Here is a 70704-nt window from a genome sequence, read left to right on the forward strand (position 1 = left end):
ATAGTTAACACATTTAAGAAATTTTAAACCTTTTTTCTAGTAATCTTATTTTGTTCTGTATTTGTTAAAAAAGTTTATTAGCTTTTGAAGCCTAATGAAATGCATAAAAACTTATAAAATGCAACTATAAGTCGTGAAACAACAAATTATATTGGAGTTATATATATAAGACTGTTAATTGTCTGTAAGATTTAATTGGAGTAAGCGAACTTAGATATTTTGGAGAGTTTATAATATGTTGAAATGATCAAAACGAATTTATAAGTCATAAATAGCAGGGATTAATTTTGGTGAATTGATAAAAACTAAATAAAATCTTAACTATTTTTCGTAGACTATACTAATTTTGGTGAATGAGTTAAAACAAAAAGTAAGCATTTGTCGTGGACCGGTGAAGTATTGTTTTTCCTAAGCATCAAAATTAGAAAAAAAAAATTACTATTCCATCCAATAATTAGTAAAATAAGAAAAATATTAAACGGAGAAGTGATTGGAATATTGAAATTTTTATTAAATTCTAATAGTATTAGTATATGCTATGTCCATGAATATGTGTCTCGTATTTTCTCCTTGGTATATTCGTTATTACACATCTTATTTATCTATTACTTCATTCGTATCTGATTAATTGAATCATTTTTCCATTTCGGAAAATCTACTGTAAGTGAGTTATTTATATATTTGTAAAAAATAATATTCTCTTACTTTATTCACTCTTCTACTTTATTCTTCGTTCACTTATCACACAAAACATCTACTATTTCTTAATCTTGATTATTCCTAACTAGAAAAACATCTACTTTATTCCACCAACTTATTCCAGCATATATCACTTTCTCAAAGCTATTGAGCAATCACTTGATTATTCCTAACTAGAAAAAACATGGCAACAAACAAAAAGTAGAATGAAACAACTGCAGAAATTTCTCCATATTAAAATCCTTCTTCTTCGATTTTTCCCATAAAAAATATTCTTCAATTCAAATGACCGTTACACACGCAATATTCAATCATTGAAATAAAACACATTTTCATTTTTCCCTCCCCTTATAAAAACCCTTTATCACACCAACCAATCAAACAATAAATTCTTCTTCATCTTCATCTTCATATTCATCTTCATCTTCGTCTTCATCGTTTACGAATACGAGTAATGTCTCCGATGATCAGCGCAGACGATCTCCACCGAATCTTCAAAAACTTGGACAAGGAAAACAAAGGCGTAGTCGGCATTGATGAGCTGCACGGCCTCCTCGGCCGAATCGGGGTCCACACGACCCCCGAGGAGCTCGAGAGGTTCGTGGGGCGAACCACCCTCGACTACTTCGAGTTCCTCTTCTTCTACGAGGCCATGGTCAAGGCCTCCAATCCAGAACACGAACACGAGCACGAACACGAGAAAGATCTTCGCAAGGCGTTTGAGGTCTTCGACTTGAACGGCGATGGCTACATTTCGTCGGAGGAGCTGCGGAGCGTGCTCTCCCGATTAGGCCTGCTCAACGAGAAGGCTGACGATTGTAAGTGCATGATCGGCGTCTACGACGATAACTCTGACGGCGTTTTGGATTTTCACGAGTTTAAGAATATGATGTCCGTCGCGAATTCAGGAAATGAAACTCGTGGGGTCAGAAATGGGGCTGATGGGGACTTGATCGACTGAATTTAATAGAATTTTCCAATAGTTTGTATGGATGGATTTGTTTGATTCAATTTATTTGGAGCATTTGGTTTTTGATTAGTTAATAGTCGGAAGAATTCTGTTAATTTTTTGGAAGTGTATAGATTACTAATTCAATCTTAATTGTTTAATTCTGTTGTCCTAACTTAGTCAACTGTGACACATGCATTTATATGAATGCATATAGTAAATTAATGAGAACCACATTTTGGACAATTAGTACTCAATTCTGTTCCATAGTGTAGTGAAATTATTTTCCATTTTAGTAAAATTCAAAATATTTCTTCTTACTTGCGAGCATCCATAGCAGTGAAGTTATTTTCCTTTTTAGTAAAACTCAAAACATTTCTTCTCACTTACTTTACTATCTTTTACTTTATTCTTTCTTCATCTCTTTACTTTTCATTTCCTATTTTATTCTTCCTTAACTCATTAACACAAATTTTTTTAAATCGCATGTCGAAAAAAAACGTCTCCACTATCGCGAAAGGAGGAAATACTACTTATTTAACACAAGGATCTAGAAATAAGATGATGGGGCTGATATTATTCTTATCTCAATATGAGGACAAAGTTTTTAGGACAGGTTTGATATAATGGAACCAAGAAAGGAATGAAGTATCGAGTGTACTTTCATTTTATTCATTTGTTTGACATGTAGTTCTCCTTTAGAAGTTCATTTTATTATACTCTCTTCGTCTAGCTATAAGCGATTAATTTCATTCTCATCCCTAAAAACTAATAGCTGGTGGATGGAAACTAACACTATTTCTTGTATAATTAAAGTGAATTATACACATGCTTAGCCAGTTAGGGGTGGCAAATCGTGGTGTGTTGTTTTGTTATTGTATCGACACGACACGATAATAACAAACACGAACACGATCCGCTACCCTCAGACACGAACACGACAAGAACCCATTAACGACACGAATCACTTCGGGTCAACATGACACGATAACAACACATATATGACACGAGACAATAACGACACTATATTAATATTATTTCTTAACGTGTAACATGAACACGACACTATACTAATACTAAGTGCTCCATTAGACTAAACCTAATTTAAATATTTAAAATAAATAAAATAATAATAATTTTATAATATATTAATATTATTTCTTAACGTGTAACACGAACACGATACGAAATTTTCGCGTCGTTATCGTGTCGACACGATAAGGACACGAACCCAATAAGTTTTTGACACATACACATTAATTTATATCCATTAATTCCGTGCATGTTCATGTCGTGTTATCGTGTCGTGCCAAAAATTGTCAGCCCTAGTTAGCATAATGATATAGCTTTGTAATGGTTCTTTAATAGTTTGCAACTCTACCAAACAATAAAAACTCCACCAAACACACACTATAACTCTATAACGGCTTTAAGGTGTCATTCATCCACGTTAGACTAGTGATTATCAAGTTGAAATCGACACATAATCACATATAATACCTGCTCAATTGGTGTATTTTTTTCTTGAATTTAAATAATTATTTTTTGTTTAATGTTGATTTAATTACGGGTTTCCACGTTTGTAGGATATACGAAAATAATAACCTTTCAAAGATCAAATGAGTCATATGTCCCTATTTATAAATAGGGACACACTTTCCCACGTTTGAGGCTCCTACCTCAATAATTCAATAATTTATGTATTGTAAATTACATATTTAGAAGACTAGAACACTGCTGACACATGGAAATATATTATAGTTTGATTAATACGCATGATCCTATATATACGAAAAGTTCAACTCATGTAATTTCTGGGTATTTTGGCAAGCCAGCCCTTCTTGATTATAATTTCATGTATTTTTATTTGGTTGAATAATGATTTACTATACACAATCCCATGTGACATATATTTATTATATTTCGATTTTCGTATATGTTCGATTCTCACAATTGCTCATAACAAGACTAGAGATCGTGTTTATTCTTATCTATTGTTCGATTCTAGCTCATTGTTTTAAAACATGGATCGTTAACCTGTGCAAATATTACAATATGTCTTATGATTATCCATCTCACTCCACCCATGTGACTAATTTAATTATATATAATGCCTATATAGTACTCCCTCCGTCCCGCTTTAGCAGTCCCATTGACTTTTCTGCACTCCTTTTGTAAAAATGATAATAAATAGTTAAAGTGGAGAAATAATAATGTAAAAAAGAGAATAATATAAATAAGAGTCTTATCTACATTATTCTCTTTTTTATTTTATTATTTCTCCATTTTAACTATTTATTATCATTTTTACAAAATGAGTGGAGAAAAGTCAATGGGACTGCTAAAGCGAAACGGATGGAGTATTATCTTGTCTAAAGTACTGACAACTATTTTTATGTTCCGTCAATATTGATGTATGCAGAAGTAGAAATATACTTCTTCTGTCCCATAAAATTACGTGTACTTTCCATTTTTGTCCGTCGCATAAAAATATGAGCATTTCCATTTATGAAAAGTTATCCTAGTTTATTAACAATATACATCAAGTTATTTACAACTTATATCACCATTAAAACACTAATAATAATGGAGTTCCACTTTTTAATAGCACTACATTAATTTTATTTTAATTCTCGTATCATACCACATGTTCATATTTTTTTGAACATTTATTCTGATAAAGTCAAAAGAGCTCAAACCACCAAAGAACCCGTTAGCACATCAATTAAGAAACAACACAAAATAAAATTAGATCTTAAAATACAACTAGCAAACCAAACTAACAACACATGGCTAGAAAAAAACTAAGACATCATAAATATATTGGAGAAATGGATCGATGTCGACCATCGATTAAAAGTCGTTGGAGGCACCTCGTGTTCTTATTCTCCTCCAAAAGTTTCTTTGGGATTTGTATGGAAAGAAGCTATCAACTACCACATTTTCAAAATCATAAATGAATTCATTAATCATGATATTAATGCTGCAGTAATTATTTAGATATGATGGGCTAAAACTACTAGCCACATTAATTTGTTATATTTGAGTTATTACTCATACAAGAAAAATAAAAACCAGAGGAAATTTCCTAGATGTTTCACCACAGTCCAAAACAATGAAGGCGTGTGGTGAAAAAATATAACCAATGCATTTGAGTTTAATCTTTTGATTCTAATTATATTTTTTGTTTTATTTTTTTTTAAAAAGGAAGATATATTATAAATACTCGTCCATGTATTCACAAATCACAATATCATTTTTCACTTTTTATAGTCAATTTCTACGTTAAAAATTCCACTTGATGTTAATATTATTCTTCTACATGCATCACCAATGCTCGGAATAGCTTCCATATGTCATCACCAACAACCAGAGAAGGAAAAACAAAAAATAAAGGAAAGAGAGCCAACCCACAACATATGCTCTCAAAAAGTCACAAAATAATATTTAATGAAATGCCAAGAAAAACTACAAAATTTGGATTCATTCGCTATTATATCATGACGAAAAATTTGATATCTTGTATAATTGATATTTTTCAACTAATTAAATATCGGTATTTTCCTTATGAATGGACAATACTCCCTCCATCTACGAAAAATAGTCTCATTTTGCCATTTAGGATATCTAAAAAATATAGTCTCATTTTTAAAAATGGAAAGTTTCTCTTTATACTTTTTACACTTTTTCTCCTCTCTTTTATACTTACCACTTATTCTACCTACTTTTTCTTCTCGTCTATCTTACTTTACTTACATTTCCTCATCATATCTCCTGCTTTATCAATTTTTTTATTAAAGCTCGTATAATCCACATATGAGATTATTTTTTTTGGACGGAAGGAGGATCATTTACTATAGTTCATTGGCAGTGGCTTGTAATTCATAATTTACTTTTTAATTAAATGATGTTGTCATATCGGATACAATTTTCTGAAAATTTTCATCTTATCATGATCATTAAGACTAAATTGATGAGCAATCAGACTTAATCAAATTTCATAATTTATCTAGTAATTTGTCTAAAACTATTATATATCCTCTTACTTGGATTAAACAAAATAATCGATTACCGAATCTTCCTAACTTCAATTTGTCTTTGCCACTATCTTTCCTCGAAATTTCTTGCAGTCGTGCATTTGTGAACATCATGGAAAGATTGTGTTAATCTATATATACATCCGTACGTATGTACAACATCAAAAACGCGTCATTATTTGATAAATTCAAAAGCCCATTCCACTTCTATAGATATATATATATACCATTTTCCCCTCTATTTATTTACATGCACTAAATAAATTCTCTTTTCCCCTTAATTTCTACATAAACATTGCATTATATTATAACAATATGTATCCTCTCACCACATATCACTTGCACCAAATCTTCAACGAGCTCGACCAAAACAAGGACGGCCTAGTGAGCATCGACGAGCTCATGTCGCTCCTCACTAGGCTCAGCCTACATGCTAAACAGGCCGAGCTTGAGCTTCTAGTGGGCGATGACAAGGCCCTCGATTTTTTCAATTTCCTCTTCTTCTACCAATCCTTGAACAAAATCATTGTTCAAGAAAATCGAGACCAAATCAAGGAGCGACACCTTGAATCCTTGGACGACGATCTTAGGAAGGCATTCGGGGTTTTTGATTTGAACAACGACGGGTTCATCTCCGGGGAAGAGTTGCGGATTGCATTAGGTAGGTTAGGGTTATGGGATGAGAAGAGTTGTGGCCAAGATTGTATGCAAATGATTGGCGTCTACGACACGAATTCCGATGGATTGCTAGATTTTGAGGAGTTTAAGGAAATGATGTCCATGGATTCCTTGGAATCTTGTTAGAACTTTGCTTCTTTTTTTTTCTACTTTGATTTTTTCCTTGGAAGGAATTTTCATTGTGACTTTTTATCTTCCAAAGAAAAAACTTTGTGTAACGCATGTGGCTATGTATATAGTTTGATTTATTCTTTATGGTTGATGGTTGCTTTTTATAAGAAACATAAAATGGCTTACAAACATTGAAGGGGAAACTTAAACCTCTGATCTACGGAGCTAGTTATTAAAATTTGAGTTAGATTTAATTATTAGAAATCATTTTGGCCTACCTCTTTTATTGGATGAATGAATGCAGAACCCGAGTCTTAAATCTAGTGAGGTGTTTTTTTTTTTCAAAAAAAAAGGCAATTAATTAATTTCACTTACAATGATTTAACACGTTTAAGTATTAAACATCTCTTATTATCATTTCATAGTATCTACCTTAAATACCTTAAATGTCTTATTTACTTTTTGTTAGTACATTGAATAACAAAATTAATTCTCTCTCTGCTCTCCATTATGTGTTTAGTTTTCCTTTTTTTTTTTTGACATTTCTTAGTCTTATTTCACTTTTACTATTTTTATTAATGAGTCACGCATCCTACTAATTCACTCATCTCAAATTTAATATTCAAATTAATATATAAACTCATATTCTACTAACTTTTTCAATATATTTTCATTAGTATTTCGTAAAATCCATGTCAAATTGATAAGTCGTATTCTAAGCCTTGGTTACTGGTCAGTATGTCGTGAAATGCATGTATTATCTGCAAAACAGTTTGCTCAAGTGTGCAGGATTAAGGGATCCAAGTCAGTAGGAGACGATTCAGGCGACGCAAGTGAAAAGAGCGCTAGAAGGGTGCAATACTGACCGGGATGCATGCCGGAGAAAAGGCTCGAGATGGAGAAGAATGATAGCTGGGATGATCATTAACAAGGGCAGAAAAGTCAAATCGTGAAGGAAGTCTACCCTAAAAGCAAGGGCAAGCCTCCCTATAAAAGAAGCCACTTGGAGAGAGAAAAGGAGTTCTAAGTTCGCAAGCTCTCGGTTCTCATACACACTTAGTAGAATTCTCTCTAGAAGATCGGTCTTTCAGCATTATCCAATCTCTCGTTCCTCGCCACAGCTATGGTCACTTGACGTCCAAGATTCTGCCGGAGATCCATCATTCTACCGTTCCTGCCAGTTTGCCATAGTAGTATAGCAGTATCATCGCCCGGAGTGGCAAAACAATCGTTATTTTGCTTTCTAATTTAATCTTTACCTGTTTTCGTCGTTGGATTTGTTGCAAACATTTATCGTTGTTGCCTTTTGAAGTACTTTGTGAAGATCCAAACGTTTAAGTTATGAAGTTTCTATTTCGTATGTCGCTTTGGTTCGAGTTTGCTTCATTCTGCCTAGGAAAGTTAGATCTAGTCGTTGCTTTTAATTTCTAAGTGTTTTCTTATCTGGAGTTGTTGATCTAAGGTTGTAGTTATGTTTCAGTCTAATTTTCGTGCACGAGTCTTTTGTTCTGCATTGTAATCACCGCCTTGCATGTTAGTCAGTAGAGGTAAACTGCAGTTCCGTCGTTCATTTTAAGTTTGAGCATTTTAATCAATGAATTTTGAGTTTGAAGTTATGAATCTGAGTTTAGTCATGGAGTTTGTGTTCATATGATTTCTGTTAATACTTGGTGAAGAAGAAAACGTCAAAATCAACTTTTGCCTTGGACCACTTTTACTTTTTGGGTTACTTTTGCTTTTGTCTCCTACTTTTCAGTTGTACCTTCCAGACCTGTCAGAAAGCCAACCAGCCACCAGATATGCCTTGTTGTCTAAATTTCCTCTTTTAGTAACTGTCTACTTTTCGCATACATTTGAGATACCTTGTCCCCTATTTTCACGAACACAACCACATGCCTGTTACTTTCACGCATACTAGTCAGTAGAGTACCATCTTTATTTCTCGCCTAAGTAAATCCCAACCCCAAAAGCGTGGTAGCAAACCAAAATCACCGCAGTTATCCGAACGTGTCCATCCTTGTGGGATTCGACCCTTACCTCCATTATACTAACCAGTAGAAGTGGGTTGAGGAAATTTGTTTGTTACCGGGTTCCGGTTATCGTACCAACGACTCAGCTAGGTCGGGAATCTCATCCTGATCAGTTGGATGCACCCCTGTATTTACATACGCTGACCGAGAGAAAACCTGCAGTTTCACAAATCAAAGTGAGACATATAATGGGGACAGAGGGAGTATATAGAATATAACCCACACTCTTTTTTCACTCAATTGATGTTATATAGATTTCTTAAAACTCGTAAAGTTAAAGACTCAAAGTGGCACATTTATTCATGGACAAAGGGAACACTAATTTTTTGATGTTCATCTCACAATAGAGATAATTTTTATTGTAACTGTAGTGATCAGACCATTCGGGATTCACTAATTGTTGGGACCTCTTTTATTGATATTGGTCTCAGATGGCTAATCTAAGAGGTACAACCCTAAGCTATCAAGAAAGTCTCTGATCTTGAGATTCCAGCTTCACCGAGTTCCTGTACACTAAGTAAATAAGTTAGTCACACAAGAGATTGATCTCGAGGGATCTGGCAATTAAGATAGACTAAGTCAGGTAATCGGGCCACGGATGCCTCAGGTCACAGCAGTGACTGCACTAGGCCTTGGACCTCCACAATCCTCATTGCAAGTCACAAAGGAGAGCACCGTTGAACGAACCACACAACCAGAGATCTGTGAAACCCTAGATCTCACCGGTCATCGCACACCACGACCATCTCTACACACGCATCCACACAACACCTCTCAGACCAAAGCCTTACACCAAAGAAACCCTCGCACAACACCTTCAAGCACAAAAGATCGGTCACAGAAGACCGAACTCTAGGGTTTAAGAAGGAAACCGAAGAAGTTGCCTAACACTCAAACTACACCGATAGATCTCGTAGAAACTGAGAATCATCGGTCAAACCAAGAGCTAGAAGGAAATCGCTTGCTAAAACCGCCGGAAACTTAGAGAGAATGCAGAGAAAACTCAGAGAGAGAGAGAGAGTGTGTGTCTAGCACGAAGAATGAACAGAATGAGAGAATCCTCTCACTTAATAACACACCCTAGATCCAACGGCTGAAGAGCAGGATCCGCGTGGAGGTTCTATGTGGAAACCATCCAGCGAGTCTGGTAAGTAAACGGGCCAGCCTTTGTTTGGGCCACAATATAATTACATGGGCTCGACAAAATACCAGCCCAACCAATTAATATTAGAAGCTCAAAGCAAAGAGTCCAATATTCAACAGTAACTAATTCTTGGGAGATGGATCATGACAGAACTTTTCTTAAAATCAGAATATAAAATTATATTAGTTCGCAAATACATTGATATTAGGTGACATCACAAAACATATTAGTTGTTGAATAAATATGAGTTTACTGATTCATAAATATCAATTTCTTATTCAATATTAGAAACTGATAGTACGTTTTATAATGCAAATTGATATTAATATATCAAAGAATTAATATAAATTTTAAATATTAGTTATATATATACATAAGTGCGTGATTTCATTAAGATAGATATGAATGTTCAGAGAGAAATTATCGACTATTTGAATAATTTTGTTAAATATATATACGAGCCATGTAGCGATGAATTTCGAATGGTTTTGGTAATTTACGTGTGATGCTGTTTGATTGGAATGTTGAGTTGACCTGATTATTGTCCTATGTGGACCATTCATAACTATATCTTAGTGGTTATAATTTTGAATTTTGACAAATCTAGTAGACCAATACTTTTTGACCCTGATATTTTAATATACATAAATCAAAAAAATAATAAGCTTATAGGTTAAAAGTTGAATTCTTTATTTTTTCAAATACTTCACTTGACGTTTTCATATGGCCGGTTCGAATTGTTAATTTATGTCATTTTATAGACCTCATATATAAACTTCATACTAGTATATAGCAACATTTTATAAAATAATTTCGAAATTTATTAGATGGTTTGGGTCCGATCGTCGGCTATTTACGAAGTATTAGTTGTATACACATTAATTCCTAACAGAAATGAACTAATACAATTAATTCGGCAGCTATCATGTCATTTGATTATAGTAGATGACATCATAAATTTATTGTTCTTATTCACCTCCAAAATTTTCTTTGGTGGATTAGGATTTGTATGAAAATAATCTACTAATTTAAACATTTTAAAAATCATAAATACGTTAGATTAATTCATTAGACATAGTAATTTTTACGATGCAATAATAAGAAATGGTGGGCTGAAAAGTATATTACATTAATTTGTTGTGTACAAGTAAGAGGAAATTTCCTAGATGTTACCCAACAAGTACAGATGAAGGCGTGTGGTGCAGAAAATATAACTAATTGTGTTTGAGTTTAATGCTTTTTATTTAAAAGATATTGACATCTAATATAATGAAATTGTCAAAAAGTTGGATTTTTCTTACGAATAAGAAATTGACAAAATATCAAGAACTTTACTCTGAGGTTGTTATTTCCCACCAATGAAAAAATTCTGGCAAATAATTTTATTTTACGAATTTTTTTTCATAATTTTTCAACAACAACTTCGAGAGCTTCAAGTTTTTCAATCTTTGAAGATAGTTTTTCTTGAAGCACACCCTCCGAAATTATTCTTCAATCTATTAATACAGCCGGGATTTTTTCATTGGTTGGAAATAATAAACTCGGGGTAAAGTTTGTGATATTATTTGTCAATTTCAAAGTTTGTGGAAAAAACCCAACTTTTTAAAAATTCCATAATATTAATTGTCAATATCCCTTTATTCTAATATATTTTCTGTTTCATTTATATAAGAAGAGTATACAGTACTATATCCATCCATAAAAAGTGTAATTTCTTTTTCAGCCGTCCAACTTTTCATTTTCTAGGTCATTTCTCCACTTAAAAGACTACTACATGAAGCATGAGGTTCATCCCAAATATATTTGTTGCCTAAGATTTATAGTTGTGTGATTAATTGGGATGTTTCATGTCGCTCTCTTGATATTAGCTTTTGATTTGAGTATTTAGGATTAGGGTTTCGTGCTTTGTTCTAGTTCAATCTTTTGCATTCATATTAATTTACTCCATTTGTTTCTCTATATTTATCATAGATTAATTTTAATCTATGATAAATATAGAGAAACAAATGGAGTAATTTTAGCATGAATGCAAAAGGTTGAACGATTAGAGTGTTGACGATTTACTTACATCAGCAAGGCTTGCGCAATGCTGCCATACGTCATCACTAACAACCAAAAAAGAAAGAAAAGAAAAGGAAAGAAAACCCACTAGCTATAACAAATTAAAGCTCTTAAAAGAAAAAATTATAAACCCGTACACGTAAGAGGTGCTTCCTTCAAAAAAAGAAAAATGATTAAACATTAATAAATAAAAAATCGACAATGACCCAAACATATCTATAAATCTTAGTACTCTCTCCGGCCCACTTTAAGAGTCCCGGTTGAGTTCAATACGGATTTTAAGAAATACAAAGGAAAGTTGGTGAAAAAAAATAGTGGAATGTGAGTTCTACTTTTATATATTAGTTTTATAATAAAATGTGAGTGGAAAAATGTGAGTGGAATGTGCGACCTATTACCAATTATGGAATATTCCAACCGAGACTCCTAAAGTGGGACACCCAAAAATAGTAAACTGGGACTCCTAAAGTGGGACACCCAAAAATAGTAAACTGGGACTCCTTAAGTGGGACGGAGGGAGTATTACAGAATATATTTATTTCCTGACTGACGCTCATATATTATTGTCGCCTTTTGGCTTTTGTTTATAATTATCTTAAAAATAGTTTTTTTGATATATTTCGATCAAATGATGATGTTTTCTTTATGAATGGATGTCATTTACGCTCGTTTACAATTTCATGAAAAAAAAACTCATCATGGGATAATTGATACCAATTTCAAATTTCATATTTTTTCAACTAATTTCAAAAATTACAAAACCAACTAATATTTGTTCAAATTTCATTATCTGATAATTTGACCTATAATATACATCCTCTGTATAGATGAAACTAAAAATTAAAGATCAATTACCGAATCTTCCTAACTTTGGTTTGTTTTTGCCACTCTCTTTCCTCGAAATACTTGCAAGCGTGCATTTGTGAATATCATGTAAAAATTGGGTTAAATCAATAACTAATATTCCGTGTTAGTACAACATCGAAAGCGTGTAATATTATTCAATGAAACCTCTATATATATACCATACACACATTCATACAACTTATCCAAACATACCCTATATTTACATACATACACTAAACTAATCTTCTATTTCCTTTTTACACAATCATACTAACATTTTAACAATATGTATCCTCTCACCACATATCACTTGCACCAAATCTTCAACGAGCTAGACCGAAACAAGGATGGCCTAGTGAGCATCGACGAGCTCATGTCGCTCCTCACTAGGCTCGGCCTGCATGCTAAACAGACGGAGCTTGAGCTTCTAGTGGGTGATGACAAAGCCCTCGACTTTTTCAATTTCCTCTTCTTCTACCAAACATTGAACAATGTCATTGTTGAAGAAAATCGGGACCAAATCAAGGAGGGTGACCTTGAATTCCCGGATGACGATCTTAGGAAGGCGTTCGGGGTTTTTGATTTGAACAACGACGGGTTCATCTCCGGGGAGGAGCTGCGGATTGCATTAGGTAGGTTAGGATTATGGGATGAGAAGAGTTGTGGCCATGATTGTATGCAAATGATTGGCGTTTACGACACTAATTCTGATGGATTGCTAGATTTCGAGGAGTTTAAGGAAATGATGTCCATGGATTCCTTGGAATCTTATTAGAACTTATGCTCTTTTTTTTCATCAAGACTCCTTCCTTGATTGAATCTTCTTCATTGTGTGTACGTATGTGCCTATATATGTATATATAGTTTGGTTACTCTTTAAGGTTCACGGTTTCAAGAATAATTAGAAAATGACTTGCACACTTGATTAAATTTCCGTGCCGTCCAAGAAAGGGGTCATCTTTATTGAGACGGAGGGAGTAGCTTTTACTATAACCAAGCATTAATAATATATTAGTGTGTGGTTTCAATAAGTTTGATATATAGATGTAAGAGAGAAAGTATTGATCGTTTGAATGATTTGTTTAATATATGAGTCCTTTTAAGGTTGTTGCGCTCAAATTCAAATGATTTTGTGATGTAGTTTGTTATGTAGAGTTGACTTGATTATTGTGCTACGTGGACCATTCTTAGTGGTTACAATTTTGAGTCATTTTTTACGGATCTAGTAGACTAGTAGGAGGACCTTTGAAGTTTGACCCTAATATTTTAGTATAGAAATAATATAAAAGGTTAAAACGTGGATTAAACTGCAATAGCAACATTTATAAAATATTTCCCTTAACGTTTTCAAATATATATGGCCGGTTCTTATTGTTAATTTAATAGTAGAATTTATAAAGTGCAGTTTATAGAACTTATAAACTGCAATAGCAACAGTTATAAAATAATTTTGAAATTTATAAGATGTATTGGGTAAAGAGCTTATTAATTAATCGTCAAAGTATTTAATTTCGAAAATAAGTTAGAGAGAAAAATGTAATCTTCATTCAGTGTCCGAATGAAGATTTTGGGTTGTCAATTGAATTCAACTTCCAAGACATGCCTCAATTTTTCATTATATGTTTTGACTTATATAGTAAAAAATGATTTTTTAAATCAAATATTTGTGTGATTGATCATGTAATTTTGGTCAATTTAATTTTCAAATTATGATATTTATTCTAGAAGAATATCATTGAGTTTTTCGGTTAAAGACGGTTAGAACAATCATCAAAAGGATATTATCTAATTTCGAATCATTATTACTCCCTCTGTCTAGAGATCGGAACGGAGTCTCAATTAAGTTTAGTGCTGATTTTAAGAAATATCAACAAAAATAATTAAAAAAGATAGTAAAATATGTATCCTATTTTTATACACTTATTAGTTTTATAAGACCATCTCCTATCCTATACTAAAACTAATTTTTTTTTTTTATAAAAAGAACTCTAATATATACTAAACTCAAACTAATTTTTTAGTTTTCTATTAAATAACACCTAATATGGTGCTATTAAAAATTTTGTAAGATATACTAAAAAATTGTGTAAAGTTTGAATTTGATATAAATGATCGGAGTTAAACTACTTTTTGGTATGACATCTCAAAAATGGTTAATATAATGTGAGATAAAAAATAGAAAAACGAAGCCCCTAATAACGGACGAAGGGAGTAATATATTGACTTTCACATTTATACACCTTGTCTCATCCCTTTTCATTATTTAAAAATAATTGACATAGTTAGAGCATCTCCGGTGGCGCCCCTCCCATTAGGACTTCACACAAAAACTTTCTGCCACATCATCAATAGGACTTCCCATTTTTCTGCCACATCACTAGAACTTCCCCTGCACTAGGACTTCCCACTAGGACATCCACTAGGACTTCCCGCAATTATTCAAGTTACGGAATTAAAATGTCGACACGGAATACGGGAACATTCAAACGACCCTATTTATAGAGTTTTTAAAAAAAAAAAAAAATCGGACGTTCGACCTCACCACTGTGGCGGACGTCCGCCCGCCCATGGGTCGGACGTCCGAGCCCATCCGACGGGCGTGGGCGCCCTTCTTCTTCACTACGGTGGACGTCCGATCAGACGTCGGCGACGTCCTACCGCGACGTCCGCCATTGGAACGCTCTTAGCTCCTCAATTATACTTCCGTCCAAAGTAATTTCTTATTTTGTTATTGAAAAACATATAACAATTCAATTTGTACTCATATTTACTACTTTTTTAAAAATTTTATTTTGAATAAATAAACCATCAATTCCACTAAATTTTATTACATACATATTTTATTAGTTATACTACATAAAATATAGATTTACTTGATTTTTCCACTAAACTTTTTTTTCACATTTTTCTTAAAACTCGGCATCAAATTAAATTGGGACTTTGAGATGGATAATTGTTTTTCGCATTTCCTTTAAAACTCATCGCCAAATTAAATTGTGACTTTAAGATGGATAATATTTTTTGTAGCCCTATTAAGTAATCCAATTAAAACTGTTGTTAACATTATTACATGAGATTTTCGATACAATTATTATTGCAATTAAGTCGTAAAGTGGCCCACCCACCCACCCACCAAGTATCCTCCGGTACTCCAACCCTGCAGTGCGTCCTTTAATATAATAAAGTGGCACGCCACTACAAAGAGTGCAGAGTATTTGCATTTGAAACTGTACAGAACCGTAGGCACATATTTTCTTTTTCGGCAAATAATTTATGCACGAATCTCAATTTATTGCTTGTGCAGTAGGCAAAACAGCTCAAACTAAGCAAACATACAAAATTTCTGTTTCCTTTTAATTTTTGGTCAATTAAAATACCTTAAAATATCATTTATAAACGGCAGTAATTATTTGAAGAATCGAGGCGCTGCGGCAATTATTGATTGCGATGAATGATAAACGTGATTCAATCCCAATTATCGATTATCGATTTGCGATGAATGATAAACGTAAAGATAAATCATTATTCTTTGAAGAATCGAGGAGGTGCGGCATTATCTATTTGATGAATGATAAACGTAATTCAACCCCGATAGACTAATTTAACTCTTATAATCAACAATAGAATCGATCGACCATTTAAATCTTAACTGAATCCGCCATTGTTTGTAATTGTATGGATAAAAGGCTGTTTGTTGAGAGCAGCAATTATGATGCGCTCACCCCCTAAATTTCTAAAAACACCATTAATTAAGATAAATAGTGTTGCCTGAGGTAGGTAATTAAGTGTTAATTATAGTAACTAGTTTCTTATTTTCGCATAGGAGTCGTGGTATCAGTATATCCACAGATGACTATTCAAGCCAAATAGCTTTTCCCGTTTTCGCTTACATTTTAATCCTCGTATTATATTATTATCAAATCATGAGTGTGGCTTGTGACAAATGAGTACTTTTGTAAGGTCCTCCATTATTGTCGACTGTCAGGACTCAGGAGTACTACTCTAATGATTATACCTGATCAGTCTAATTGAATTTTATTTGAATTATATCACTCCATAATTATTAAAATAAATTACTTGCTACTTTCTTGAAAATTTATTACTCCCTCCGTCCCAAAAAATTTTGTCTCATTTTTTCATTTCATCCGTCACACAAAATTTGTCACATTTCATTTTTTATCATTTTTAGTAGTGGATCTCACATTCCACTAACATATTCTCGCTCACAATTTATTACTCCCTCTGTCCCGCTTTAGCAGTCTCATTGACTTTTCTGCTCTCTTTTTGTAAAAATGATAAAAAAATAGTTAAAGTGGAGAAATGGTAAAGTAAGAGAGACAATAATATAAATAAGACTCTTCTCTATATTATTCTCTCTCTTAATTTACCATTTCTCCTCTTTAACTATTTTTTATAATTTTTATAGAAAGAGGACAGAAAAGTCAATGGATGACTGTTAAAGCGGGACGAAGGGAGTATAAAACTAATACTCCGTACTTTAAAAGTAGGGATATTGGCATCTAATATCACGAAACTTTCAAAAAGTTGGTTTTTTCCCACGAACTTTAAAATTGACAAGTAATATCACGAACTTTACCTTCAGTTTGTTTTTTCCACGAATGAAAAAATTCACACAAATAATATTAGGATACGGATTTGTTTTCGTAATTTCTCGACAACAATTTTGAGAGCTTCAAGTTTTTCAATCTTTAAAGATAGTTTTTCTCGAAGCACACCCTCCAAATTGATCTTCAATCTATTAAAATAACATGAATCTTTTCATTCGTGGGAAAAAACAAACCGGGGGTAAAGTTCGTGATATTATTTGCCAATTTTAAAATTCGTCGGAAAAAACCAACTTTTTGAAAGTTCCGTAATATTAGATGCCAATATCGCTTAAAAGTAAAACCCAGCGTCCTACCAATTTATTTCGCAATCATTTATTTGAATGTGTTTAATTTCTAATATCACAACATAGATATATTAATCGCTTAAATATGCTCATCCAATTATTTTATTGATAAAAAAAAAATTAATGAGAGATAATGTTTGATTATTAATATTTGTATGTGGTTAAGTTCTAATATCATAAATTAGATAGACCAATATTAAATTGTCCTCGTCCAACTATTTAGTTACATTCAAATATCACAAAATAGATTAATCAATAGTTACGTTCTAATATCATTTCACTGACTAATTTTCACTCACATTTTATTACTCCCTCCGTCCCGCTTTAGGAGTCCCGGTTGAGTCGGACACATGTTTTAAGAAAAAAGTATTTGAGTGTGAATAAATAAATATTGTAATGGATGTTGGGACCCACTTTAATTGAGTGTCCAATAAATAAATGTTGTATTGGATGTTGGGACCCACTTTTAACACTTTTTTATTAGTTGTAGTGGATGTTGGGACCCACTTTTAACACTTTGTATGTATTTTTTATTAATTTATCTCAACCGGGACTCCTAAAGCGGGACGCCCAAAATTAATCAACCGAGACTCCTAAAGCGGGACGGAGGGAGTATAAACCTAATATAAAAAAATAAGATCCACATTCACTAACTTTCTCAACTCATTCTCAATTACATTTATTAAGATCCGTGTCTGATCAATACATGACAAGTTTTAAGGGACGGAGAGTGTAATTGATAGTATGAAATTGAATATGCACATTGCACACACTACACATGCATAATATATATTGTGCGCACATACATGCACATTGTGTGTTTTTGCATGTACGTGTGTGTGTGTGTGTTACAGTGGGTGCATTTTATGGATGGTGTATGTTTGTATGTGTAATTTATAACTATTTGGATTGCAATTATCTAATTTAGATATATATAAATTATGAAATTGTAATTTAAATTCAAATATTTTTGTGCTCCTAGTAAGTACTCCACTTATTTCTTTTGATTCGAATTTATAACTTACCCATATAAAGCCATAAAGTTAGGTAAGTAGTTTAACAATAAAATCGATTTGCAATGATAAAAACTTTCCAAAACATTTCCCGACAAATAAAATCGATTTGGGTTTAGGTATCATCGCTTTTCACTTTTCAGCCTCTACGTGTAATTCAGCAAAGAATATCAAAACCCTTCTCTCTCTCTCCCAATCTAATCAATCGCTTTCTCATTCCGCCATTTTTTCTGCATCAACAAAATCCTCAAAGCCATGACCACGACCTCAAAGATCGTATCTTTTTCACTCCTCTCCTTCTCCCTCTTCTTCATATTCAAATATCTCTCAGCATTCACCACTCCCACAATCCAGAATCAGCACCTCTCTTTCTTCAACAACACTCGCGCCACAGCCACCCCTTCAGCGCCGCCGAAGCCGCCGTCGTTGCCTGCGGCGGCGGCGGCGAGGCCGCTGCTGGAGAGAACAGGGATCATAAATGAGCTGGGAATCATGACGGATGATTTCGTGGTTGGGGAAATCGATGAAGGGCTTATCCAGAGCATAGTGGCGATGGCCAACACTAGTGATGAGAGGGCAATTGTGGAGAAAAAAGTGGTTGAAGTTGAGAAATTTAGGATTTGTGAAATGAATTTGAGTGATTATGTTCCTTCTTTGGCTAATTTGTCAGAGAAAGGGGAAGGATTGGATTGTTTGGTGCCGAGGCCTAAAGAGTACAAGCTTCACATTCCATGGCCCAAAAGCAGAGATGAGGTACAGCTTTCTTGATTTCATTTTTTCAGTTTTGTTGGTTTTGCTTTTTATCAGATTTTTGGGGGATTTGGCTTTGAATTGGTTTCTGGGATTTGACTGTGTGAATGGCAGTTTGATGCATAGGTATCTCATTGAGATGGTAGAAATGGTTTTTGAGTTTTATGTAGATTGGTGATGATAGTGTGTGTGCAAAGTGAATGAGTAGATGAGGCTTAATGAGTAGGATCACAGCATTGAACGAATTTATAAGTAATCGTAAGAACTATATAATGTGTGAGATTGTTGTTCAATAAATGAAGAAATGTTGGATAAGTAATTTGTAGCAGTAGATAGTGAGCAATGGGGTGGGAAGCAGATTTTGATCCTAATGTAATGTTAGTGCAGGTCTGGTTCGATAATGTGCCTCACACGCGCTTGGATAGGGAAAACGGAGGTGCAGTATCAAGAAAAGGCGACAAGCTTGTATTTTCAGGAGACGGGCCTCAATTTATCAGTGGCATGGATAAATACTTGGATCAGATATCCAAGGTTTGCTTCTGTCTGTTATCCTCTTTAGGTTTTGGTTCTGTTTGCTTTGGACTGATCTCTGGAGAATGTGATGTGTAGATGGTTCCTGAGATTGCATTTGGCCGTCATACTCGAGTTGCTTTAGATATCAGCTCCGGGCCTGCAAATTTCGGGGCCTACCTACTCGAACGGAATGTAACAACTCTGTCAATAGCTACAAGTGACGTTCATCCTAACCAGATCGAACTTGCCCTGGAGAGAGGCTTACCTGCCATGATAGCTGCATTTGGAAGACGCCGGCTGCCTTACCCTAGCCAAGCATTTGATCTAATTCATTGCTCTAGGTGTGGAGTTAATTGGACTGTTGATGGTATGCTTCTCTCTTTGGTTATGTTATCTTTGCTGTTTGTTGAATTGCTGTTTGTTATTCAACAAACAGCAAAAGAGTGAAAGTGATGTTGTATGTTAATTTTGATCAGAATATAATGTTGTTTTTTGGTCTGGTTAAGGTGGGATTTTGCTTCTTGAGGCGAATCGTCTGCTTAGAGGTGGAGGATACTTCGTGTGGGAGGCGGAGCCCGTTTACAAATACGATAATGAACTTGGCGAGCAATGGAGAGGTAGACAATATTGATTCTAACTTGTCAATCACTTACATTAAGTATTTTCCAGTTTTAGAATGATACTATGCCTTCCAAGATTAAAAATCTCATCTTTTGACAGCAATGGAGGATCTCACTAGCAACATCTGTTGGGAGCTAGTCAATAAGGAAGAGTATATTGCCATTTGGCAGAAGCCAGTAAACAATAGTTGCTATCTCAGTCGAGATCCTAACGTACAGCCATCGCTATGCAACACTGACGACAATCCAGACAATATATGGTAGTATTTTCTAACTGCAAATTTCTCTCCTAGTTTGAGTAATCTGTAGTATTGAGGGACATGTCTTTAAATCTCAGGTACGCAGACGTGAAGGCTTGCATCGCGCGTTTGCCTGAAAATGGCTACGGAACTAACACTACTGACTGGCCTGCCCGCCTTCACAGCCCACCAGACAGGCTATTCACCATAGAAATGGATGCAGAGAACTCTAGGAAGGAACTGTATAAAGCAGATTCAAGATATAGGAATGATATGGTAAGAGGATACGTTGGCGCTTTCCACCTCAATCAGATGAATCTGAGGAATGTCATGGACATGAAAGCTGGATATGGAGGGTAATCATCTCTCTCACCCACTCTTCATTTCTAGAACTAGGGTTCTATCTTAACTTGATTTGACATTGTTGTGTGTGCAATGTAGATATGCAGCAGCTTTGGTTGATTTCCAGTTCAACAGCTGGGTTATGAACGTCGTCCCAGTAAGCGGCCCCAACACACTGCCTGTGATATACGACCGTGGTTTTATAGGCGTTATGCACGACTGGTACGTAAAACAACACACGTACATTAGATAAACCGACTGCATTTTATACACGATTTTCATGTAGAACATCTCCACAGGTGTGAGCCGTTCAACACGTATCCAAGAACATACGATTTGCTGAATGCAGTAGGCCTCTTCTCTGTAGAACAGAGGAGGTAAGAAATTTTCACAGTTAAATTTTTAGCTCTCAATATAATGCACACTGATGTATCTGTATCCTTTCAGATGTAACATAACCAACATAATGGTGGACATGGACCGGATCCTCAGACCAGGCGGGCGCGTTTACATACGCGACACAACTGATGTAATTGCACAGCTTGAAGAAATTGCAAAGGCAGTAGGATGGGTGCCCTTCGTGTTCGACTCTGGAGAAGGGCCCCATTCAAACTGGAAGCTTTTAGCTAGCGAGAAACGATTGTAATGTGTAGTACACAATTTTTTTGAACATCATATATATATATACCTAAATGAATGTTCTCTTTCTCACACAAATACTCTTAGATTGTTGGTACCAAAACACAAAAAGGAAATTTCCCAATTGTTATTGCAATTCATTCGAAAGCAAAAGAGCAACTCACAGCCAAGAATCAAGAATCACCATCCCCAGTCTTATGAAGGGGGCTTTGGTGGTGGTGAATCTTTGGTTGCAGCAGTGTTGACCTGCTTGGAGAGGTAGGCTTCGTAGATGTCAACGACAACACGGGGATCCTTGTCAACCAGCTCGGCGTACTCCTCCCGCTTCGTGACCTTGTCCATGTGGTCGAGGATGAGGGAGAGGGCGGCCTCGAGCAAGGTCTTGGCACCGTGCTGATGGGCGAAGGCGTAGTACGGGAGGGAGTTCTCCCAGTTGAGTCTGGACATGAGATATCTCTCGCAGTAGGTCTTGAGATGCTTCACTTGGTATTTCTCCGCCAACACCAAGAGATCGCAGGCCATGTGCTCGTCAAGGCTCGCCTCTGCAGTGTAGAGATAGTTCACGAACGCTCGGAGAGCGTCGTACGACACGTCGTTCATCTTGATCGTCCCGCTCAGGCTCTCCTCCATCTCGTTCTCCAGCATTGCCCTAAAAACCGGCGATCGGCTCGTCTGCGTAGCAAATCATGATACTAGAATCAAGCAGTTATCGAATTAATGAACGATTAATTGCTGTAGCATGACGGATTGATCGGAATAAGTACTAAAATAGGATTTGAAATTAACCTAATTTAGAATTGATTAAGCAAATCATGATACTAGGATTTAGGAATAAGCAGTTATCAAATTAATGAATTAATTGATGTAGCATGAAGGATTGATCGGAATAAGTGCTAAAATATGATTTGAAATTGACCTAATGTAGAATCGATTAAGCACGAGAACTTGCTGAATTTGAAAATTGAAATCATAGGGCAAAATGCAGGAGAGATTGTGGTGTACCAAAACAGCGCGATGTGCGGGGATGGAGGGGGAGTTGCAGGGGATGTCGGAGGAATCCGGCGAGGGGCAGGCGACCAGAACGACGTCGGAGAAGCAGGGGGTGTTGGCCCTAGCAACGGAGTTAGGGCTGGAACAAAGGAGGCGGAGGAAATTGACCTTGGACTTGAGCTCGTCGATCTCTCGCTTGAGCTCCTCCTCCGTCTCGCCGGCCTCCTCGTAGCACTCGCGGCAAGTGCCGGCGCTGCGATCGCCGTAGTCCTCCTTGCACGACAGGCACTTCATCCTCACTCGCCGCCGCGCCGCCGCCGAGGAAGACGCGTCCTCGTCCTCGTCCTCATCTTCGTCCTCTTCGTCGTCGAAATCCACGTCGGAATCGAAGGACGACCGCCGCCTCCACTGGTTGTTCCGCCGCATTGTGTGTGTGTTTTTTTTTTTCAGTTAATTTAATAGCACCTTTTTTGTTTCTTTTTGAGAGCATTTTATATGGGTATCTAATTATATTAAAAGACGCTTTTGGTTGAAAGGATTATGCGACTTTTGTTAGAATCGGAGAGAGTATATAATGGATTAAGCAAAGTTTTGGATTTTATTTAATGAAATTATTATTAGGGAATCTTATGTCTGAGTCGACTAATAATCATTATTATTATCATTACATTATTACTAATGAATATGATGGGAATTTTAACTTGAGTGGTTGGTTACATTATGTACCAAGAGTTGGATTTAATCATTCATATAGTGACATAGGTGTTTGACTTTAAATTATGGATAATCAATTTGAGTAGCTCACTATAGTTTAAATGAATGATGGTAACATGCTGTTGTTTTTACTTGAAAGATACTGTTATCAAATGAATAACTCAGACAAAAATATATTTGGTTCATTTAAAAAAATATGAATGTTTTAAGAAAAACATTCATAGTATAACGTTTAAAATTAAAATACAAAGTAGAGGGTGATAATATGTTCTAAGAATAACATATTTTTGGTCAACATCCAATGTAACGATTTGTTATACTATACCACAGTCTTTGAAAAATAGAAATTTTTACAATAACACAGGTTATAATACAAAATTACTTAAGTAAGAGAGGAAGATCAATATAGAAATAGATTCTATTTTAAAGAAACCAAGATAATATTTTATTTTTCGTGAATGTTAAAAATAATATATGAAGGTTTTGGTAATTTTGTTAGAGATAGGAGTATATGACAGCCAATCTGGACTTTATATACTTTAGATTTATTTTAATTCACACAAAAACTTTTAGCGATATCAAATTGAATCTAAATAAATTTTTTATATCGTACCATATAAGCACCTCGAAAAATAAGACAATTTACAGAAGGATTTAAAACTGATGCATACGTCCTAATCATTTTATTTAAGGACGGAAAAGTTTCATATCATGATATGACCACATTCCCTGATTAAAATTTTATATATTAATGTGGAGTGTGTTAATTGGTCTATCATCACTTTGATAAATAAAATAAATTAAAAGGGAATTAAATCAGTTCCACCAAAATCACTGAACTGAAATAACATAAAATGCAACACTGGCATTACTAAGATCTAAAGCAACCAGGTTAGATCGAAAATGAATTCATTATAATGATTTCTGTTTGGTGAAAACATAACCAGATATTAAAACCAAACCAAACCAAACCACACGAACACGGTTTAGTCCGGTGTAGTTTTCAGCATAAATCCGAACACATTTACATGTACATCGAAGCAAAGGCCACAAGGCCGATGCTTTCAGCCTTCATCTCCAACGAGGAAACGATTCTCAGATGAGCTCAAACCTGTTGAATGAAGCTGTTTTCTCTTCTGCACATGATGCGATGCAGCTAGCCTGTCCTCTTTTGCCTCCACGGAATCGGGCTGCATTTACATAGAAAACTTTACTGGGAGAAGAAAAAGAGAATTGAGGAATTGGTTCGTTGTAACTGTGATCGATACTTATGTGAGCAACATAATCCAATACATTAAGGAGGGTTTTACTTTGAATAATAGGATGGATTGATAAAAAAATAATCTCAGCTAATCCACTGTTTTTTATAGATAAATAAACAAAGATTTGAAGGCCAGGTCACGGTAGACTCGAACCTGAGACCTTTGGTCTCGAACATTAACCACTCTACCTAGGCCAACACACGCACACAACTAACCCCATTATTATTAATTTTGAGCTTGATTGATCATCTTATCTTTCAAATACTCAATCCTATGTGTTATCAATCTATCTCATCACTCAAAGTAGTAAACTCCATGTCAAGAACAGTACAAACATCAGGAATCCAAGATCCATGATTATTACGACGACAATGAAGAAGATGAGGTAGTGATAGAAGTTCCTAAAGTGTACCTTAATAGCCAAAGCTTTGTCAAACGATTCAATGGCGAGATCAGGCTCTCCAAAATTTAGCTGGGCTCTTCCAAGAGTAACCCACGCCTATAAAGAATAAAGGAAAACAAGAACGAGAAATCTTCAATAGATCATTTTAGAACAGGAAATAATTGCCCTATAATCACTAACATAGTATCAAGAGATTTTGTTCCCATTTTTGCTAAATAATCATTGAAAAAATAAGTTACTCATGGACGTCTGACAAGTTGTTACACACTATCGTCTTGGTGAGACTGATCGGTGATCACAGCAAAATACATATAAAAGTAGATCCATAAAGCAGAAACTTTACCTCAGCCCATCCGGGATCCAATTCCATAGCTCCTGTAACCATGGGCAGAGCATGAGTTAAAATGAGGAGCCATAAAATGGATTTGGTATATGATATTGAAAGTAAAGGGAGAAACTTGTTTTAACTGATGTATCCTATAATGCCAAGTTAATTTTACCTAAAGAGGATGCCAAATATTTATGTGATGGAATAGACTCTGGTTAATGATTGAACATAGAAACAAGGCGTATATGTGCAAGGGTGTGAAAGAGGACGCACGAGTTGCAGCCTTCAAAGCATTCCATGCTTCTCCAAGTTCAAGTAGAACCTGAGCTTTCTGTTCGTGCAATATAGCTTTCTCGGGCACCAATGTTATCGCAGCTTCCCACTTTACAAGTGCTTCACGGTATTTTCCCTCCTTCATAAAGGAAAGTGAGTAGATGGAATTCAATGAGCAACTGAGCCAAATAATCACCTATAAAATGTTAAAAAAACAACATGATATATGAAAAACATACTGCAACAGGACATTTGTCTGAATCTAGAAAGCATTCTTCCTCTAGTCGTACAATTGATGGAGCAAGAGCAAATATGGTTGAAACAAAAGAACAAAGCATGTGCAAAAAACAGTGAAATGCTTAACTGAATCAACCTATTCAAGCAATTACAAACTAAGACATCCAAAAAGTTTCTCATTCCACTCAAGTATCATTTAACTTTTTCCAAGAACACCCAAGGGAAAAAAAAAATTAAACCAGAGAACTCAGTCACAACGATATTAACTCTTTTATCTCGTTCCTGAGAGAAAAGCTGTTTCCTAGTGGCGTTCAGCCCTTTTATTAGCAGGAGCCAACATTTTACGAGTCGTGGGCTCGTAGCTTAGTCATGTATAAGCTGACACCCCCTCCTCTAGTCACCACATCCAACTTCTTAACTGATCTTCTTAGTGCCACTGGCTAATTCAATGACATTAAGGGTGTGAGAAATAGTTCGCTTCTTAAGTATAAAGGCCAACTCCTTTTAGAGCTATCCTGGCAAACTATGTGAACCTCATTGCAGAAGGGGTAATGTAGTCCAAACGAGAAAGCACGGGATTCAATTGTGACAGCTATAACTTACTCATAAATTTCTAGAAAACGCGTCATTTATTCTGCGTAAAACTAACGCTACTACAACACGTGTACTACAAAGCGCGTATTGATTTGATGGCAAAACGTAATAAAGTAGGAATGTGGCTATATATATTCGACTAATTAGGGTTCAAGAGGCATAACATCCAATGTAGTTTTTATCAAATTCCGCCGCTACAAGGTCCAGCAGGCCATCGTTAAACCAGTTTACTGGTATCCGGCATCTGGACGATCTCTTCCGAAAGCACAACACCACAATGGCCATCATCAGAATTCTAATGTGTTACAGTAAGTTCTCAATTTATCATTACTCATTCCATTTTCATACATCAACCAATTGAATTTTCATATATAGCATCAATGATTTACACATCTAAATCAATACCTCACACATCAAAAAATTCATCATCCACACATAAAAAATTTCTGAATTCAACAATTCTAAAACCCTTTATGCACAGATAAGCCCCAAATAAAAATAATGGAAATTGAATTTACCTCAGCAAGATCATTTCCTTGAGTTTCAAATTTTCCAGCAAGATTCCTCCTTTCCTCTGCTTCCTCATCTCTAACCGTGATTTTCTTTTCAGGTAAGGTGTCTTTTCCGGGCAATTCGGCTTCAATCAGCGGCTCTGGAGCAGAATTGGCGGCGGAGGTGGAATTAACATCGTCAAATGGAAGGTTAGGGTTAGAAGAAATTGGGCGTTTTCTGGTCTTGTTTTTGGTGTCATTAACGTTTTTCTTCCAAGTCATCTTCATCTTGAGGTCTCAAGCTCAAATTTCTTGTGGGGTTTTACTCTTCCCTTTCCAAAATCTTCTTTATCAAATCACAAAATTTTAATTTTCAATTTTACTCACCGCATCATTTCACCACAAGTAAATTCAATTAAAAACATTGAAATTTTTGTGATTTAATAAAAAAGATATGGTTTTCAAATAAGTTAATATTACTATGTTACTTTAATATAATATTTATTACTATAAATTACATTAAACACACATATTTTTCTCATTCTCATTTTTTTAAGTGAATCAAATTTTATTTTTTCTTTCTAAAATTTACATATCTCTTTTTCATTTAGTTAGGATTGCAAATTTAGTTATTTGGGTTTCGAATATACCTGATCCCGACCTCTTAGCAGATTTTGGTATTCAAAATTTGAAATTATTAGTTCGAATATAGATTTAGGTCATTGGTGTAGGATTTGAATCTCGGGTACCTGATGAATCTTGGGTACCTGATTCATATCTGATTAGGATTTTATGTTTATTGTTATTTTTTAATGTACTTCTCTATTTTATACTCCATGTTTCTACTAAAAAATCTTAAAACATTAATACATATATAAGATGTTATTTTCTAAATTTAAAGTATAAGAAATAAACAATTTTAAATTTTCTGTAGTAGACTGGTTGTAAGCATCATTTAAAGTTAGCAACACAAGCACTTATTTGTGGAAGATAAATAGTAGTACTCCCTATGTCCGTAAATAAGAGTCTCGGTTCACTTTTACCTTAAATGGTAATAGAGTCACTTTTGCTGTAAAAAGAGTCATTTTTACTATTAACTCATTCAACTCACATTTCATTTAAAACCAATATATACAAGTGACACTCATATTCTAGTAACTTTTTTCCACCCACTTTTTTTAACATTTGTGCTACAAAAAAATGAGACTCCTAATGGCAGACGGAGGGAGTAGAATATAAGTCTAACTTAGTATATACGATCTCTGCCCCATTAGAAATGAAACATTTTCCGTTTTGGATAGTCCCATTACCAATGAAACGTTTCTAAAATTGGAAACCATACTCTCTCTTTTTTTCCTCTCTTTTCATTAACTCACAAAACAACACTACATAAAATCTTGTGCCGAAAACTAAATATTTCATATTTAATGGAATGGAGGGAGTATTAATTTTAAATGAAATGTGAGCGTAATGAGTTAGTGGAACGTGAAATATATCATAACTTATACACCTTTGCAACATATGATATTACAACTCATTCATCTAACTTGTGTATGGATTAATCCTTTTCAGGGCGGACGAGTTTCCACATGACGGTCAGGCTCCTCCTTCTTAACACCAGCATAGGCAGCCTTCGTGTGTGAATCTCCTCAGGCGAGTTTCCTCCTCCTTCTTATCCATGAGTCTCGATTATGCATCTTCTCATGGTCCTCAGGCACCCTAGGCTTCTTCGCGTCTGCCTTACGCAGTTGTTTCATCACACCCTTGCCTTTCGCGTGTGACTTCCCTTTCGAGCTCTTGGCTGGTGTTACTCGAGCAGCACGGTCACGTGGAGACTGCGCCGGCTGCAAACCACTTTTAGGTAACGGCACCTTGTTTTTCTTACTGGTTTGAGCTCTACCACGGTGATCAGCTTGTGGAGATGTAGCAAGCAATCTCGATTCTTTGAAGAATTTTGAAGGTATAGCTTTCTCTTTGTAGAATCATGTTTTAGAATTTTATATGTTGTTACGTGAATCATTTAACGTTTTTAACATGCAACACTTTTATATTACATGATAGATTTAGTCTTAATAATCATCTAAATACATCATATACTTTGATTTGTTTGAATTCCAAAATTTCCACAGCAAACTCCCAATATTATTACTCATATACTCCTCCATGCCTTCAATATTGTAATATTTTGATAGGGCACAAGTTTTAAGAAATATAATGAAAACTGAGTTGAAAAAATTAGTGGAGAGTTAATCATACTTTTATATTAATTTTATACTCCCTTCTTTGTAGTAGAGTCATTTCATTTTCTGTACTCGTTTTTAGAAAAATGATAATAAATAGTTAAAGTAGAGAAAAAGTAAAGTAAGAGAGAATACTGTAGAGAAGAGTCTTATCTACATAATTCTCGCTCTTACTTTACTTTTTCTTTACTTTAATTATTTATATCATTTTTTCAAAACTAATGCAGAAAATAAAATGACTCTACTACCGTGAAACAGAGGAAGTAATAAAATGTGAGTTGGAATGCGTTAGTGGAATATGGGGTCCACTACCAAAATAGTAAAAAGTGAAATGTAACAAATTTTGTGAGACGAACGAAAATAGAAAAAATGTGACAAAATTTAAGGGACGGAGGAGGGAGTATTTGTTTGAAAAGAAATGAGTTTTAATGCATAATTAGTAAAGTAAGGGAGAGATAGAAAGAAAAGTGAGCGAAGTGTTGTTAGTGGAGAATGAGTTCCATATGTTAGAGAAATTTTGTTTTTTTAAATAGAAAGCTTCTAATTTTATGAAACAAACTAAAATAATAATTTCTATTTTTAAAAGAGAGAAATACTAATAAATATTTAGGTTCAAACACCAAATTACCAGAATTTGCAGGCCTATTTATAGTTGAATTATACAGTAGTAGTATTTCTAATACTGTGTACATTTGTTTTCATTTCACTCTTTATAATTTAAACGAATATTTATTTATCTAGTTTTTAAGAAAATGATATTACTAGTAGTATTTATTAACTTGCATAGGAGCCAGCTCTGCGTATATTGTGCAATAGTTAATGTGCCCTTTTTAGTTGGCTTAAATTTGAAAAAAACTTAGTAGAAATGTTAATATGCCCTTTCTAGTTGGCTTCAATTTAATTTTCATCTCTATACTCATCATATTATAATTTATATAAATAGAATAATCTTAAAACAAAATTATTTTAGGATATCTAATTTATATAAATAGAATAATCTTAAAACATAAAAATTTTAGGATATCTGAATTTACATGCGAGTTAGGTATAAGATAGGATATTTTAAAAATTATGAATTCGAATGCCAGCAATTACTTAAATTTACAGGCATACTTATAAGATGAACTTGGTTGGAACGGAGGGAGGTAGTGGTATTTTTTATGTAATACTGTGTGCCTTTAATTTCATTTTCCTTCTTATTTTATGTAATACTGTGTGCCTTTAATTTCATTTCCTTTCTTATAATTTGGACAGAATTTTACATATTCCGTTTTCTAAAAAATGAAATTAGTATTTATTAAATTGCATAGGATACAGCTCAACACTTTAATGGTAGATACTATCTTAAGTTGACTTGAATGGAGTACATAATTCATCCTTAAGCCTTTACAATTAAAATAAAAATTTATAGTTGAAAAAATTTGTAAGAATTGAAAAGAGATGAAGAAAATTGAGTGAATGAATCTAATACAGGTATTCACATTAAATTCGTGACTAAGAAAGGAAAGATTCTCAATTTTATTTGCAATAGAGGGTCGAAGAAACATCAAAATTGTCTCAACTCTCTATTTCTCTCAGATAAATACAACAACTGAAAGAAGAAAAAATTCTAAGCCATTCTTGAATCCCTCAAACTTCAGAAGAAATACTGCAAGCCATTTCTTAGGTGCTGTTGGTTTATTGTAGTACTCTTATTTTTTTTTTTTTTGCAAGAATGGCAGATAGATACAGCACTTTTTTCTATTAAATTGAGTTTTCATAGGGAATTTTTGGCAGATCCAAGAATTGTTAATATATATGCTGTGTGCTTGAATGTTGAATTGTTCAGTTTTTATGATATATATGTATGCTTGCCACATTTTTTATTTGTTTAGTTACACTTAATTGATGGTCCCTTCTAGTAAAGATTTGATTTTTCCACTTGTATATGTGTTTCAGCTGTTAATTTTGAAATGGAGTTTCTTTAAAATGTTGGATTGTTGAGTGTTTATGATATATATGCTTGGAATTTTTTTTATAGTCACTCTTAATTGATTGTTCCTACCCATAAAAGATTTGATTTTTTTTTTCACTTGTATATGTGTTTCAGTTGTTGTTAATTTTGAATTGGAGTTTCTTTATCTAGAATGTTTGATTCTTGAATGTTTATGATATATGCTTGCCAATTTTTTTTTATTTTTTTTATAGCTACTATTAATTGATTGTTAGATTTGATTTTCCCCCTGTATATGTGTCCCCGTTGTTAATTCTGAAAAGGATTTATTTATTTCATATGTTGGATTGTTGAGTTTTCATGATATATGGAGTATATTTTTTTTAAAAAATTTATAGTCACTGTCAATTGATTGTTCCTTCCTATTAAAGATTTGATTTTTCCCTTGTATATGTGTTCCCGTTGTTAAGCTGAAAAGGAGTTTATTTATTTCAAATGTTGGATTGTTGATTTTTCATGATATATGCTTGCTACATTTTAAATTTTTTTTTATAGTTACTGTTAATTGATTGTTCCTTCCGATGAAAGATTTGATTTTTCATGTTCCCGTCGTTAATTCTGAAAAGGAGTTCATTTATTTCGAATGTTGGATTGATGTGCTTGCCAATTTTTTTTTTACTGTTACTCTTAATTGAATGCTCACTCCTATTAAAGATTTGATTTTTCCCCTTGCGTTCCACTTATTGTTAATTCTGAAAGTTGGATTGTTGAGTTTTTATGCTGTATGCTTGCCACATTTTTTTTATTTTTTATTTTATAGTTATTCTTAATTGATTGTCCCTTCCTATTGAAGATTGATTTTCCCCCTTGTACATGTGTTCCATTTGTTAATTCTGAGAAAACTAATGTTGGTTTTGCTGCATTGTTGTTAGATTTCCGTGTGAAAGCGAATATGTCGATTATTCCCCTTGCCAAGAATCTACAGTTGGAACTCAGCGAGGCTAGTTCCGACTTAAGGTATGCTACTGCTAAATCTGTGAGAAAGCCCGATCACCGGATTTTGAAAAGTCTCTTGGAGAAAAGGAGCCATATGGATTCGGCCTACAAGACCGTTATCATAAACCTTCTAACCTCGGACGAGGAGGCTAGTCCAGGCGAGGTGAGAACTGAAGCAGTTGATCAAGGCATTGAGCAGATGGAGAGGCCCAGGCAAGCTAAGAAAGGTGGGCAACTTTGCAGAATCAGAGGCCAAAATGATGAGCATGGAACTGAATCAGATGAAGGCATTGAGCAGAGGGAGAGGCACTTGCAAGCTAAGAAAAGTGGGGTTAATGGTAGAGTCATCTCCCGAAATGATGGGGATGCTTTGCGCAAGATGAAAGCTGAACCTGATGTAGGCATTGAGCTGATTGAGGGGCCCTCGCACGTTAAGAAAAGTGGGTTTAAAAGCAGAATGGTAGACGGAAATGACAAGGCTGGTCCAAGCAAGGTGATGGAGAGGCCCTCGGAAGTTATGAATAGGAAACGAAAATGCAGAACCGTTGATAAACATTACAAGGATTATTCAACTGGGGAGGAAACTGAATCGGATGAAATTGATTCGGATGAAACTGAATCTGATGAAATTGCATCAGATGATTCTGAATCAGATGATGTCGTTGAGATCGCGGAGTGGCCCTTGCAAGTTAAGAACAGAAAAGGAAAATCCGTAGTCAAAGACCAGCATGGTGGGCATCGTGGTAGCGCTCAAGCCACTAAGAAAAATAAGGTACCATTACCTAAAAGTGGTTTGCAGCTGGCGCGGTCTCCATGTGACCGTGCTGCTGGAGTAACACCAGCCAAGAACTCAGAAGGGAAGTCACACGCTAAAGGCAAGGGTGTGATGAAACAACTGCGTAAGGCAGACGCGAAGAAGCTTAGGGTGCCTGAGGACCATGAGAAGATGCATAATCGAGACTCATGGATAAGAAGGAGGAGGAAACTCGCCCGAGCAGATTCACACACGAAGGCTGCCTATGCTGGTGTTAAGGAGGAGGAGCCTGACCGTCACGTGGAAACTCGTCCGCCTCAAAAAGGAATCCATAAACAAGTTAAAAAGGTCAAGTGTCCTAAATGCTCGCGCGTATATTGTAGTGGTGTAGGGGATCGGGAAGAAGGAGAAGGTAGCAGTAAGAGTGTTCCAGACGTGGTCATCCTAGACAGTAAGAAGGTTCTTAACAATGAAATCCGGAGCCCTTTTGTTTCTGAAAACGCAGTTCACAGAAGTGTACGTCTTTTCTTTACACAACTACTTCCCTTTTGATTGAGGTCGTGTTCCTGTTATTAATTTCTTGTTAGCAATTGGTAGTAATCGAAAGTTCTTCCTTTTTGGCGTTAAAACAGATGTGCGATGCTGAGTTTGACTTCAATGAAGACCCTAATGAAAAACAAAAAGATAACGATTTCAAGAAGGAGCTCTTAGAAGTTCTCAGTAAACCATTTGACAGAGCAGAACTCAAAAGGGCCCGGGAAGCTTACAAGTCTGGATTATATGCCTGTTACCATCCCGGTCAGTGAAGATTCTGTTTATCTTTTTGAATAATTTTCGATTTTATTCTGTTTATCTTTCTGATAGATGATGTCAGTTCATAGATTCTTGGATGAATTATCTAATGTATACTTATTGAATGCAGATGTGCAAAAAAGACTCACGAGATACAGATATAAACGGGAGAATTGCTTAACCATCCTTCGTGGATTCTTGTTTTGGCTTGAGGTTAGTGAAAGTATTTTTCTTTTATGCTGTCCTTGTTGACACATTCATGATAGTACCATAGAATATACATATTTGTTAGATTGATGATATTTAAATTTTACCTAAACGTTGTTGCCATTTTAGTTCTTCATAAAGTCATATGTGAACATGTAACATATAAATAGATATACATGAGGTTAGATACTAACCAGCCTTTGTTGCTTAGTGTTTTATCATTCTTTTATTTTCAATATCTAATCACCAATAATCAAGTTTTGTTAGTCAATTTGACTCATTAAACAGTTGCTTAGAAACCTCATTGATACGTGTTTTAGACCTCCTCGCTCCGTTATCTGGTTTTACCGTTTTAGCACTACTTGGACTAGCTTTGTTTCTTTGTTCTTCGTACCTAATTAGAGCCTCATATTACTGTTCGGTTATGCTGATCTGAAATTCTACTCCGTTTCAGAATGTGAGCCGTGAAGGAGTGTTTCGGCCATGGAAACACAGGCGCTACATCGAGCTGGAGCTACCTTCTGACTAAACCCCTGAATCAAGACTATCAAGTGCAAGCCCTTTTCATTGTTGTTGTTGAACAATTTGAATAATTTTTTACATTTTGCTGTCTTTTTATCTTTGATGTTTGGAATTTTCACAAAACTATTTCAGTGCTGTGTCATGCATAGCAGCATAAATGATATTGTTGTGTTTTTACAATACTTTGCAAAGATATATTTTGATACAAGTATCAGTAGGTATCGGGAACTTGGCCGTCGTAGCTGAATCCGACGCGCGGTTTCCCCATGCTGAAATTCAGCACTCTTGCATCCATGTTGTATTTGATCTCTCCCTGGTACAGCAGCTTCCTTATGTAGTGTTCTACGTCTGAACCGATCAGACGCAGCGTGTATTCTGTCAACGGAGCTCCCTGTTCCGTTGACACCACTAAGTTTAACGAGATAGATAGATAGATAGATTATAAAGCTAGATTTTCTTAAATTGCTAACTTGCTAACGCATTGTGTTGATGAGTTAGCAAGTTAGCAATTTAAGAAAAGTTAGCGATGGATCATATCCCGATAGGTAGATGGATGGATACCTCGTAATGGTCAATGAGCTCTTGGAAGTAGGAGTAGACTTTGGTGCAGGTGTCGTCTGTCCACACGAACTCATCGGTGGGGTCAAGGATGAGGGTGAGCTTATCCATCTGCGTCTGGTCGAATGCGCACGTCTCTGGATCGATGTAGGCTGCGAAGATCCTGACGTGCCTGGTGGTGCTGCTAAGCCACTGCCCTCCGTATTCCTTCCCCATGTTTTTGCTCTCCACGTTCAGCTGCGGCTCCACTGGCCGTGGCTTGGTCATGCCCGGCTGCTTCTTCGTCTCTGTTTCTACTTTTGTTGTCTCTTGTTCGACTTCTGCTTGCTGGGCTGAGACTGAGAAAGTGGTGATCTTTTTCAGTTTCTGGCTGCTGTTTCTCCATGGGAGCATGGAGAAGCCGGCGTAGGCTGAGGAGGCAGCAGCCATGTTTAATTATGTTGATGTTTCTCTGCCTTCCTCTCTCTCACTCACTCTTGCTTTTCTCAATTTCGTGATGGATTTGTGACCTCATTCTGTTGTTTGTTGATAAGAATTTTTGTTTTCTTGTGTTGGAAGAGTATCACAATACAATTCTATTACTAAGGGCACTCGCAACGCGGTGCTTACCCAGCTCGGACTCGTCCTAGCAATACGAGTCCCCCCTCCACACCCCCACACGTGGCGCGCTGGTATTGAGGTGTGATGTCCACTCGCCGGCCTACTAGTGGGCATCGTTTTATGACATTATTTTTTTTAATTTGAAAAATATGAAAATAATGAAAAAATATATATTTTTTTTAAAAAGACTTAGCTGTTTTTTTTATCCTTTTTCTATTTTTTCAATTTTTTTATATTCCCACAATCACCTATAAATATCTCATTTTTATCACATTATTCTTCTCACACCAAAATACTCTCTATACCTTCATCTCTCTTGTTGTGCAAAACTGTCCGGTGAAGGAAGCCATGGAGGGAACGAGAAGGCGGCTAGAGCTCGAGGAAGGGAACACGGCGAATCAAGTCAAACAGCCCCCACCCAAGGGACGGATAAAGCTTTAATAGCCATGTTCTTGGTGGCCAGGATTGTCGATACTTCTAGCATGACGCCATCCAAATTAAGAGCAGACAACCAAAGCACTTGAGCTTCTCAAGGTTCAATTGAGATTTCCGTCACAGCCGCCAGTAGAATAATTTTTTAGGATTTAAAATTTAAAATTTTTAAAATTCTAGAATTTTAATTATATATTTTCAATTATGCAATTTCTTCAATTTTTAAGATTTCAATTTGGAATGTTCGAGTTTTTGGCGTCCAGAGGCACTACTAAGAATAGGGACAAGGAATGAGTCCACTTTTGAAGATTCTTACCTCTAGGGATCTAATAAGCTGGTCTTAATTTGTTTTTACAAAATCCTATAACTAAACCTTAAAACTGCATATAGATACAGTAAAACCTACAAGTATAGATCATAAACATTGCCTGTACCTCTACATCTATGTTGTTCATCTCCCGGCTGCCAATGGCTGGAGACGAATATATATATGCATGACACACTATATCTATTCGACACTATGATCTTTCTGTGCATCTGGCAGAATTTCATCACATCCTTGATCCATTTCATCATCGCTGACTTCTAAGCTAATATAATCCGGGAATCGTCCTTCATGCACAACTATGTCATCCTTACCTCTCGTGGCGAGCTTCTCTACCGCTGGTGCTGCTGCTGATGCTGAGCTCCAGTCATCAACTCCAACAAGTCCACCATCAAAGTAGCGCCCTCTTACAACCTTTTGCTCCATCGTTGGCTTCTTTTCTTTCTTCTTTTTGGATGGTGCAGCTTGCAAGTTGATGCTTGAGGACACACTCCAGTTGCTTCAAAAGCCGGACAGGTATAGGTGTGTTTCTTCTGGCACTGCAAGTTTAGAGACATAATAACTAGCGCGTGAACAGAGGAATGTTGTTGTCTTTTGCTGTTGCTTCAAAATCCAGCTCTCTAGCTTGAGGATCAGCGTGCAGCATATGGGGTGAGGGGCTTTATAACAGGTAATAAATTCTTCCGAAATAGTTTGAAAACTCATCTAATTATAAAGAAAGTGCATGATTCAATTAACAGAGAGGTCTTCTGGAGAAGGATGTTTGGGAGACACAACAAGGAGACAAAACGGATAGCTGAAAAACTATATCGGAAACTGATGAAATAAGCTAAGGTTGCCATTCCTATGTTTTGTTAAAAGAACGCCTCTTGTAGATTAGCAAAACCCAAAAGAAATCAATATCATTCAAAACTTGAGTGAAGAAGCCAAATACCTCATTGCCATCAGCACAATAGCCTCTGAGGAAATTTTCACAAACACTTGAATCAGGATTGACGTGTACATGTCTATAAGGACAATTGTCATTGGAGCACAACCCTGTAAAAACAAGAATGAGTTACTGGACTGTTGATCTTAATCTGACACAACCAAAATATGTAGCACTCAGTACCTTTCAGAAAATAGGGAACAATCTTGCATCCTCTCAGGGATAACCTACATCACAAAAGTGTCATTGCATAAATACACAGAGATACCATACACAAAGTACCATACGACCAAAAACCCTTATTACCTTGTGGGTCAATTTGCAGTCAACATTGGTGCATGAACCACCCAAATTTGGTACAGACTACTACTTTAGAGGGATCATGGATGTAGGGAACCTTCCCATCATCCTTGTTGCACTTTCCAAATCTAGTGAAGAACTGGCAATATTTACTCTTTCTACCCAAATCGCAATCGAGCGTTCGCAAACTCCAAAAACTTTCTCACTTCGGGGCCCACAAAACCCACGTTTCTTTGGATCTCTAATCAGCTGGTTACCATTTCCAATGCGGAACATACCCTAAATAAATAGCAAGGTATCAACGAGACCATTCCCTTCAAAACTAAAAGTCTGTCTCTGTAATTGTATCTCCATTGCTAGTAAAAGTTTGTTTCATTTATTAAGGATTTTTAATAAATCCCCAAAGAACAGAAGCAGTCATCCCAAGAGAACCTCTTCATTGCCAATCAATAATCTCTTGGGAATATAAGATCTCTTAACATTCTTTTTAGATTGAGGAGCAACTGATGATGATGATTCTTTGTCTGTTGGATATGCATCATGGGGCGAGATAAAGATGAGTAGATTTCAACAGGTAATGACAACAGAGATGATCATATTATTGTGACCCCAAAACTAAATTAGCCCCTAATGTTCAATTACATAAGAACCAAAAACCATAGATATATAAATCTCCTGAGGCAGATCAAGCAGTTGCTTCGGGGTTACAGTGAAGTATACACATTCAAACAATGGAATAAAACGAAATGTCATTCATCAACAGCATTACCACTTAATTTGGCATGTAAATGCAAGAGAACTCAGACATATCATGCCTTTAAATCGGGATGAAATCAACACTGAACACAGAAGAACAGAACTCCACTTAAAAAAAATCAAACACAAATATTTTCATGACATAACAGCAAATATATTTGCGAAAATGGGAAAAAAAGGTAGGCTGGGTAATATACACAATATTAAGGTAAATGACAAATTCCCAACACAAATGAAAATAAACTAATGAGCAGGCATATAATGCCACCTGTGACCCTCTGAAGAGTCCTCCTTGTTGGATCCATTTTGTAGCGATCTGAACCAATAGGGAATATTCGTTCACCTGTTTATTTGACCCAAAAAATGCAGTGTTATATACACTGGGGGAGTATAAAATGATCCCACATAAAATAACATTCACAATAAACAAGCATTTTACATATTATTATATACTATATCTTTGTTATCTATAAGCATAATTTTAAACATACTGAAATTTGGGAAATGCCACACCAGGATTGCGGGTGGGGTCCCCTGGGCCGAAATTTTCCCTTTAAAGGGAATATTTTCCCCCGAAAACATGGTTTCTGCTCTTTGAAGCAAATTGGAAAAAAACCCTTTTTTTCCCCTTTTTCCTCTTCTCAGCAGCAAAAACCCTCTTGTAGTTTCCCCAATTAATAAAGCATGTATAATATACTCACTTGCATGATTGAAGCTGTATATCCATGGGACTTGACCCTCAAAAAACCTCATTTGCTTTTTGAACTCCCTTTCAATGGACTTTGACCCCCCAAACTAGAACCCCAACCCCAAGATTTTTGACACCCCTAAGAGAATATCCATGACTCGATTTAGTGTAAATTGCACCTCTCTTTCTTGACACCAGCAGCTTTTGGCTACACAACTCAGACAGAGAGAAAATTTTTGCAACAAATGCATCATTAGTTTAGCCCAAAAAAAACCAGAAAAAAAGGGAAAGGGCATTGCAGTTGCAGCAGTGAACAAGAAAATGTAAGACAAACCACATACCTGATGTTAGAATGAGGCGGGTTTATACCCTGTATAAAAACTTTTCCAAAAAGCAGCTCTTTTAGAGAAAACAAATGCGGCCAGATTTTCCCGAGGTCTCAATGAATTCTTATGCTTTTCTGAAGACTGTGTATCTAAAATTTCCCACACAAATAAAAATTTTGATGATCTGCTAGTCTTGGCAAGACTAGATTGCCCCCCTAGTGGGAATTTTGGGAATAATTGGGGTGGGCACCAATCCAGACGCAGTAGCATCCTTTCCCTTTTTTGACATGTTTTTTGGTGATGCTCTTAAAAGCGGGTTTTTCCCCTACTTTTGAGTAACCATCAGATTCGTGGCTGTGTACTATCCCCCCTAATATGGACTTATCATCAGAATTGGTCGCAACCAATTCCCCCGATCCCTCTTGACATAAATAACCTTCTTCCCAGGTTTCCCCTTTCTACGGATGTACTTGGGCTATCGGGGAGGCGACTGAATCAGTTCCGCATTCGGGGGGCGGAAAAAATACTTTATCCTCTCCTCCATGACATCTAAATTTTTGACGGAAAATCATTGTTGTGGGGGGATTCTGGCCGGGTAAAGGCTCCCCCAAAAGGTGAAAAATTACTGCAACTTAATGAGTTCCAATTACGATTTTGGGTCATTGCTTTTGTCATTTCAGAAGTGTTTACCTTCCCTGTTCTTTTCAGGAAATTAATGAATCAGCATCACCCCGTCTTGTACTCAGATTCCAGGTCACTCTTTATAGTATTGGTGCAAAAGGGCTTGGCCGATAAACTGGCAACTTGAACCAGGGGGTCCATGTGAAGGGCATTTGATGGGGAATTTTTCCCCCAATAGACTATTTCCTTTTGTATGTATGAACTCTGTATAGGGGCCCCTGCCTTGTTGCATTACTCCGGGAACAGGAGGTTTTTCTTTTTGGTTTTTGCAACTGAAGCAGTGGGTCAACAGTTCGACACCCGTCCTTGATTTTTTTGGCATGAGAAGGATACAATTTCTTCGTATTACTAAAATTTGAAGGATGCTGCACAGGAAAAACTTTAGTAACTTTACAAAAAGGAACCTGGTCCTTACTCCAAAATAAGTTTACCTTCTGGATAACATTTCTTGACAAACTGACCCGGTATTCTTAAGTAAAGTTGTGGGCGACATGATTAGTTTCGTTTGTTCACAGCTTCCTCTAAACATTTCCCAAGAGAATTGGTATTTGGATCCCGCAAAACATTCTTTTTGTGGGGTATTTTTTCCTCCCCACAAATCATTTCAGTATCGTTTGGCAGGCGGATGTCTCAGTGTTTCTGGAAATGCATGAATCAGTTTTTAGCCCCTTTAGGAAGACATGCAAAATGCATGTCAAGCTAGATGCTAACGATTCATCTCCCGAATCGACACTGGGACCATTTCTTTTAAGGGAAAACGATATGCCCTAGTAATTAAAACCCGATCATAATTCCCCAGTAATATGTCTTTATCTACCGATTCTCGTCCCGATTTGCAACATTTAAGTCTTCACCTCTGCATCTATGGTTCGACATTGTGAGATGGTTGTGGGTGCTGATGAAGTATTCCCACTTTGCTCAGCTCCCAATTCAGATTTGGGCCCGGTGGGATGCTGCTCAAAAATTAGCGGACTACTAACCCATCTGCAATTGTATCATCTTCAGAAAAAGGGTGAAATACTCGATCTTGGGCTGGAAAGTTTCTGCTTCTTCTGGGGGCCCTTGGGGGGCCCTTTGCAGTAACATGAACCTCTAGGTCTGAAATTTTTGGGCCCCGTGGGCCTTTTTTGTAAGCAATTAACCTCCTTTTCCCTCTGTCTTTCTCACCAACAAAGTCACCATCCCTTGCAGGAAAAATATCCTTTTGAAACCCTTTGTGTTTCCCCCCATCAGTGAATCTAACTGTTTCAACATTCACATTGGTCTTCGTGAGAAACACCCATCCCAATCACCTCTATGTTCCCTCTTCCTAGTAACCTTGGATGAGTTCGCAACAGGTATTCAAGTTTCACTGTCAATTATTTAACCTTTGGGGGATGAATTATCAATGGACACCAAAATTTTTCTGCCCCCTTATCTTTTGGGAGATCCTTAAAAGAGTAAACATTATGTGGGAGAACGGGTTTCCCCTATTATCTGGAAAAGATGTTCAAATTCAGGTAAAATCTCCTTATTTTTGCCCAAAATTGCAGGAACCGGGCTAAAATTTCAAAAACAACATTTGGACAATCTGTAACAGCAACACCTTCTAAACTTCTGGGTTCTTTGCATCAAATTTTAAAAGGGCATATCATCATGGGGCTGGAGAAAGTCCTTTGAGTTAGCATCTTTAAAAACCAACATCAGAGATGATAGGATGCCCTTTAATTTGCATTGCCTCCCCCCTATTAGGATGTTCGCTAACTTCATCTTCTATATCTCTACCAAATTTAGTATATTGGTACAGGCCCAATTGCACCCCTATCCCATCACATACAAAAACTTTTTCGTGTACATTTTGTTTGAAATGTTCATATCCCGATTGACGTCCCGACTGTCTCCCCCATCAAACTTTCTCTTGAGATGAAAAGTTTTCATGTGCCCGATTTCCCAAACCCCCTCAGCCCCGCAATGGTGCACATGGTCAGCATCCTCAGTTGTAGTTACCAATCCCCCGAAAGACCAGAACACTTGGTCATTACATCTGGACCCTGACGATGCAGGTCTTTTGTTCAAAGTGTTGTTTCCCCTCCCGCCCCTGTCTTGCGTTCAAATTTCTCCTTTTTTTCTTCAATTTGGGGAAACCAAAGGGGTTTACAAGCAAACAACCGATGGCTGATTTTCTCTTTCCATCTTTGGGTCGGCTCCAAGCAAAAGTTCTTTGTTGCTCCTATATCAATATGCTCTTGTGAAAACTTCTTGTTTGGGTCAAAATTTGGGAAAACTGAAACTATATCCTGTTTGGGGGGCAAAGCAGACACATCACACCCTGTTCTTTCTTTCACTGAATTTGACCTTACACTTAATTCAGTAGATGGATGGGGGAACCCCAGAAAAGCCTTTGCCACAAGAGCATTTGACTTGAATGAAATAGAAACTCCATAGGACTCTGCTCCCCTCTCTCTTTAACTTCCATTCTTGTCTGCATCTTGGGAGATCCTTTTTTCCCTTTACCTTGAAACTACCTCTAGGGTGTTTTCCCAAATGTTGAGATTTAAAACCTCCAATGTGCCTGCTGGGTTTTTTTCCCTTGTTGGTCCCAAGTAATGTATTCTTTTCCCGCAATTTTTCTTCTTATCCCGGCCAAATCAACTCCCCATTATCAACATTGCAAACCCCAGCCCCCCAACCTACCACTAAATCTACCCAAACTTTGGATTGTCGTCAGCAAATTCTGGTTTCCTGTTTTTAATGAGAAAAACTCCCCCCAAACTCTGATCAGCCTCAGAATCTTCTGGTTGCCTGTTTCCGTCGGGGACAAAACCCTACCAAACCTTAGATCACTCTGAGGGAAACTCCCCGGTTGCCTGTTTTGTCGAGACAAAACTCCAGCAGATCTGCTATTTCCCCTCTCATCTCATCATCATCCATCTGAATATACACCTTGTCTCCCAGATTGTTCTTTCCCTATCCCATCTCCTCTCATCAAAACTATGCTCCCTGTACAAGTCACGACTCCAGTCATTCATACCAGTATCCCAAACTCCTCTCATTATAATCACGCTCCCTGTACAAGTCATGACCCCGATCATTCATACCAGTATCCTTCCATCTCCTCTCATCATAATCACCTCCCCCGTACAAGTCACGACCCCGATCATTCATAACAGTATCCTTCCATCTCCTCTCATCATAATCACGCTCCCTGTACAAGTCACGACTCCGATCATTCATACCAGTATCCTTCCATCCCCTCTCATCATAATCACGCTCCCTGTACAAGTCACGACTCCGATCATTCATACCAGTATCCTTCCATCCCCTCTCATCATAATCACGCTCCCTGTACAAGTCACTACTCCGATCATTCAAACCAGCATCCTTCCATCTCCTCTCATCATAATCACGCTCCCTGTACAAGTCACGACCCCGATCATTCATAACAGTATCCTCCCATCTCCTCTCATCATAATCACGCTCCCTGTACAAGTCACGACCCCGATCATTCATAACAGTATCCTCCCATCTCCTCTCATCATAATCACGCTCCCTGTACAAGTCACGATTTCGCTCATTCATACCAGTATCCTTCCATCTCCTCTCATCATAATCACGCTCCCTGTACAAGTCACGATATCGATCATTCATACCACTATCCCATCCCCTTTCATCATATTCCCTCCTCCTGTCCAATTCAGAACCCCAATCACGAAGTCCACTATCCCATATCCTGCCATCATCCCTCTTTCTACACAGCTCAAAACTCTCAGGAATTACATCACGATATCTATCAATAATCCCTCTATCAGTCTCCGGAACCCTGCTATGAGCTCTCGGAGCACCCCAACCTAAATCTCGATCCCAATTCCCAGGCAATTCACGTATATCATCAATACGACCCCGAGAAAAATTGTCATGTTCAAAGACAAGATTCCTCTCGGGATAATCACGAACAACTCGCAAGGGTACGTCATCTCTCGGAGGCGGTGGCGGTGGAGGTGGAGGCGGAGGCGGAGGCGGAGGAAGGGTGGGGTGGATATAGGGTTTTTGTAGCGGATCGAATTCGTAACGGAGGGATCGCTCAATAATTGGATATCGCGGCGGAGAGAAAGCAAATCGCGGAGGATGGAGGGTTGGAGACATGTGATGAATTTGTAGGGGAGGCGGAGGAGGAGGAGGCGGTGGTGGAAGAGGAGTATTCAACGAAGGGGTTTGTGGTGGGGGGAGGAAATCAGGAGGGTGGAGGACGTTCTCATACCTGAGGTGGTGGTGGCGGCTGAAGGCAGGCGGCGGCGGTGGAGGCGGAGGCGGGAGATCCATTGGGCGGCGGCGATTGGTCAATTTTGCGTGAGCTAGAATTATGCGGTGTTGATTTCTTTGTTGAGTAATTCCAATTAGCCGGCGGAAAAAGAAAAACAAAAACAAAAACAAAAACAATTAATATTGTTTGTGTATATCCAATTAATTTTAGGTATGGACTCTCCAGTCAGCGCGAGCTCATAACTACGGAATTATATTTAATCTTCATTTTTAGGTGACGTAAAATATCTTTTCAATATTTATTCATTGGTTGTCATATTTTTATAATTGAATCGGAACGTTTATTCTCTTGGTTCTTCTTGTGAAAAAACAGATAGTTAAGATTGAGCGTCAATAAACTTGGTATTTAATTTTTATGTAACATGATGATAAAAACTTGCAGTCTTGTTCTTTATGATCTATTTTAATGCTATGAAAATACTGCATCATTAAATTCATTACTAATTTTTATATCTAATATGAATTTCGTCGATTTGTACTAGATTGATCAAATTTTGTGGTCCAAGTATGAAATCATCTACATTTTTTGCATTAATCACATGAAATTATTTTATTATTAACTCTTGAGCTTTGAGTGCTACCCTTTACATTAATATGCAATTTCTTCTCATTTTTCCTTTCTAATTTTCTATTTTCGTGAATGAATTTTTTACAACTTTCACTGCGTTGGACTTTCAAACAATTCAAATAATTCACCATTTTTTCCAAATTTTTCCGAACTTTCAAGACAACCCCATCCTTGTACATATACAGATTATTGAGTATAGCAACAATCCAACTCATAAATGTCATTGTATGTTTCTCCATATTATTCATATCCCTCTTGTATAGTTGGCCTAGTGATTTTAGTATGGCTATAAAATTAACAATAAAACTGTACATAGATTTCTTTTGTCTATAATTGCTTTGAACAGTTGTTTGGTCCAAATAATTGTTGATAGATTTGTTATTGATGACTTGTGTGATAAGAAACCTTATGAGCTTAAATTTTTGAAGACTAAATCTACCTTTGTATTATATATTGATCCTTTTTATTAATTCAAGTATTGAGAGACATGACATTTCTCTTATGGATTCTATCTTGAATGTTGGAATGACTTCCTTGTATGCTAAGATGGCTAAGTTCTTAAAATGATTTTGTCACTTACGTGTCTCTCGTGAATTGTATTGTGATAAATGGAACAAGAATGCATTGTTCCAATATTTGTGGTCGTGTTCTAAAATTGTTAGAGAAATTACGTGGGACTTATTTTGATGAGAATCTTATGATACTTGTTACTTTTCGCAAGTTTTTATTGCATGATCTTGAGAATAGGGATTTTGTAATTAGTCCTATCTTGTTTAATTTCAACTTTGTACAGTAGGATGACCATTTCTTGTGTATGTCTAGTTGAGAATGTCAAATCTTTTGTAAAAATATTCAAGAATTTGGGCAAAGATAGTGTGGAGATGACTGAGCCAAATGGAAACAAAGTGCTTGGAGCATGTGTGTCTTGACATGTTAATTGTTTTTATTGCATGTCAATCAGGCATTTCAACGGAATTGAGATGTTTTATGGTCTTTTTGTTAAAGACTTTATATCTAATGGCTTTGTTTGGGACTACATTGTGAAGGAATGCCTATGCTTATGTGCACCCACACCTAGTACTTATATTGTGAGGTTATTTGAGTATTGGCATGAAGGATATTTTGATGAATTTGTCTTGATTTCTTATTGGTGGGATTTGAACATAGAAGTATTTTTTTTTTTCTTGGAGTTAATCTAGACATATTTGAATGAGACTTCAATATTAAGGGTTAATCAACGAGACGCACTCGAGAGGGCTCCACCTAGACTAGTGACTTTCATAGTAATCCTAGAGACCAAATGGGTAAAGTTATTGAACTAATTGCACGGGCGTTTTCATACTAGTTGAATCCATAGCTGTACATTTCTCGTTGTGTTACATTTTCTGTGATATTTTTTATATATATTAATTTTTTTTTGCTTATGCTTTTGAGTACATTAATAGTTACGGAACCAAACTTTCTCTTTGATTTGTATAGATAGTCACCACAAAAAATTCGCTGATTAGGAGCAGATTTTTTTAACTGCAAATGAAAGTCTGTTACTAATTGTGATGGAATAGTCTTGGAATGTCCGTTGCTTTGAAATAGAATGGAATTTGCAGTAGATATTCATTATATTTTGGTGGTATAATAGCGCGCCATAACAAGTTGTTTGGTCCACAATAAGCAAGATCTTGCTACGGGAATCCGTTGGATGTACACAGGTAATTCCCTACTGAAGAACTCCCCTTTCTTCGGGTCGTAGATCTCAATCCAACTACTTCTTGTAGGAGTGCCCCCGCAGATGAATATCCTTCCATTGTGTAACGGGGCTACCATGGGGTTGGCTCGCAGTGAACCGTGTACTTCAATAGAAACTTAGGAAGCACTTTCCAGTGCTACGTAAATAAGACGATCAAATAATCAATCCTAAGACTAACTTGGTTATGCTCATATAGTTAAAGTACTTATTTAAAATATATAATTATCGATTACAAATTTGTTTAAAATATTTCATAACGGTAATTGTGAAAATTGCACAAATTAATTTTATTTTCCTAAAACTGATTTTCCTAAATTGATGTAATAATTATGGATACATCCAATTAATTAAGTTAATTCAACATAATAATGTTACTTTAATCAAATCATTTTCGTCAATTATAAGGTACTACTTCTTATATCATATTTGTATTTGATATATCATCAATATACCATCTTTTATTAGTATGTGACTGTTGGTTTTGTGGAATTACAAGAGATAACCGGGCGTAATACAACCCAAGAAGGAATATAGAAACGAACTGAAACGAAAATTATAAACAAAAATCAAAACTATAAACCGTAGAACAGGAAATAGCCGAGTCGATGAGGCCTCTTTCCGCAAGACGAGATATGCCCCGATAGTGCTCTTCGAATTGGCGTTTCGTCCCCAAAGATAAAACGGCTGCGTCTCTGGTGAAGCAGCACCGCTATCAACAGAGCTCCGGAGAGTCTGAATCTAGAAACTTCTAGATTCGCTCATGACGTGGACTGTCACGTGTCAGCCACGTTGGCTTACCGCGTCATACTGACGAGGTGTCATCCCGCTTGGCTCGCTGACGAGGTGTCATCCCGCTTGGCTTACTGTAATACCCCGTTCTAATTACATATTTGATGCACTAATCTAGATGCATAAAATAACAAGTGGTATTTGAATGTTTACAATGATAAAAGAAAGTCCGACATCGCGAGCGATTAGTAACTCCTGCTTCCATTTTAGAAAAACCTCCTACATAAGAAAATGACCACGGTAATTAGTAAAATAAATATATATCTACCTATGGGCAAAAGAATAGGAAGTGGGGAAGAGATGAATAGTACCTAGACTTGACCTTCTTTACCACCTGCACCATCCCGGGAGCTCCGCCATCAAACAAGCTCCTTGACTCTACTTCTGCAAACGTGATGAAATTAAATAAAACAATGATGATGTTGGGATAATTTACCGAGAAAGACGCACAGCCATAACTTGTGTAGAGAATTAGAGTATAAAGGAAGGTATCAGCTTCCATTACCGACGCCTACCCAAAATTCTCTTTCACTTCCAAACTTTTATTTTCGAGCAAGTAGACGAAGAAGTTCCCAACCTCCCGATACCAAGTGTTCAAACTCTCTTTAGGAAGGAGGATTCCAAGTCTCGTCATAGAAATCTCTTATCATCCTCTCGAGGTAATGATTATCAAACCACGAGCTAAATCCTTTCAAGTTGTTATAAACATGTCATGTTAGCATGAATTCATATAGAACATAGAATCACAACCAAGCATGCTCCTAGATAATCAATCTTCAAATTCATGTGCCAATTCATGCTGAGCCTAAGTTACGTACTACTTGTGCAAAGTCTTGGAATCACATAAAAAGTAGGAAAAACTCCTAAATGTTTGACCAGCACCTTCGGAAGTTTATAACGAAATATCTAACCGTTCAAATGAAATTTCCTTCGGTCATAATGAAGTTAGATAAGTTGTTTACCTTCCTTTAAAATTTCAGAACGATCGGACTACGTTTGAACCCCCGATCGTATAGAAAATCGACGCTGCTACTGTAGAAACCGACAGCCACTTCCGAAATTATTTCTGGAAAATCTAACCGTTAAAATTTGATCTCCTTCGGTAAGAATGATCCTTTATGAGTCTTCTACCTTTGGTTAAAATTTCGTGACAATCGGATGTTGTTTGAATTCCCGATCGTGAAGAAACTCGAGGCTGCACCTTGTGTGGCGAAAATTTAGAAAAGAAAAAGAAAGAGAGAGAGAGAGTTAGGAAGAGAATAGAGATAAATGATGATAAGAAAGAAGTTACGTATAGCAGCTAGTTTGACTCAGTAGGTAATTGAAATAATGATTTTGCTCCCTTGACTTTTGGGCCTTTCAAATATCAAATGAGTGTTAGACTAAAATTAATTAGTCCTTATTTGGAATTCATTATTTATGATTGAATTAATCGCTCGAGATAAAATTCTCTTGAATTAATTTTGAGTAAGTGGGTTTGTATGTAAATCCTCAAGTTTATTAAATTAATTAATCTCTCGATTAATTAATACCAATAATTAAATCTACGGGTTTAATTAAAGTGAATGAGTTTATGAAAGAGAGAAGGAAAATAGGATGCATATCCTAAGAGCATATCATCCGCTATTGTTATTTCTTTGAAGCTAAATAGTTTATTATCTTTTATTGGACAAGGTCCATCGCAAGGAATTTAACTCCAAGTGGGTTAATATTGTCATACGGAGTAAGAAGCATACGAGGTGCACTTTCTTATCCTACAATGGATAAAAGTATAAAGTATTGTTTTATGATGATTAATTATGAAAATAATGTTGTCATGCCTTAAATGTTTTGTTTTATGTATAATGCCTATCTGTTTGGTTATACCGAATGTGCTATGCCAAATAAAGTAAGAAATCGAATTCGGGTCCCAGCAAGGGGAGAGTCCCTACTCGGACTAGTGTACACGTGGACCGTGTGTCATCGAGAGGGTTGGCCGGTCCGGTGCTCGTGGAAAGTGGCCACTTTCCCGGCACCAGAAGAAAAGTTCAGATATGGCGAATTACAGAAGGAACTAAGACTGATCAGTCAACTTTTTAAAGTAAAAGAATTTAGTAAGCTTGGGTCATTTTCAGAAAAACCCCGAGTATTACTTGTATGATGGCTTGACAATATTTGTTTTTATATATTGTATTTTTGTACTCAGCCCTGCATGTATTTCTAAATGTGCAGGTTGAGCTCTGATGGAGTGGAGTGTGCTGAATCAACTATCTTATCCTACTACTGTATGCCGAATAAAGAAATCTACCCTACTAGTGTGTACTACTCTCGGAGGTTCATGTCTTCATACATGTAACCGCGTTCCAGTCGCTTCCGCTGTTTTATTCCATAAATTGAGATCCCTATTTCTAAAGAAACTCTGATGTGTGCTATGTCGTATTGTAAGAACCTTAACTCGATTTTGCATAATCGACCGTTGATTAAGTGTGTATTGTTTGTGAAAATCCCTTTTATCTAAAGATTGTCCTTCTATTCCATCCCAGGTCATAACCCAATGAGCTTAGTTATACTTAGCAAAGTTGGGTCGTGACAATTCTCCCAGCACTGGCACCGGTGCGGGCGCGGGCTCGAGGCTCGAGGCTCGCGGCGGGGCGGGCGGCGCGCGCGTGTGTGCGCGTGTGGGCTCTTATAAGCCATCTTAGTCCACTATAATTATTACATTTAATAATCCTTCTTATTAAATACTTGTTTAATAAGGTTGTAACTTCCAATGTAGGATAATTAAGTCTCTTAATTATTCCCTAAACTTCTCTCATAGCTCAATTAAATTTGCAATTTTGCACAACTTTAATCCATTATTTCTCAAACACCGGGAATCAGATTTGAGAAAATGAATATACCACGGTCATCTACTCCGAACGTAGATCGGCGCTATATCATTTAATTTCACAAAATTAAATGTCTCGTTGAAATTATAATTTGGTCAAAGTCCATTGACCGGCATAGATTCCAACAATCCCCCACATGACAGACACAAGCTCAACCCTCGAGAGGTATATAAGCATAAGGTGTGACATCCCTGGTGCGTAATGTATTATTTTGTATAATTATATTTCCATGACATATTATATATTTAAAACATTAAAAGAATAAGATAGAAAGTTAAATTTTAATGAATTATTAGCATAATTGTTATATTATTATTTTATAATTATAATATGTATAATATTATAGAGTATACGTGTAACAATTATTATTTTATAATTATAATATGTATAAAATTAGAGTATACGTGTAATGCATATATTGAGTACCATGCTACGTATTATTTGTTAAATAATTGAGTGCTTAGTGTATCAACCATATAACATAAGTTTTCCATGTGTAATGAAATAAACCAATTCATGTCTTCACATTCTAGAAATTAAACAATAAAGTGATATATATGGCAGCCGACTTTACTTGAATAATATATATAGATCATATATATAGCTTTGTGTTCGTAACGGAGGGGGTTCCTAGAAAAGAAAAAAATAAAATAAAATAGGCAAAAATTAGAAGTACGAGGGGATATTAGATTAGACAATAAGAAAATAAAAATATTATTCCCCTCAGTTCGGACGTGAATATCCTAAAATAAGACTGAGATGATAGATCTGGATACAGAATCAAGAGTTTGATTAAATTACTTATAGATACCAGAGTTTGATTAAATTATTTATAGATATCAGGTATGTATAAATCACATGTATAAATCACATTTTTATTTTTATATATTACATAGTTGATTGCTATATGTTAGCTTGGAGTGAATATTTGATTTATATGGTGGAATATGATATGAATATATGATTGATATAAGAGAGTATATTTTAAAGGAATTTATTTGATGAAATATGATAGAAATATTAAATCTGTAATTGATATTGATATGTTCTACATAAATATATGAATTGTTTGATTAAAGAGGATCCGTGACGGTCTTGTCCGGTATCTGAAATTATAGAGGGACCTTCGGGTCAAATACAGAGGGACCTACGGGTCAAATACAGAGGGACCTATGAGTCCAACTATAGAGGGACCTATGAGTCCAAATACAAAGGGACCTTCGGGTCATAGAGGAATCCCGGGCAGATACCAGACTTGATCCATCACAGAATAATAAAACGGAACATGGAGCATATGCATATGAATATAAAATTTATTATTTATATGTTGTGTATGATTTTGATGATATGTTTTATATATGATATTATTGAAAGTACATGAATTATATGATTAAAGAGGATATGTGACGGACTTGCCTTGAATCTGAAATTTTAGAGGGACCTACGAGTCCAAATACAGAGTGACCTTCTGGTCATAGAGGAATCCCGGGCAGATATCAAGCTTGATTTTTCACGAGAATAATAAAAGAACGGAGAGGCATATGCATATGAATACTAAACTGTTTATGATATTCATTGCTTCGGATATATGTGTTGGTAAAGATGAAGAGAATATGTTTGATGTGTGATGCGAGATTAAATGGGGAAATTATATACCGAGGGTGAGATGGTCCAAAAGTTCAATGTTTTGAAAATTCCCCAATAATTTTGGGTTGGTTTTTTGAATTACCCTATATAGCCTTTTATTTATTTTGACACGTGGGTAAATTTTTTAAAAAAATTTTTGGATATTTGTTTTTATCAAAAAATACGGGAAGGGTTGGTGTTACATAAGGATAGATGTTTTTAGCTTTCCTTATAGTCAACGTCATCGGATGGGCCTAGTAGCGCGTGCTTTGAACTAGTCCCCCCGGCCCGAGACAAGGGTGTTAACACCAAACACCTCAATCTTTCCCTCACGTTTTTGTCCTTTGCGGCCTTGGACACCATTTTGGGATTCATAAATGTGTAATTTGAAGGGCCACTTTTCCCTTTCATGGGGCGATTTACTGAGATTTTGCCCCTTCTCTTTGAGAACTCAATCTCCTTGAGATCCTTAGGAACCCGGGAAAAAAGTCATAGACTTATTCCCCAAAGGGTGTTTCAACACTCATTGCTCTTTGGGGAATAGATGTAAAATGGTTTTTCCCCCCAACTCTCACGGCTTGTTTTCCATTAAACCCGTTCGGGACTAAAATTCATGGTTGGGTTAACTATGAAAATTCTTTAGTTTTGGTTTCAAACTCATTCCCCCCCTTTACATTTGATCACGGTTTAACCCTTTGGGTTTGGGGTCCGCTAGATTATCTATTATTTCATAGTCTTTTTCCCTTTTTGGTATCAAAGCCAGTATTATGTGTCCCGGGGTATTTTAAATTATCGTTATAAAAGCCATTGTTCGCCCCCGTGCGGCGGTATCACGGTAAAACCCCGGGAGCGGGTTAGACCACTGGAAATCCTCAAGGAAGTTCAAACTGCTTCTTCCCCGAAAACATGAATTGTCCCTGGGTTGAACCATAGTTTAGTGGATTTCCAGGAAAGACCACCCCCAAAAGTAAAGCGTATCCCGTTAAAATGAGTCCATTGTCGGATATCCCCGCATCACAGTACCCTTAAGGGGGGGGATCTCGAAAAAAGTAGCCCTGATTTTGAGTATGTTTTAGATATTTAAAACCCTTTTCAAGAGCTCTCCAATCTCTTTGCTTGGATTAAATTTAACATCAAATTGTTCACGCCCCAAAAAATTCGATCAAATTAGTTAAGTACAAAGCCCCAAAGACCCCATTTTTCCCTTTTGAAAAAGGGTTCCCCTTGTTTTTGGGTCAGTAAACTCGAGTTCAATTGGAGTCTTTCGGCGCTATCATAGGCATTAATTTCTTCAATATCTTCTCTAAGAGATTGGGTTAAGATGATTGCGGATATTCTTAAAATTTTTTTCAAAATTAAAGGTAGACCCTTCCATTAAAAAATTTCCTTTTAACATGGTTTGGTCTCATTAATCACTAGAGTGTTACCCTGATTAGATGTCATCAACTAAAAACCTATAACATTTCTTTCGCTTTTTTAAAATAGCACCTTTAATTTTTTGATTTTTAAAACCCTTTGATAACATCCTTATCAAACTTTAAGGTCACAGGGCTTGTTTCAATCCATAGAGTGACTTAACCAGCATACCTTTTCTCTTCTCGGTCTACAAACCCGGGGGTTTTTCCTATAAACCCCCATTACCATTTGAACCAAACTTCATCCTTTTATGAATCTTTGTGATCGATCGAGAAGCACTCGTATAGATGTAATCCCATAAAATTTTGGGGGAAAATCATGTCCTTCCTTTTTTTTAAAATCCTTTCAAAAAGTCGGGCTTTATATTTGTCCACTGTTCCATCGGCCTTAAATTTTCTTTTAAGCACCCATTTGCACCCTAAAGGTTTCGCACCTTCGGGCAAATCAACCAACACCCAAGTGTGGTTTAGCAAAATTGAGTCAATTTCGCTTTGAACAGCTTCTCTCCAATGTAACTCGTTTGGGCCATCGAAGGCTACTTTTATAGACGTTGGCTCTTCATCCAACATAAAAGCAATGTAGTCGGGACCAAATATTTTTGGTGTTCTGACCTACTATCATGTCTTATACTGCATCACTTGGATCATGTCTCACTCGCTTGCGCGATTTAGGCTCTTCATCCGCGGATTTAGAACTAGTGGCTTCATCCTTGTCTTAGAACTAGTGGCCTCTTCCTCATTCTTGTCTCGAGAATTGATTGAGACTCTTCTTTCTCCTTGCAAGGATGTATTTTCAGAAACACGACATTCTTTGACTCGATTATTGTTCCCCTTTATAGTCGATATTTCGGACTTGTGGACAACAAATCTATATGCACTATTGTTAAGTGCATATCCAATGAATATACAATCAAGCTGTTTTGGGGCCAATTGTAACTTCTTTGGGCGGGGAACCATCACCTTCGCCAAACACCCCCACACTTTGAGGTATTTGTAAGATGGTTTCTGTCTTTCCACAACTCATAAGGAGTGATGTCTTTTCCTTTGAGTGAGATTTTGTTACGAGGCGTTACAAGCCGTTCTGAGCGAGAGTCGAATCTAGAAGCTTCAGATTCGTTCATGACGTGGATGCTCACGTGTCAGCCACGTTGGCTTACCGCGTCAAAGCGACGAGGTGTCATCCCGCTTGGCTTGCTAACGTGGAAACGGTTGTAATACCCCGCTCAAATTAACGTCCTTGAACGTTTATCGAGTAAATAATTATATTAAAGCAAGTAGTATTTAAACTCTATGTTTTGTGGTATTAAAATTCTTGATGAGTTTTAATTGATAGTTAGAGCCAGCGTGAAACTAATTTTGATCAAGGACTTTAATGTACAAAAGGATACATGAAACGATAAAATAATTGTCCATGTACATTTATAAACGAGAGGGATATTAAATGTCTATTTACGAATATAGTCATATCTCTTCAAATGAGAAATGTATTAATTATATCTAATTTATGATGTTACAAAAATGAGCTAAAGCTTCTTCGCAAAGCTAGTATTCTATCTTGGGAAACCTCAATTTCCCACAAATGATGGGACAAGTCGAAACGAGGGGTGTAATAATAGTGTAGTAACAAAAATAACTTCTACCTCTTTAACCATAGTCAACTTTGGTGAATAGTGCAACACTTTTCCCCAAAAAAAATGAATGGAGTCATCACATAAGTAATGCATCACTTTTTATAATTCAAGTATATATATTTTTGTGTGTATGAAAAAAGGCAGTCATTATTTTTTCCAAAAAAAATCAACAGACAAAAATTTAAAACCCCAAGGGAACATACCCCCAAAAAATCGGGAAGAGCGTTGAATTAAAAGCTTTCAATTTTTTTTTTTGTTGCATCGAGTGTCGGGCGAAAGTAGTATAAAAAAGGGGAGAGTTGTAAAATTTTCCCCAAGTTTCATAACTTTCCGAGGCATCACTCCAACACACACCAAAACCCAAAGGTCCACTTCTGGGGCCGCATTTTCTCAAACTTTTTTTCTACCAAAATCATACGCACCTAAAATCTCTTTTCCCCCAAAAAATTTTAAGAAAAAGCGAAGAAAAAGTTTTCCATTTTTCCCCTAGCAAGTTTCAAGCAAGAAATTTTTCAAGAAGGAGAATTTCGCGAAGCACTTCTAAAAAAACCTTTTTATCGTTTTTTTGAGGTAATGATTTTAAAAACCCAAGTTCTTTTTTTTAAGTTTTATCAAGCACGTCATTTTAAATGAATTCATATAGAACATAGAATCAAAAACCAAGCATGCTCTCCTTTTACCAAATACGTCATATTTGTTTTTATTCAAGAAACTAGAAAATCTCTAAAATGTTTAAAAAATAAGCCTCTTGTTTTAGCAGCCACTTCGGAAATTTATAATAGAAAATCAAACCCGTCCAAATGAAATTCCCTTTGGTCATAATGAATTTAGATAAGTTGTTTCCCTTTCCCTTTTAAAAAATTTCAGAACGATCGGACTACGTTTAAACCCCCCGATCGTATAGAAAATCGATTGCTACTTAGAAACCGGGCAGCCACTTCCGAAATTATTTCTGGGAAAAACTAACCCTTAAAATTTGATCTCCTTCGGGGAATGATCCTTTTGATCTTCTACCTTTGGTTAAAATTTCGTGACAATCGGATGTTGTTTGAATTCCCGATCGGGAAAAAATGAGGTGCACCTTTTGTGGCGAAAATTTAGAAAAGAAAAAAAAAAAGAGAGAGAGAGTTAGGGAAAAGAATAGAGATAAATGATGATAAGAAAAAAGTTACGTATAGCAGCTAGTTTGACTCGAGGTAATTTAAATAATGATTTTGCTCCCTTGCTTTTGGGCCTTTCAAATATCAAATGAGTGTTAGACTAAAATTAATTAGTCCTTATTTGGAATTCATTATTTTTTGATTGAATTTTTAAACGCCGAGATAAAAATTTTCTTGAATTAATTTTTGGGAAGTGGGTTTTTTATGTAAATCCTCAAGTTTATTAAATTAATTAATCTCTCGATTAATTAATACCAATAATTAAATCTACGGGTTTAATTAAAGTGAAGGGGTTTATGAAAAAGAGAAGGAAAATAAAAGGGTGCATATCCTAAGAGCATATCATCCGCTATTGTTATTTCTTTGAAGCTAAATAGGTTTTTTATCTTTTATTGGGCAAGGGGCCATCGCAAGGGAAATTTTAAATCCAAGTGGGTTAATATTTTAAAAACGGAGTAAGAAGCATCGAGGGGAACCCCTTACATGTAATAATCCTTCTTATTAAATACTAGTTTAATAAGGTTGTAACTTCCATTGTGGGATAATTAACTCTCTTAATTATTCCCTAAGCTTCTCTCATAGCTCATTAAGTTTGCAATTTTGCACAACTTTAATCCATTATTTCTCACTCACCGGGAATAGGATTTGAGAAAATGAATATACCACGGTCATCTACTCCGAACGTAGATCGACGCTATATCATTTAATTTCACAAAATTAAATGTCTCGTTGAAATTATAATTTGGTCAAAGTCCATTGACCGACATAGATTCCAACAGTGACAAATTTGCATTACTATATTTCCATTTTATGTCCATAATGTGTTCAGGATACAAATACGCAGTTCATAATATCTTAATTGATTATTTTCGATCATAGTTTGATCTGTACTACAGATTAGGGGTGGGTAGGTACGATATACCTTACCAAAACCACCATATCGTAAACACGGTATGCGAAAAAGACATATCTTTACCTTACCAAAGTTTTCGGTATACCTTATTTTCGGTATGACGAATTTTCATACCGATACCGTACCACATTTTCGGTATACCGTGCCGAAATTCGGTATACCTTACTTTTGCGGTATACCTGACTTTCAACATCAATTAAAATAGAAAATTAAAGTTTTTAAAATATTATTTATATTTTATAATTTTAAAAATAAATTAAATATAATTTATTCATAATTATATTTATACTTCACAATAGATTTTATAATTTTAAAATATATAAAATATATTTTATATATAATTGTGTTTATATTTTTGTTGTATATACCTTAGTTTACGGTATATACCTTAATTTACGGTACATACCGAATTTCGGTATGCAGCGGTATACCGCGGTATTTGAAAATTCATACCGTTACCTTACCGGAATCTTTCGGTAAGGTATCATACCGTACCGAAAGTCATGGTATACCGAAAATTCGGTATTTTCGATATTTTTTCGGTACGATAAGGCCAGTATTTCGATATTTCTGTATTTTTTTCCAGTCCTACTGCAGATTCACTCTCGTTTGGATATTCAATTATCTTAATGGATATCAATATAAATATCTATAACTTTGTATATTTGTTAACATTTTTATAAAGTTATGCACTTATTTATATTACTAGTACGTAGTAGTACACTATTACGGGGACATGATCAAATGCTAACTAATTCATAATCCCAAATTAAGACCTAATCATGTTCGTCCATTCTTCTAATCTAAGGGCCTTATTTAGCCTAGATTTTATTTATCTTTTCCCTTGTATTAGTTTAAATTATATGAAAAGGGTATATTAGTCCATCCAAATTGTTGTGCATCCAATACTCCAAATTACGCTCAGATTTGCTTTCCAAAATTCTCTTTTCTCCTCTTTTCTTCGTATCAAATTCAATCTTCAAATCTTCGAAGATTTTTCTTTCCGAATTCATATATTCCAAATCACGCGGTTATAATTGAGGAATAGATTCGTGTAGTTCAATTTCCTCCGATCTCATCTGCCTATCGCAATTTTCTTCTTTTTGAAGCTATTTAGCTTGTCAATTTATGCGGATCTCATCAGCCTAACGCGATCGTCTTCTTTTCGAAGCTATTTTGCTTGTCTTTGTTCAATAATGGCATGTATGAGTTAATAATTGTGTTGTTATGTTTTAATTTTGAATCATTCGATATGCATCTTCTCAATTTTTTATTTGAAGTTTATGTTTTTATTCTCTCTGCTGTTTCATATATTCATTAGTAATTTTTATAAATTTTTTATTCTGATGTTCATGTTTTGATGCATGTTTATGTTTTTAGTAGCTGCAATTGAGGATGTTGGAAATCAGCTTTTTGGTGATGGTTCTTCTGTGTTGTCAGTGTTTGAGAAAAATAAGAGGTTTGAGGAATTGTATGGTGTTGTGAGTCCTGATGTTATACATGCTCATCCACCAAATGTGGTGAAGTGTAAAAGATCTGGATCTAGGTTACCTTCTAAGATAGAGGCGGCGAAGAAGGCAGCAGCTAAACCTCCTATACTATGCAGAAAATGTCATAAAATGGTTGATCATGATTCAAGGAACTCTGGCAAAGAGAAGAGTTAAAAATAGAAATAAATTAGTTGTTCCTATCACTATTGTTTCTGTTTATTGGCATACATATTCCTTGGTTTGGATATTCCATAGCATTCTTGTTTCCATGTTGCTATGGAAGAATAATAATCTCCACTTATGTTCTTAATGTTATCTCATTTTATTTTTCATATACTGTTAAGATTTTTCAAAACATTCAGTGTTGCTTACATTTTCAATTACATGTAAACAAATGGACATCAATACAAATTTATAGATATTTTCAATAAATGGTGTATAAATTCTCAACAAAACTATTTGGAATTTTCAATAAATGGTGTATAAATTCTCAACATAACTATTTGGAATTCTCAATAAATGGTGTATAAATTTCCAACATAACTATTTGGAATTCTCAATAAATGGTATAAAAATTTCCAACATAACTATTTGGAATTCTCAATAAATGGTGTGTAAATTCTCAACATAACTATTTGGAATTCTTAATAAATGGTGTATAAATTCTCAACATAACTATTTGGAATTCTCAATAAATGGTGTATAAATTCTCAACAAATGGTATATAAATTCTCAACATAACTATTTGGAATTCTCAATAAATGGTGTATAAATTCTCAACATAACTATTTGGAATTTCCAAGCGACAAAATCTTTGGTTGTCTTCTTATGTTCAATGTTTCTGCCTCCTCCTCGTCTCATTGTTTTCAAAGTTATCGCTATCTTCCTCTGGTCTAGATCTTTTCCCTGTAGTATTTTTGGTAAACATAAACCATGATAATTTATTTAGAAACAAACTCATGACAAGTACTACAATCATTCTAACAGGCTGTTGAATTCACAAATATCAACATACAACATACATTTAGCTAAGACATCATCAACACATATCTAACCCAATATCAACATATAGCTTACCCAATATCAACTAGGGCTTACCCATTATCAACATTTAGCTAAGACATCATCAGCATATACCTTACCCAATATCAACATATAGCTTACCCAATATCAACATAGGGCTTACACATCATCAACATTTAGCTTACACAATATCAACATATAGCTTACACATCATCCACATATAGCTTACCCAATATCAACATTTAGCTACCTCAATATACATATTTGTACTAGATACAAAAGCTTTCAAATATTAACAGAACTTCTAAACAATTCATTATAGCTTCAATCTTTCAGAAAATGAAGATTCACATTCTCATATGCTATCAAATCAGAAATCAATCTACCAACAATACAAATACATAAGCTTATAAACATATTTCACTAAAATTTGAACCCTAATTCTTTATTGAAATCTGAAATCAAAAAAATTTCACCAACAGTTGGACGAAAATATTTTTTCCAATACATAAATTATTAGGATTAAAACATTCTACACGAATTTTAGTTTTGTTTCATGTTTTTCAATATTAAGTGAATTATCTAATCTTATATACTATACTAGTTAAAATTTTGTTAATTATACAAATACTACTCTCTCCCAGTCTCATAATAAAAATTTAATGGTTATTCGAGATATTTTCTTCACTTACAATTCATGATTTTTTTCTGATTTAAGACTTTAGTATATTTCTTAATGCAGGCAACCTTCATTAGAGTAATTTAGTTTTCAAGAGATAAATTCGGAGTACTAGCATTATTTAAATTTTTGAGTGTTTCTTGATTTTGCGAATTCTTGCAGATGCTAGTTTTCAAGAAATTACAAAAATTGAATTTTGCGAATTCTTGCAGATGCTAGTTTTCAAGAAATTACAAAAATTGAATTCTGTATACCTATTATGGAAAGTCTGGTACCACTTATCAGTCAGGCAAGATTGCAAGTGAGTCATATCCTCCATGGCCCCATGCTATATAAAATTATAAATTACACTACTAGACGAAAAAAAGGGATCAGGTGCTATTAAAGCCTTTGCACTGGCTTAAGAGCATTCGCAATGGTGCTTAGGCCAGCAATAGGCCAGCCATTCTTTCCCCTGCCAAGTCAGCAACATTAAAAAATTCACCTGCCACATCAGATTTAGGCCAGCCATAGGCCAACAGCAATAAAAATAATTCAAAATATACTACATTTACGGAATTAAAATTACGATTAAAATACGGAATTAAATTTACGACACATATACGAGAAAATTCATTAATTGCATTTAAAAAAGGTACATAGATTAAAAAAAATTACATTTAAAAAGGTACATAATAAAGAAAAAAAACTATCGCCGTGCAATCCTCCGTGCCCAAAACTCTTCAATTATATCCTTTTAGAGTTGAATATGAGCATCCACTTGGCGCATGTTGGCAAATTCCTTGAGGCGATCGGCTTCATCGAGAGGTACCCCACGTCGTACACTAGGGGTGGCCGTTCCGTGGCTTGGACCGGCTTCATCGTCATTGGTCCAACTAGTCAGTTCTACGCATTCGTCTTCGACGATCATGTTGTGTAGGATAATGCAGGCGTACATTATTTGGGAAACGCGTCCGACATCCCACAAACGCGTTGGACCCTTAATTGCCGGCCATCGAGACTAGAGCACACCAAATGCGCACTCCACGTCCTTGCACGCCGACTCCTGTCGTTCCGCAAAGTAGGCCTTCTTTTCGTCACTTGTTTGCCTGATCGTCTTCACAAAGACCGGCCACCGAGGGTATATCCCATCCGCCAAGTAGTAGCCCATATCATGCCGGTTGCTTTGTTGGCCACAAATGAGACGGCTGGACCGACGCCCTGGCACTTCTCGTTGAAGAGGGGAGACGAGTTCGGGACGTTGAGGTCGTTGTTCGACCCGGCTACCCCAAAATACGCATGCCGGATCCACAGCCGGTAATCAGCTACGGCCTCGAGGATCAACGTGGGATTCTTTGACTTGTAGCCGGTCGTGTAGGCCCCCTTCCAGGCAGTCGGACAGTTCTTCCACTCCCAATGCGTACAATTTATGCTTTGCCTAACATCCCGGGGAACCCATGCTTCTCCCCGTGCATCTGCATCAAATTCGACAATCTTCGGGGAATAGGGCTTCGAAGGTACTGCTCACCGAAAACGGCCATCACGCCCCCACGAAATTCTTCGGACATTCCAGGGCCGTCGACTCACCGATGTGGAGGTACTCATCCCACATGTCTGCCGCGCCTCCGTAGGCCAACTGCCTGATTGCCGCCGTGCACTTTTGAATAGGGGGTGTGGCCGGGTCACGCCAGCCGCATCGTGCCTGAAGCGGAAACACAGATAGCGACGCTCTAATGCGCCAACGATGCGCATAAACAACTCCTTGCGCATTCTAAAACGCCGCCGGAACATGTTGGCGGGAAACCGCGGGTTCTCTGAAAAGTAGTCGTCGTACGGCCGCTGATGTGCGGCGGCGTGATCCCGATCAATCAACTGCTCGGCGGTGGATAACCGGTGGAGGGCGAGGTATCGCCTGCTGTTCCACCCTACGCATGTACCGCTCCATCTCGCGGTTCATGTAGGCATTCATAGCCTCGTTCATCCTCCGTTCGTACTCCTCAGCATCCCCACCACTACCACCACTACCACCACCGCTACTACCCACGTTACTCATCGCTCGATGATGCTCTTGTACAGAAAGAAAGCTAGAGAGAGAAAACTCGTTAAAACAAGTGGTGCGAAATGAAAATGAAACGAAAATCGCGTTTATATAGGTTTTTAAAAAAAAAAACAAAAATAGGCGCTGGGCCGATCGGCTAGCGCATCGGCCAGCGCCCACCAATTGGCCAGCCCACGCCCGATCGGCTCGCCGGTATACCGCTCGCCGCCTCCAATGGTTCGGCTAGCCGATCGGCCAGCGCGAAGAATCGGCTAGCCGGTCGCTAGCCGACCATTGGAGATGCTCTAATGATCAAATATTTGTCCTCAACAACAATATTTTTACTGCTAAATAATCAACTTTATTTTCTAAATTAAAGATATTTTAATTTAATCTTTTGCTCTTTTAGAATGTACTTTTCCATTTGCATCCTCCAATTTTAGTTAGAACATCAACAATAAGGATACTTTTTGAAGCGTTGATGATATATTTAGAAACATAAATTAGCGTCCGTAATTGCAATAAAAAATAACATTTGTGGTATATTTAGAAACACAAATTAGCATTCCTAGCTTAATTGCAATAAAATATTACTATAAAATAAACAAACTAAAAACATTATAACAATCATTGAAATATAAAATTAAAGATAAATAATTGATATTAGAAAATAAAAATAAGGATTATATTTGGAGAAAAAATTGTGTAAGCATATTTAGGCTCTATTTAAAAGGATGAAAAATTATGAACATTAGTATCATTTTTTATATATAATACTTTATAGATATATGAATTTTAAGAAAAAAAATTTATGATTGTGCCAAATGGCAAAACCTTATTGGTGCATGCATGCGAAAAACGAGAAAAGACAAAGTGGATTCATTTTCAGCCTTGGAAGACCATAAGTCAAGAGAGAGACATTCATTCATTTTTCATTTATTTTTTGAAATAATTTGGAGGACAGAGACAATAAATATGTCTCCAGTTAAAACATGAAAATTTTCTGTGTACGGATTATTACATTCTGTCAGGCCATCCGCATCCATGTCTCTTATCCGTCTCTTAACCGTCTCATCTCTTAACTATTTATGGACCCTACTGTACTTTTTAACTCATCTCTTAATTAAGAGACAACACCTGCATCCTTCCATCTCTTAACTATTCATTCAATTTTATTTTTTTTTTTAATTCCAACAAATTCAATTAATAAAAACACACTTCATTAAATAAAATAAAATTACAATTAAATACCTCCGGGGACCCCGAAATACGCATGCCAAATCCATAGCCGGTAGTCGGCGACGGCCTCAAGTATAACGGTGGGGTGGGTGCTTTATGGCCGCTCGTATATGACCCCCTCAACGCCATAGGGCAATTCTTCCATTACCAATGCATGCAATCGACACTCCCGAGCATCCCGGAGAATCCGTGCACTTGTTCGTGAAGTCGGAGTAGAAACTGACAATCTGCGGTGGTTGGCTTCTTTAGAAATTCGTCGGTGAAGGCTACCCGGACGCCTTTGCAGAAGTTCAACAAACAAAGTCTCCCAGTGGATTCTCCGACGTGCAGGTATTCGTCGAACGAATCCGCCATTTGTCTAGTAGCAAGCTGACGGATCGCCGCAGTACATTTCTGGTGCGTCGTGTGGCTAGGACGGCCAACAGCGTCGAACCCTTCTCTGAAGTACTCTTCCCGGCCTGCCAATGTATTCGCGATATGCAAAAATAGCGCGCGTGACATACGGAAACGGCTACGGAAGTAGATATCTCCCCATACCGGGTTCGGACTGAAGTAATCACGTTCCCACCTTGCGGCGGCTTCCTCCCGGTTACAATGGATGTAAGTGCGGTGTTGCCTTTGAAAATAGATGTGTGTTTGTGTGTAAAATGGAGAATGGAGAAGAGTATATATAGAATAATAATAAAAAAAATATGACCATTGAATGGTCATATTACCGTTTTTTTTATTTTATTTTTTTTGAAAATTTGATTTTTTTTTAAAAAAATATGAATTATGACGTCATAATTCTGACGCCCACTCGCGGGTCGGCGAGTGGGCGTCACGCCAGCCGCCCGCGCGCGCCACGTGGCGCCGGGCGCGTGTCTCGCGAGCTCGAGGCCGGCCTCGCCGGGACGCGTCACGCGTCGAGACAGCTCGTCTCGTCGAGACGAGACGGAGCCCGCATCGCTGTCTCGATGCCGCCTCGTCTCGTCGAGACGAGATCGAGACCGCATCGCGCAGCGATGCGGATGCCCTTAAGCGCTAGTCGTTATGTGAAACAATAAGTGCTGCATTTATTTTGGAATTAAACTAGGGTTAGAAAAAATGACTTTAGGAATCTTACCAACTCTCATTTTCAATCAAACAAATGGATTATAGAGAAGAATTCAAATTAGAAATCTCTCTTCTTCTTTTTTTGCACAACATGAAAAAACTCTCTCTTTCATTATTCCTCCATATTATTTGTTTAGAAAAGAGTGAGAAACTTCTACTCTGATCATTAATATGATTGCAAAATCTCATTAACCGATAACGAAGACAGTACCAATGATATGAGAAAAATCTAATTTATAAGGAACAATTAAAAGGAACAATTAAAATCCATTTGCTTTTTTGTGATAATGGAGTCTAGATTCGTGAAGCAATGTTTTTAATTTTGGATGAAAGTGCACATGCCATTTATTAAAAGATGGAGTAAAACATATACTAATAGAAACAATTTTTTTGTTTTACTGATATATTATTATGTCGCCTAGTAAAACAAAGCTCTACGCTGATTTTAGGTGTCGAAATCCAGCCAGTCATAGCTACAGTCCCAGAATAAATATTCCTAATTTAGATAAAGGAAAATTATGTGTTCAAATATACATTGATTAATTAACTTAATTTAATTCATTCTAAAAATCCCTTCATCAATCATCTCTCTCTCCACTTGTTGCAGGTTACACGAGCTCTCTGCATTTCTGAGTGAGTCTCCTTTGTATTTCAATTTAGAGAGAAAAAAGAAACCTTCAATTTCTCTAATTTGCACAATAATTATTTTCTGTATTTTATAGACATATTTTTTATGGGTAACTTCATTTTTTTATACTTTCGAATCTTTTACGAATAACTTCACATAAAACGATTGATTTTCAATGTTTTCATAATTAGAAAATAGCACGTGGGTGCGGCTAAGTTGTAGTGGCTTCTCATTTAGCATTGCATGTCTAATGGTTGTAGACCAAATATGTCATACTTCGTAATCTTTTATGGATACAACTCAGATGAAGCGATTAATTTTCAGTCTTTTCACATACACAAAAATTGCACGTGGATTGAAAATTGCACGTGGATGCAGCTAAGTTGTAGCAGGTTCTCTTTCAGCATTGCGTGTCTAATGGTCTTAGACCAAACATGTCATACTTCCTAATATTTTTCCTAATATTTTATGAATACAACTCACATAAATAGATTAATTTCCAATCTTTTCATAATTAGAAAATTGCACGTGGATGTGCCTATGCTGTAATGGCTTTTCTTTTAGCATTGTGTGTGTAATGGTCTTAGACCAAACATGTCATGCTTCCTAATATTTTTTATAATATTTTATGAATACAACTCACATAAATAAATTAATTTCCAATCTTTTCATAATTAGAAAATAGCACGTGGATGTGACTATGCTATAATGGCTTTTCTTTTAGCATTGTGTGTCTAATAGTCTTAGATCTGTAAAAATTAAAAAATAATAAAATTTGGAAATATTTTAATTTGAAATATCACAATAATTATGGGACAAATATTACATGTGAATCTTTCTATCATTATTTTTTAAAAGGAACAATTATAATCCGGATGAATTTTTATGATAAGAAAGTTAAATGATAATGGAGTCGTGATTCGTGAAGCAATGTTTTTTAATTTTGGAAGAAAGTGCATCACCCATTTATATAAAGATGGAGTAAAACAAATATTAATAGAAAAAAAAAAAACTGATGTATTATGTCGCCTAGTATAAAATCCTCTACGCTAATTTTAGTTGTGGAATTCCAGCCAGTCATAGCTGCAGTACCAAAATAAATCTTTCTTATTCAGAGGAAAGGAATGCTCCCTCCGTCTATCTCATTTTATCATTTTCGTCCGTCCACGAATAAATGTATCATTTATTTTTTCTACTACTTTTGGTAATGAACCTTACATTCCATTAGTTTTATTTTATTTTTATTTCAGCACAAAACTATTACTCCATTTGAAAAGAGTCACACTTATACCGTTTAGGTCGGTCCCACAATAAGAATCAGACTTCATATTTACCATAAATGATAAGTAGGTCTCACATTTCACTAACCCACTTCACTCATATTTTATTATAAAATCAAAATAAAAAAGTGATTCTCATATTCTACTAACTTTTCTAACCCACCATTATTTACATTTCTTAAAACTCGTGCCCACAATAAGAGACACTCTTATTGTGGGACGGATGAAGTACTATATAAAAGTAGGACCCACCTTTAGAGATGCCCAAGGTTTACGGTTCGGACGGTTAACCGCGAAACCGTAACCGGCGGTTCCGGATGGTTCCAAACTGAAACCACAAAAAATCACCGAAAACCGTAAAACCGAGCCGGAACCGAAAAACTGCCGGAATCGGCGATTCGAAACCGGGAAAGCCCATAAAAGAAAATCACCGGAAAACCACTGGTTTTGGAATAGGAACCGTAACCGGCGGTTTCAGAACCATGGGCATCTCTACCCATCCTCCTTTAACATTTTCCACCCACTTTCTATTACATTTCATAAAATCCGTGTCCGGTTTTGAAACATACTCCCTCCGTCCCGGGTTAGTCGCACGTTTACTGTTGGGCACGGAGGTTAAGAAATTATATTAAATAAATAGGAGAGATGAAAAAAGTAGGAAAGATAAGAGAGAGTAAAGTAAATGATACTCCCTCCGTCCCACTTAAAATGCAACATTTGAGAATCAGCACGGGATTTTATGTAGTGTTGTTTTGTGAGTTAATGAAGAGAGAGTAAAGTAAGAGAGATGAAAAAGTAGAGATAGAGTTGTTTCCATTTAAGGAAACGTTTCATTTTTAATGGGACAACCAAAAAAGGAAAACGTTGCATTTTTAATGGGACAGAGGGAGTAGAATAAAAAAAGAGTGATTAGATGTTTTGTCTTTTGTTAAAAAAGGAAAGAGTGCAAATAACTTGGGACGCCCAAAAAGGAAACTAGTGCAAGTAACGCGGGACGGAGGGAGTATTACTTTTTGGATGTGTCCAACTAAATTGAGTCATTTCCTGTTTTGACTATAACAAAGCATTCTATCACTCTTACGTTATTCCATTACCTAAATTATTATTGTAAGCATAATTTAAATAATAAGATTAAGATTTTCTTAATAGGTTATTCCCTCCGTATTCAAAAAATAGAAACATTTGAAATGACATGGGTTTCAATGCATAATTGGTAAAGTAAGTGAGAAAAATTGGTAAAGTAAGAGAGAGGAAAAAAATGAATAAAGTAAGAAAGAGAAAGAGAAAAAGTATTGAAAGTCGAGTTAGTGGATTGTGGGATCCATGTCCTAAAATAGAAAGATTCTAAAGTTTCTATTTTTAAGAAACGACCCAAAATAAAAATAGTTGCTATTTTTAAAAAACGGAGCGAATATAGCATTATAATAATAAATAATATAAAAACAATAATATAATTATTACTCCCTCCGTCCCATAGAAATTGGCGTCATTTCTGGGCATTTATAATATGGCAAGCAACTTGTACTAACACTCCATTTATTTTTTTCTTGAGTAAAGGTCATTCACTAGCCATCCACCTCTCTCTCTTTGAAGCGGTCCTCCTCCGTATCTCTCTTATGGCTCGGCTCATCAGCAATACTGCATACAAAAATTAGCATTTCATTATAAAACAGAAACCTTTAAATTATATTATTACCATATTCCGAAAGCAACTGAAACCATATCGATGATATATAGTAGGGGCTGACATATAAAGGTCATTAGTGCCACCGGTTTTGAGGACACAATTGAACTGAATTGTAGCACTGTAACCCCCGCCTTTGTTGTCACGGCCGCACTTTGCTAAAGATAGCAAACGCGGTTTATCGTGACTAGGGGAGGATTAAAGAAGCGGGGAAGAAAGAGAAATCTCGGCAAAACTGGAATGGACGAAATTAAATTAGTATAACTGGAAAAATATATCAGAGTGCGTAATACAAAAGAACATAAACTCGTTATTTACATTGCAGCGGAAGAGTCAAGAGAGGTTGACACCGTGTATGGAGACATGATGCATCCAAGCATTTATCAAACTGAAACACATTCGCCATCTCTGCTCAACATCGCCCCTCGTCGTCACCGCTTAACCTGCATATTTAGAAATATATGCAGGGCTGAGTACAAAAGTACTCAGTGAACACATTGCCGAAAAATACACATATACATTTGAAAATATTGTCAAGCCATCATCACAGTAACACTCAGGGGTTTTATTGAAAAGACCTGAGCTTACTAAAACTATTCAAATTGGTGCAGCCCCTTTTTTTCTGTACTTAGCCATATCTGATCATCTTGTGCCTCTGAGATGGTATTCTCATACGGTCACCTTCCCTTCCCAACAGGTCAGAGGTATCCTTGTGCCGCTGAGATGGTGTTCTCATACGGTCACCTTCTCTGCCCAACAGGTCAGAGGTATCCTTGTGCCGGGAAGGTGGCCACCTTCCACGGTCACCTTCTCTGCCGTCCGTTCACGGTCAGAGGTATCCCGTGTACACTAGTCCGAGCGGGGACACCACCCTCACTGGGACCCGAATTCGACTTATATATCATCATTCATAATTCACTTGGTCTTAGCCAACAGATAGGCATCATACACAAAACATTTATGGCAAGACAACATCATTAAAATCACGAACATGTGTTCGAGTTTTCACAAAATATAATTTGTATTTTTAGTATAAGAAAGCTCATCTCGTTCGTTTAATTTTCTTAACTTGAAATTCTCGCTCCAACTTTAACTTGCAAAGATAACCTTTTGGAACATCAAAAATATAATATAATGTACTAGTTAGACTTGAAGAAATTCTTAAACTTTAATAGGAATGCATGCCTCCTAATTAATCCTTTTATTTTTCAGTTATCCTTAAGAAAATTTATAAAAAGCATATATTATGATTTAGTACTCCTTTCGCTATTCCCGAGCTTCGACTAAATTGGTATTCCATGTATTACTACAATTTTACGCAAAACTATAGCAACTCGGATCACAACTAATTATTTTAGCTTACTCAACCAATTTATTCTTCCGTCCAAAATCCCTTAGTAGGGCTGGGTAAATATACCCAAAAAACGGTATATCGATCGTATCGTATTGAAAAATATCAAAAAATATCGAATTTTCGGTATACCGAAACTTTCGTTACGATACAATACCGTATCGAAAGTTTTCGGTATGATAACGATATGAATTTTCTTATACCGCGGTATACCGTTTTATATCGAATATACGATATATATCGTTTATTATTATGATGATGATGATGATGATGATGATGATATAATTATTTTTTTTTAAGATTAAAAGTTTAAATCATAAATATATCCATATAACTTAATTATATATTTTTTGATTATGAAGATGTGGACAATGTTTATTTTATTATGTTAAAATTATATTAATTTTGGTTTTATTTTTCGGTTTTGAAATTATATTTTTTGGTATACAAGTACTCGAAATGGTATAAAATTTCGGTATATCGTATGAAATATCGATATACCGTTCAGAACGGTATACCGAAGTTCGGTACGATATACCGAAATTTTGAAACGGTAACGATATAGTTTTTTTCCATACCGAAACTTTCGAACCAATAACGATATGAAATTCTTTCATATCGATATTTTCGGTATGATAACGAAACAAAATTTTTAATACGGTATATCGTATCGACCCAACCCTATCCCTTAGAAACTTATTCCATCCAATCCAACAATTCGTCTTGCTTTTTGATGAATCTTGGCCCAGTAATTAATTATTCTAGCCTACTGTATATTCCACATTCTCGCACCAAATTAGAAAGAAGTCTCAAGCCAAATCCCTATTATTATTATTATTATTATTATTATTGTTATTATTATTATTATTAGGCTCATAGAAATTTAAATTTGAAATTTGGGCCCTTCTCAAATTATTTCAGCCTAACTGAAATTCCGACGCCTGTGTCTTTCACCGAAATAAATAAAAAGAATCCAACCCAATTTAAATAACTAGATTAGTCCATATACTCCCTCCCACCTATCGTCTCTAGCTTCCTCTCACTAAATCAGACCCTTTCTTCCCCAAATCACAAATTAGAGAAATTCTCCCCCAAATCGGAGTTTCCGTCGATCAGCCGATCCGCCGGCGGTGTTCCCTCCTCGTCGTCGTCTCTCTCTCTTCTCTCCCTCTTTTCTCTCTTTCCCCTCTCTCTTCCGATACAGATCTCCGTCTCCCCCCACTCCGCTGCCGTCGACCTCAGGCCCGCCGTCACGCCACCACCGCCGACGCCGACCCCCTTCCGGATTTGTCG

General features: G+C 36.1%; 9 protein-coding genes, 2 long non-coding RNA genes and 1 pseudogene across 15 annotated transcripts in view; 6 read left to right on the forward strand and 6 right to left on the reverse strand.

Annotated features, from left to right (window-relative positions):
• Positions 1 to 1094: 1094 nt before the first annotated feature.
• LOC125208637 (probable calcium-binding protein CML44) lies at positions 1095 to 1809 on the forward strand. Its single transcript, XM_048108288.1, has one exon. The coding sequence runs from the start codon at positions 1154 to 1156 to the stop codon at positions 1658 to 1660; it is 507 nt and encodes a 168-aa protein (XP_047964245.1). The 5' UTR covers positions 1095 to 1153; the 3' UTR covers positions 1661 to 1809.
• Positions 1810 to 5895: 4086 nt separating this feature from the next.
• On the forward strand, positions 5896 to 6618 carry LOC125203146 (probable calcium-binding protein CML44). The gene has a single exon (XM_048101441.1). It carries the CDS (start codon positions 6001 to 6003, stop codon positions 6487 to 6489), a length of 489 nt encoding a protein of 162 aa, XP_047957398.1. The 5' UTR covers positions 5896 to 6000; the 3' UTR covers positions 6490 to 6618.
• A 6156-nt stretch (positions 6619 to 12774) lies between these two features.
• Positions 12775 to 13435, forward strand: LOC125203127 (probable calcium-binding protein CML44). Its single transcript, XM_048101415.1, has one exon. It carries the CDS (start codon positions 12842 to 12844, stop codon positions 13328 to 13330), a length of 489 nt encoding a protein of 162 aa, XP_047957372.1. The 5' UTR covers positions 12775 to 12841; the 3' UTR covers positions 13331 to 13435.
• A 5190-nt stretch (positions 13436 to 18625) lies between these two features.
• On the forward strand, positions 18626 to 21655 carry LOC125205995 (probable methyltransferase PMT10). The gene is made up of 9 exons (XM_048105240.1): positions 18626 to 19233; positions 19618 to 19761; positions 19840 to 20110; positions 20250 to 20360; positions 20464 to 20623; positions 20701 to 20958; positions 21044 to 21166; positions 21244 to 21321; positions 21392 to 21655. The coding sequence occupies exons 1-9, from the start codon at positions 18736 to 18738 to the stop codon at positions 21588 to 21590; spliced, it is 1842 nt and encodes a 613-aa protein (XP_047961197.1). The 5' UTR covers positions 18626 to 18735; the 3' UTR covers positions 21591 to 21655.
• LOC125205996 (BTB/POZ domain-containing protein At4g08455-like) lies at positions 21595 to 23040 on the reverse strand. The gene is made up of 2 exons (XM_048105241.1): positions 22586 to 23040; positions 21595 to 22255 (listed from the first exon to the last, which is right to left on the reverse strand). Exons 1-2 carry the CDS (start codon positions 22997 to 22999, stop codon positions 21779 to 21781), a joined length of 891 nt encoding a protein of 296 aa, XP_047961198.1. The 5' UTR covers positions 23000 to 23040; the 3' UTR covers positions 21595 to 21778.
• Positions 23041 to 24179: 1139 nt separating this feature from the next.
• Positions 24180 to 27163, reverse strand: LOC125204421 (tetratricopeptide repeat protein 33). Of its 2 annotated transcripts, none has more exons than XM_048103083.1 (5): positions 26903 to 27163; positions 25554 to 25692; positions 25296 to 25327; positions 24962 to 25048; positions 24180 to 24477 (listed from the first exon to the last, which is right to left on the reverse strand). In XM_048103083.1, the coding sequence occupies exons 1-5, from the start codon at positions 27161 to 27163 to the stop codon at positions 24352 to 24354; spliced, it is 645 nt and encodes a 214-aa protein (XP_047959040.1). In that variant the 3' UTR covers positions 24180 to 24351. The 2 variants fall into 2 exon arrangements, with proteins under 2 accessions (XP_047959040.1, XP_047959039.1); XM_048103082.1 differs by having other exon boundaries at positions 25554 to 25749.
• Positions 27164 to 28462: 1299 nt separating this feature from the next.
• On the forward strand, positions 28463 to 34499 carry LOC125203155. 2 transcript variants are annotated; one of them, XM_048101454.1, is made up of 5 exons: positions 28463 to 28835; positions 31981 to 33314; positions 33431 to 33596; positions 33721 to 33803; positions 34252 to 34499. In XM_048101454.1, the coding sequence occupies exons 2-5, from the start codon at positions 32001 to 32003 to the stop codon at positions 34324 to 34326; spliced, it is 1638 nt and encodes a 545-aa protein (XP_047957411.1). In that variant the 5' UTR covers positions 28463 to 28835; positions 31981 to 32000; the 3' UTR covers positions 34327 to 34499. The 2 variants fall into 2 exon arrangements, with proteins under 2 accessions (XP_047957411.1, XP_047957412.1); XM_048101455.1 differs by lacking the exon at positions 28463 to 28835 and adding an exon at positions 30602 to 30781.
• LOC125203157 (NAD(P)H-quinone oxidoreductase subunit M, chloroplastic-like) lies at positions 34446 to 35379 on the reverse strand. Its single transcript, XM_048101456.1, has 2 exons — positions 34881 to 35379; positions 34446 to 34710 (listed from the first exon to the last, which is right to left on the reverse strand). Exons 1-2 carry the CDS (start codon positions 35304 to 35306, stop codon positions 34531 to 34533), a joined length of 606 nt encoding a protein of 201 aa, XP_047957413.1. The 5' UTR covers positions 35307 to 35379; the 3' UTR covers positions 34446 to 34530.
• An 894-nt stretch (positions 35380 to 36273) lies between these two features.
• Positions 36274 to 38925, reverse strand: LOC125206579 (annotated as a pseudogene).
• Positions 38926 to 42913: 3988 nt separating this feature from the next.
• LOC125206580 (uncharacterized protein DDB_G0284459-like) lies at positions 42914 to 44212 on the reverse strand. Its single transcript, XM_048105824.1, has one exon. The coding sequence runs from the start codon at positions 44210 to 44212 to the stop codon at positions 42914 to 42916; it is 1299 nt and encodes a 432-aa protein (XP_047961781.1).
• Positions 44213 to 47418: 3206 nt separating this feature from the next.
• On the reverse strand, positions 47419 to 48569 carry LOC125204556. Of its 3 annotated transcripts, none has more exons than XR_007173583.1 (4): positions 48276 to 48569; positions 47819 to 48001; positions 47625 to 47697; positions 47419 to 47532 (listed from the first exon to the last, which is right to left on the reverse strand). It is a non-coding gene; the product is annotated as an uncharacterized LOC125204556 (long non-coding RNA). The 3 variants fall into 3 exon arrangements; XR_007173584.1 differs by having other exon boundaries at positions 47829 to 47994; positions 48276 to 48562; XR_007173582.1 differs by having other exon boundaries at positions 47829 to 48001; positions 48276 to 48559.
• A 21811-nt stretch (positions 48570 to 70380) lies between these two features.
• LOC125204480 overlaps positions 70381 to 70704 on the forward strand; it is a 1459-nt gene continuing 1135 nt past the window's right edge. The window contains exon 1 of the long non-coding RNA XR_007173576.1: positions 70381 to 70704. This exon is cut by the window's right edge and continues 103 nt beyond it. This is a non-coding gene — a long non-coding RNA (uncharacterized LOC125204480).

This window comes from Salvia hispanica, chromosome 2 (genome assembly GCF_023119035.1).
Source record: "Salvia hispanica cultivar TCC Black 2014 chromosome 2, UniMelb_Shisp_WGS_1.0, whole genome shotgun sequence".
Taxonomy (NCBI): Eukaryota; Viridiplantae; Streptophyta; class Magnoliopsida; order Lamiales; family Lamiaceae; genus Salvia; species Salvia hispanica.

Bases quoted from the DNA above. Each gene is read 5' to 3' on its own strand.
- LOC125206580 (XM_048105824.1), bottom strand. From the start codon at position 44,212: ATGGATCTCCCGCCTCCGCCTCCACCGCCGCCGCCTGCCTTCAGCCGC.
- LOC125203157 (XM_048101456.1), bottom strand. From the start codon at position 35,306: ATGGCTGCTGCCTCCTCAGCCTACGCCGGCTTCTCCATGCTCCCATGG. The intron at 34,711-34,880 runs GTATCCATCCAT...TCAACGGAACAG, and splicing joins AGCTCATTGACCATTACGAG to GGAGCTCCGTTGACAGAATA.
- LOC125203146 (XM_048101441.1), top strand. From the start codon at position 6,001: ATGTATCCTCTCACCACATATCACTTGCACCAAATCTTCAACGAGCTC.
- LOC125205996 (XM_048105241.1), bottom strand. From the start codon at position 22,999: ATGCGGCGGAACAACCAGTGGAGGCGGCGGTCGTCCTTCGATTCCGAC. The intron at 22,256-22,585 runs GTACACCACAAT...TTTGCTACGCAG, and splicing joins CCGCACATCGCGCTGTTTTG to ACGAGCCGATCGCCGGTTTT.
- LOC125203127 (XM_048101415.1), top strand. From the start codon at position 12,842: ATGTATCCTCTCACCACATATCACTTGCACCAAATCTTCAACGAGCTA.
- LOC125205995 (XM_048105240.1), top strand. From the start codon at position 18,736: ATGACCACGACCTCAAAGATCGTATCTTTTTCACTCCTCTCCTTCTCC. The intron at 19,762-19,839 runs GTTTGCTTCTGT...TGTGATGTGTAG, and splicing joins ACTTGGATCAGATATCCAAG to ATGGTTCCTGAGATTGCATT. The intron at 20,111-20,249 runs GTATGCTTCTCT...GGTCTGGTTAAG, and splicing joins AGTTAATTGGACTGTTGATG to GTGGGATTTTGCTTCTTGAG.
- LOC125204421 (XM_048103082.1), bottom strand. From the start codon at position 27,163: ATGAAGATGACTTGGAAGAAAAACGTTAATGACACCAAAAACAAGACC. The intron at 25,750-26,902 runs GTAAATTCAATT...AACATTTTATAG, and splicing joins AAGGAAATGATCTTGCTGAG to GTGATTATTTGGCTCAGTTG. The intron at 25,049-25,295 runs GTAAAGTTTCTG...TATTCTTTATAG, and splicing joins TGGATCCCGGATGGGCTGAG to GCGTGGGTTACTCTTGGAAG.
- LOC125208637 (XM_048108288.1), top strand. From the start codon at position 1,154: ATGTCTCCGATGATCAGCGCAGACGATCTCCACCGAATCTTCAAAAAC.
- LOC125203155 (XM_048101454.1), top strand. From the start codon at position 32,001: ATGTCGATTATTCCCCTTGCCAAGAATCTACAGTTGGAACTCAGCGAG. The intron at 33,597-33,720 runs GTCAGTGAAGAT...TATTGAATGCAG, and splicing joins ATATGCCTGTTACCATCCCG to ATGTGCAAAAAAGACTCACG. The intron at 33,804-34,251 runs GTTAGTGAAAGT...ACTCCGTTTCAG, and splicing joins GATTCTTGTTTTGGCTTGAG to AATGTGAGCCGTGAAGGAGT.